Source organism: Loxodonta africana, chromosome 5 (assembly GCF_030014295.1).
Source record: "Loxodonta africana isolate mLoxAfr1 chromosome 5, mLoxAfr1.hap2, whole genome shotgun sequence".
In the NCBI taxonomy this organism is placed as follows: Eukaryota; Metazoa; Chordata; class Mammalia; order Proboscidea; family Elephantidae; genus Loxodonta; species Loxodonta africana.
In genome coordinates this window covers 70,359,201-70,431,289 of record NC_087346.1, presented here as the reverse complement: position 1 = coordinate 70,431,289, position 72,089 = coordinate 70,359,201, and the positions used below count along the sequence as shown (strand labels likewise).

General features: G+C 39.5%; 1 protein-coding gene across 3 annotated transcripts; it reads right to left on the bottom strand.

Annotated features, from left to right (window-relative positions):
• Positions 1-20,701: 20,701 nt before the first annotated feature.
• LOC100654141 (placenta-specific gene 8 protein-like) lies at positions 20,702-57,665 on the bottom strand. Of its 3 annotated transcripts, none has more exons than XM_064285647.1 (6): positions 57,533-57,665; positions 38,990-39,128; positions 37,598-37,722; positions 27,039-27,089; positions 24,736-24,850; positions 20,702-20,971 (listed from the first exon to the last, which is right to left on the bottom strand). In XM_064285647.1, the coding sequence occupies exons 2-5, from the start codon at positions 39,096-39,098 to the stop codon at positions 24,746-24,748; spliced, it is 390 nt and encodes a 129-aa protein (XP_064141717.1). In that variant the 5' UTR covers positions 39,099-39,128; positions 57,533-57,665; the 3' UTR covers positions 20,702-20,971; positions 24,736-24,745. The 3 variants fall into 3 exon arrangements, with proteins under 3 accessions (XP_064141717.1, XP_064141718.1, XP_003414245.2); XM_064285648.1 differs by lacking the exon at positions 57,533-57,665 and adding an exon at positions 41,664-41,775; XM_003414197.3 differs by lacking the exon at positions 27,039-27,089 and having other exon boundaries at positions 57,533-57,664.
• Between the last annotated feature and the right edge of the window lie 14,424 nt (positions 57,666-72,089).

The following is a 72,089-nucleotide window of genomic DNA, read 5'->3' as shown; positions in this document are numbered from 1 at the left end:
AAAAAAGCCTTTTAAAATATATGTTTTGCTGATTCGTTAAGGTTGAACTCATGACCAACAGCACCATAACTCATACCTGAGCAAAGCTTGTTTAACACACAATTTTCTCTGTAAAACACATCACAGCCTTCTTGTGCTTAGTAACGCTAGATAGCACTTTAGCATTACACTTCACAGATATTTAAAATGTCAAAATCACCAACAGAAGTTCCAAAAATGTGGCACTAAGTAGACTGAGAAAATGACACTTGTTTGTAGTATGAGAGTTGAAATAAGAAGGCAATGTGTTGCCTTGTTTGATCTCAGCTGGGAACATGTGTGTCAGATGACTAATTTTTGCAGCTCTGTTCATGCCCACAAGCGACCACGAAAGCATCATGAGTATTGATTTTGGGGTTAGAAATAAATTTTAACAAATAAGCATTCATTTGCAAATAGAGAAGTCATGAATAAAGAGGATCAACTGTGTATCATAGATGCTCAATAAACATTTGATGATAAAAGGATGACAGATGCAAGGTTCTTAATGTTAATTGTTATCAGTTAAATTGTGTCCCCAAAAATATGTGGTGAATCCCTGACCTTTGTACCTGTGGATGTAATCCTGTTTGGAAATTGGGCTTTTCTTTTGTTGTGTTAATGAGCTCATAACAGTGTAGGGAGGATCCTAAACCTAATCACTTCTGAGTTGTAAAAAGACCAGAATAGACACAAAGGCACACACAGGGAAAGACAGACACCGTGTGAGGATGGTCTAGAAGCCAAGAAACACCAAGAAACCAAGGAACGGGCTACAGGCAAGGAAGGAATAGACACAGGTGAGGCTGTGATTTGAACTTTTTCATCTCCTCAACTGTGAGCAAATAAGTTTCTGTTCTTAAAAGCCACCCATTTGAGGTATTTGTATTATGGCAGAACAAGGTAACTAAGATGTTAGTGAAGTTTATCTTCCTCTAATATAAGGAAAAAAATACTTGGTACTTGTCATCTTCTCCACATAAATCACTTTTCCACTGACTACATATTAATTGCTTAATAAAAAGCTACTATCATCCATAACTCATCTTTGACTAATCTAACTGAGTTTGGTCTTAGCTTTCCCTCCATTAATATATTGCTTCTTCACTGGTGGCATAGTGGTTAAGTGCTACAGCTGCTAACCAAAAGGTCGACAGTTCGAATCCACCAGACACTCCTTGGGAACTCTATGGGGCAGTTCTACTCTGTCCTATAGGATCGTTATGAGTTGGAATTGACTTGGTGGCAACAGGTTTGTTTTTTTTCTCTTCACTTGTGTTATTTCTTATATTGTTCAGTTTTATTGTAATTTGTGTTTGTTTTTATTTTTTTGTAATTAATACTTGATATATTATTTAATTTTTTGTATTTATCTTCCAAGCTATAAAGTCTTCAAAGGCCAAGGTCATTTTAAGATATTTTAGTATCATACACAGAACTTTGTATAGTGTCTTACAAAGCACAGGTGCTCAATTAATATTTAGGAATGGTTTTATATGGCAATATTAAATTACTATTTAAATTCCTGATTTAAAATTTAAAATTGTTACTATGAAAAAGTAAGTTCCTATTCTTAGATATTAGAATTTATACACTGGAGAAGGAACAAGGCAGCATCTAGCCCAACACTGCACTTTACTTTCTTCATTTATAAAGACAAGTGTTTGAGTAGGCATTTCTGTGTTCCCTGCAGGCAATATAATTTGGTTAGGATAAAACTTTTATCATTTTTTTTAGACTTTTTTTTGTGTTCCCACAACAGATTTGTTGATTTAAAGTTGTGCAACTATATGCTAAAACTTAGAGTTATCAGCTAATTTATATAAATGAGATGCTGTCATCTTTGAATACAATATTATTAATCTGTGGTGATGTAAAGGTCCCCAGGTGGTACAAAGAGTTTGCACTCAACTACTAATCTGTAGGTTGGTCTTTCAAACCCAAGCGGTGGTGCCACAGAAGAAAGGCCTGGCAGTCTGCTTCCATGAAGGTGACAGCCAAGGAAACCCTATGGAGCAGCTCTACTCTGTGACACACTGGGCCACCATGAGTCAGAATTGACTTGACTGCAAGGGGTTTATGGGAATGTAAGAATAAGAGGGTTTAGCCATAAGCCTTCATTTAGTAAATATGGAAAATAAGCTAATAATAATAAAAAAGAAATAATAAACCAGTGAATGTATTAACTTACCTGAAAGCACCCAGGGCAATAAAGTACATGTTTGGGTATAAATATATGGATAATGTTAATTTGAATGTGTGTGTGTTGGGAGAAAGAGAGAGAGAATGAGAAATTCCACATAAATGAATGTTCAGATAATTGAATATTATCCCTTTAAGGATCCCCAAATATAGCAATTTAAAAAATATTTTTTAAAAAGCTTTAAAAACATTTCCTTACTTTCCTAGAAGAGTTTTCCTTTCTTTCTGAGTTTGCTATCTTTTTTGTCAATATACTTGTTTCCTCAAAGTTAGTTTGAGTCACTGTGGTTTTGAGAAATTGTATAAATAAAGTTGTGAGAATTTTGAATGATTTGAGAATCAATAAGTGCTGGAGGATAGCTTGAGGGTGTGTCCTACAAAATACGAGCCATAAAATTGAATGAGTTTGGGCACTATTTGTATATTTCTATTTCTTGACTATGTTCCGGAGGGCTTTCTGCATAATTGTGATGTTATGAGCTTTGTAAAATGCATTTAAGTGATGCTTTAAAAAAAGTATTATGATTATGACAAACTGAAGGGATAAAGACTAGTATAACAAACACTCATGTAGCTGCCAGTTAACTTAAGAAATAAAATGTTACTGATACTGTTGAATATTTGAGTGCTCATGATGTGCCAATTACTGTTCTAGGCATTGTGTACACAGCAGTGAACAAAACAGATAAAAATTCCTGTCCCCATGGATTTACATCCTAGGAAGGAATTTGTCATTGTCTAGTAATAGCTGTTGTTCCTGTTTTAAGCATTCTCCCTTGGAAATTCTATGGGGCAGTTCTACTCTGTCCCATAGGGTCGCTATGAGTCGGAATCGACTTGATGGCACTGGGTTTTTTTTTTTCCTGTCTATTTCAGATGTTGATTTGAATCTCACGTGGGCATGGATATTAAGTGTCTTAGTTATCTAGTGCTGCTATAACAGAAATACCACAAGTGGATGGCTTTAACAAAGAGAAACTTATTTCTTCACAGCGAAGTAGGCTAAAAGTCCAAATTTAGGGTGTCAGCTCCAGGGGAAAGGCATTCTCTCTCTTTTGGCCTTCTCATCAATGTTCCCCCAGTCTAGGAGTTTCTTCACACAGGAACCCTGGGTCCAATGGGTGTGCTCGGCTCCTGGTGCTTCTTTCTTGGTGGTGTGAGGTCCTCCTGTCTCTCTGCTTAATTCTTTCTTTTATATCTCGAGACAAAATGCAATCTTGTAGATTGAGTCCTGCCTCACTAACACAACTGCTACCCATCCTCCTTCATTAACATCATAGAGGCAGGATTTAAAACATATAGGAAAATCACACAATACCTGGAATCATGGCCCAGCCAAATTGATACACACATTTTTGGGGGAACATAATTCAACCCATGACATTAGGTAAAATCGTTTCATTAGAACTGAATGCAAATAAAGAGTTAATGGGTTCTGAATGACAGCATGAAGAGTATTCCATCAGTGCATTTGGCTTGGTGGTATTTATTTTACATACACGCTCAATCTCTAATGTTTGGTTTCATTGTCTAGTCACCTTATCTTATTGCTGGTGACCCTAGATTCATTAGATCCACAAGAGGAAAAGTTTCTAGGTCACTAAAAATAATTTTCTTGTGTGTCTGCACATAAAAATGTCATGGCAGAGGCACCTGACCTCCTCTAACTTCAAGAGGGAGAGAGAGAATCACCATCAACATCAGCCCAAGGTGGATTCCTATGAGGCGGAGGTCAGACACACCTCCTCACTCTAACCTTTTTACCAATTCTGACACCAGCTGTCCCTCCCTAGGCACTCTCTACTTCTCAGCTGGGTTTGATAATTAATTGCAGTGGCCACACAGAACTCACAGACAATACTCATGATCATGGGGTTTATTAGGGAAGTTGTTGTTGTTAGGTGGAGTTGAGTTGCTTCCGACTCGTAGCAACTCTATGTACAACAGAAGGGGACACTGTCAGGTCCTGTGCCATCCTCACAATCGTTTTTATGCTTGAGCTCATTGTTGCAGCCACTGTGTCAATCCATCTAATTGAGGGTCTTTGTCTTTTTCGCTGAGTTTCTACTTTACCAAGCATGATGTCCTTCTTCAGGGTCTGGTGCCTCATGATAACATGTCCAAATTATATGCGATGGAGTCTCACCATCCTTGCTTCTAAGGAACATTCTTGCTGTACTTCGTCTGAGACAGATTTGTTCATCCTTCTGGCAGTCTATGGTATATTCAGTATTCTTTGTCAACACCGTAATTCAAAGGCATTAATTCTTCTTTGGTCTTTCTTATCATTGTCCTGTTTTCAAATGCATATAAGGAGGTTGAAAATACCACGGCTTGGGGACCGGTACACCTTAGTCCTTAGAGTGACATATTTTCTTTTTAACACTTTAAAGAGGCCTTTTGCAGCAGATTTACCCAATGCAATGCTTCGTTTATGTTCTTGACTATTGCTTCCATGAGTGTTGATTGAGGATAAAAGTAAAATGAAATCCTTGACAGCTTCAATCTTTTCTCTGTTTATCATGATCTTGCTTATTGGTCCAGTCGCGAGGATTTTTTTTTTCTTTATGTTGAGTTGCAATCCATACTGAAGCCTGTAGCCTTTGATCTTCATCAGCAACGTTTCAAGTCCTCTTTGCTTTCAGCAAGCAAGGTTGTGTCATCTGCCTGTCATAGGTTGTTTACAAGTCTTCCTCCAATCCTGATGCCCCAAACTTCTTAATACAGTGCAGCTGCTTGGATTATTTGCTCAGCATACAGTTTGAAAAAGTATGTTGAAAAGATATAACCCTGATGCACACCTTTTCTGACTTTAAACCAAGCAGTATCCCCTTGTTCTGTTTCAACGACTGCCTCTTGGTCTAAGTATAGGTTCCTCATGAGCACAGTTAAGAGTCCTGGAATTCCCATTCTTCACAATGTTATCTATAATTTGTTATGGTCCACGCAGTTGAATATCTTTGCATAGCCAGTAAAATACAGGTAAACATCTTTCTGGTGTTCTCTGCTTTCAGCCAGGATCCATCTGACATCAGCAATGATATCCCTGGTTCCACATCATCTTCTGAATCTGGCTTGAACTTCTGGCAATTCCCTGTTGATATACTGCTGCAATCGCTTTTGAATGATCTTCAGCAAAATTTTACTTACGTGTGGTATTAATGATATTCCTCAATAATTTCCGTATTCTGTTGGATCACCTTTCTTTGGAATGGGCACAAATATGGATCTCTTCCAGTTGGCCAGGCAGCTGTCTTCCATATTTCTTGGCAAAAATAAGCCAGCACCTGAAGCACTGCTTCTGTTTGTTAAAACATCTCAGTAGGAATTTTGTCAATTCCTGGAGCCTTGTTTTTCGCCAATGCCTTCAGTGCAGCTTGGATGTCTTCCTTTAATACTGTCGATTCTTGATCATACGCTACCTCCTGAAATGGTTGAACATAGATCAATTCTTTTTGGTACAGTGACTATGTGTATTCCTCCCATCTGCTTTTGATGCTTCCTGCATCATCCTGTGTGTATATATATATTTATTCTCAACATTGTCCCTTTTATTTTTGACTCATGAGAACCTCAAATAATGGTAAGGCATTTCTCGTTCTGATTTGTCAGGCCTCTGCTTGTGAGGTTTCGGTCTTGTGTTTCAGAACTACAAACAGCAGAGTCTTTTCTCCACCATATTAGTAGAAGCAGACGAAAAGAAGTCATTTGACAGCAGAGCTGTGAGGAAGATCCAATCACCTCTTCCACGAAGAGAGTGAGCTGACTCCATTGTTGTTCAATATTTTGCCTATAGACTCCTTCAATATTGCAAGTAACACCTTGAATTTTCCTTCAGTTCTTTCAGCTTGAGAAATGCCCATCGTGTTATTACCTTTTGGTTTTCTAACCCTAGGTCTTTGCAGATTTCATATAATACTTTCCTTTATCTTCTGGAGCCACCCTTTGAAATCTTCTGTTAGGCTCTTTTACTTCATCACTTCTTCCATTTGCTTTAGCTAATCCGTGTTCAAGAGCAAGTTTCAGAGTCTCTTCTGACGTCCATTTTGGTTTTTTCTGTCTCTTTAATGACCTCTTATTTTCTTCATGTATGATGTCCTTGATATCTTTCCACAACTTTTCTCTTCTTTGGTCATTAGTATTGAAGCCAGCAAATCTATTCTTGAGATGGTCTCTAAATTCAGGTGGGATATTCTCAAGGTTGTATTTTGGCTCTCATGGACTTGTTCTAATTTTTTTCAGATTCGACTTGAACTTGCATATGAGCAATTGATGGTCTGTTCCACAGTTGGCCCCGGCCTTGTTCTGATTGATGATATTGAGCTTTTCCATTGTCTCTTTCCACAGATGTGTTCAATTTGATTCCTGTATATTCCGTCTGGCGAGGTCCACATGTATAGTAGTCGTTTATGTTGGTGAACAAAGGTATTTGCAAAGAATAAGTTGTTGGCCTTGCAAAATTCTATCATGTTATCTCTGGTGTCACTTCTATCACCAAGACCGTATTTTCCAACTGCTGATCTTTCTTCTTTGTTTCCAACTTTTGTATTCCAATCACCAGTAATTATCAATGCATCTTGATTGCATGTTAGATAAATTTCAGACTACAGAAGTTGGTAAAAATCTTCAATTTGTTCACTTTTGCCTTAGCGGTTGGTGCGTAAATTTGAGTAATAGTTGTGTTAATTGGTCTTCCTTGTACCAAAAAAACCTGTTGCCCTCGAGTTGATTTTGACTCATAGTGACCTTATAGGACAGAGTAGAACTGCCCCAGGGAGACAGTTTCCAATGAGTGGCTGGTGGATTTGAACTGCCTACCTTTTGGTTAACAGCCAGACTCTTAACCACTGCACCACCATGGATATTATCCTATCACTGTCAGTGTTGTGCTTCAGAATAGATCCTGCAATGTTCTTTTTGACAATGAATGTGACACATTCCTCTTCAATTTGTCATTCCCAGCATAGTAGACCATATGATCGTCTGATTCCGAATGACCAGTACCAGTCCGTTTCAGCTCACTAATGCCTAGGATATCGATCTTTATGGATTCCATTTCATTTTTGACATCTTCCAATATCCTAGATTCGTACTTCATACACTCCATGTTCTGATTACTAATGGATATTTGCAGCTGTTCTTCTCATTTTGAGCAAATTAAGGTTCTGAAAGCTTGATTCCATCCACATCATTAAGGTTGACTCTACTTTGAGGAGGCAGCTCTTCCCCAGTCATATTTTGAGTGCCTTCCAACCTGAGAGGCTCATCTTCTGGCTCTACATCAGAAAATGTTCTGTTGCTATTTATAAGGTTTTCACTGGCCAATATTTTCAGAACTAGACTTCCAGGTCCTTCCTAGTCCGTCTTAGTCTAGGAGCTCTGCTGAAACCTGTCCACCACGAGTGACCCTGCTGGTGTTTGAAATATCAGTGGCATGGCCGTCGGCTGTCTGTCAGTTTGTTGTACTGTGGTGGCTTGAGTGTTGCTGTGATGCTGGAAGCTATGCCACTGGTATTTCAAATACCAGCTAGGTCACCCTTAGGAAAGTAACAGGCTATGATTCAAGATCAGGAAAGGCTCAGGATAGAGTTCTTTGGTTAGGCCAGCCTCTCTTTTGACCTGGGTGCCTTGGCCTACCCTCTGCCTTGCTTGGGCAAGTGTTACAAAGCTCTTTAGCTCTACCAGTAACTGCCCTGGGGCATCCCACTCCACTCAGAAGCCTCCTGCTGAAGGCACTCAGTTTTCAACCATGGGTCAGCACGCCAACCATAGCCACCTTTGTGTGTGGTCCGACAAGCCCACTGCTCACATGAGTCTCCTGATTCTGCTATTGCCATTTCTCTGCTGCTGCTCTCACAGTCTTGTGCTGTCTCTGGTGTTACAACTCTCTCTGTCTCCTGCATCTAGGATGTTCTCAGTACAGGGTCCACGTGTCCAACGGATGTACTCCACTCCTGGATCTTCTTTCTGGAAGTAGTGATGTCTTCCTTTTTCCACCTCTAGGATGGCTCATTTTAAGCCTAGCAGGATGGCAATACTGACCAAACCCTTCGTTAGAGTTTGTTTTGGATTGAATTGCATCCACCCAAATGTGTGTCAACTTGGCTAGGCCATGATTCCAAGTATTGTGTGATTGTCCACCATTTTGTAATCTGATGTGATTATCTTATGTCTTGTAAATCCTAACCTCTATGATGTTAATGATGCAGGATTAAAGGCAGTTATGTTAATGAGGCAGGACTCACTCTATTGGATTAGGTTGAGCCTTCAGTTAATCTCTTTTGAGATATAAAAGAGAGAACTGATCAGAGAGGGGAGGGACCTCCTATCACCAAGAATGAAGAGCTGGGTGCAGGGCACGTCATTTGGACCTGGGGCCTGAGCTGAGAAACTCCTAGACCCAGGGGAAGATAGATGACAAGGACCTTCTCCCAGAGCCAACAGAGAGAGAAAGCCTTACCCTGGAGCTACAGCCCTGAATTCAGACCTCTAGCCTCCTAGACTGTTTAGAGAATAAATTTCTGTTTGTTAAAGTCACCCGCTGTAGTATTTCTGTTATAGCAGTGCTAGAAAATCTAAGACAGAGTTCCATATACCTTATTTGTATGGTCCCACTTCTCCAAGTGTAACATGCACCTAATTTGCACTATTAGCAAGCTGTCCAATCCCCTTAGTGGGCCACAATTACCTTATTTGTATGTCATTGTTAGGTGCCATCGAGTCAGCTCCAACTCATATCAACCCTATGTACAACAGAAGGAAACACCGCCCGGCCCTGCGCCAATCTTACAGTCATTGTTATGCATAAGCCCATTGTTGCAGCCACAGTGTCAATCCATCTCATTGAGGGTCTTCCTCTTTTTCATTGACCCTTTACATTACCAAGCATAATGTCCATCTTGAGGGACTGATGCCTCCTGACATCCTTGTCTCACCATTCTTGCTTCTAAAAGCATTCTGGCTATACTTCTTCCAAGACAGATTTATTTATTCTTCTGGCAGTCTGTGGTATATTCTTCTCCAACACCATGATTCAAAGGCATCAATTCTTCTTCAGTCTTCCTTATTCATCATCCAGCTTTCACGTGCATAGGAGGCTATTGAAAACACCATGGCTTGGGACAGGCGCACCTTAGTCTGCAAGGTGACATTCTTGCTTTTCAACACTTTAAAGAGGTCTTTTGCAGAAGATTTGCCCAATGCAATGTGTCTTTTGATCTCTTGAGTGCTGCTTTCATGGGTGTTGATTGTGGATCCAAGTAAAATGAAATTCTTAACAACTTCAATCTTTTCTCCACTTATCACGATGTTGCTCATTGGTCCAGTTGTGAGGTTATTTGTTTTCTTTATGTTGAGGTGTAATCCATACTGAAGGCTGTGGTCTTTGATCTTCACCAGTAAGTGCATCAAGTCCTCTTCACTTTCAGCCAGAAGGTTGTGTCATCTGTATATCTCAGGTTGTTAATGAGTCTTCCTCTAATCTTGATGCCCTGTTCTTCATATGGTCCAGCTTCTTGGATTATTTGCTCGGCATACAGATTGAATAGGTATGATGAAAGGATACAACCCTGATGCACACCTTTCCTGACTTTAAACTACACAGTATCCCCATGTTCTGTTTGAACGATTGCCTCTTGGTCTGTGTACAGGTTCCTCAAAAACCATTCTTCACAATGTTATCCATGATTTGTTATGATCCACACAGCCAAATGCCATTGCACAGTCAATAAAACACAGGTAAACATCCTTCTGGTATTCTCTGCTTTCAACCAGGATCCACCTGACATCAGCAATGATATCCCTGGTTCCCTGTCCTCTTCTGAATCCAGCTTGATTTTCCTGTGTTATAATTCCTACCTCTATCCTTGGAAACTCTATGGGGCAGTTCTACTCTGTCCTAGAGGGTCGCTATGAGTCGGAATCAACTTGATGGCACTGGGTGGGTATGATGTTAATGAGGTAGGATTAGAGGCAGTTATGTTATTGAGGCAGAAGTCAATCTAGAAGATTAGATAGTATTTTGAGTCAATTTCTTTTGAGGTATGAAAGACAGGAGGGAGCAGAGAGACAAGGGGACCTCCTTCCACCAAGAAAGCAGAGCTGGGTGTGCAGTGTTTCATTTGGACCCGAGGTCCCTGTGCGGAGACATTCCTAGACCAAAGGAAGATTGATGACAGGGATCTTCCCCCAGAAGTGACACAGAAAGAACGCCTTCCCCTGGAGCTACCCCCTTGAATTCAGACCTCTAGCCTCCTAAACTGTGAGAGAATAAACTTCTGTTTGTTACAGCCATCCACTTGTGGTATTTCTGTTATAGCAGCACTAGATAACTAAGACAGGCTGTACTATAAAGAAAACCACAAACGAGAGCAGGGCCAAAGAGGCCAGAGTGAACAGAAATGAATAAACATAGACGAAAGTTAGCATGAGAAAATATAGTGGGCCTCTGAACATTATTTTTATTTGGTATTGTTTCAGATATTGTCAGGTCCAGGAAAAAGCCATTTAGCTATCTGGGGCAGAACAACTTGAAGCTTTGAAAGCCTTTGTGGAAGCAAGTAAATGGAATGGAAATTCCATGTTTGCTTTGTATTACTCAGCTAGGACTTTAATGCTTGCTCAAACCTATTTCTAATATCAAATTACCAATGTTAAATAAGCATTGGGATTTATTTATTTATTTTAGAGTAAAATAGGTTTTAAATTAGTTACATCTTAATTATTTTTTTTAGTGAGTTACCTTTAAAGTTACATTCCCACTTAAAGTTTCGTGTAATTATTGATACAGTAGCTGATTACAGGCAATATAACATAATGGTAAAGAGAATGGTGTGTCTGGATTTAAATCTTGGTATGCTATTTTATTAGCTGTGTGATCTAAGGGAAGTTATTTAACCTACCTGTGCCTTCTTTTCCTCATTTACAAAATGAGGATAATGGTCCATGTGCAGTAAGATTTTGGGGGATAAGATGAGTTAATTTTTATAATAAAGTGCTTAGAATAGTACCTGGCATATAATAAGTGCTATACAAGTGTTGGAAACCCTGGTGGCATAATGGTTAATTGCTACACCTGCTAACCAAAAGGTCGGCAGTTTGAATCTGCCAGGCACTCCTTGGAAACTCTATGGGGCAGTTCTACTCTGTCCTATAGGGTCGCTATGAGTCAGAATTGACTCGACGGCACTGGGTTTTGGTTATATTACCTGTTATTCATCTTACCGGAATCCCTGGTGACACAGTGGTTAAGTGCTACAGCTGCTAACCAAGAGGTCTGCAGTTTGAATCCACCTGGCACTCCTTGGAAACTCTATGGGTCAGTTCTACTCCGTCCTATAGGGTCGCTATGAGTTGGAATTGACTCAACGGCAGTGGGCTTAGGTTATTAATCTTAAGAAAATTCTTTTTTAATTGGGGGCTAGAAATTTCCAAAGGAGCTGTGGTAGCACAATGGTTAAGCACTTGGCTGCTGACCTCAAGATCAACAGTTTGAACCCACCAGCAGCTCCACAGGAAAAAAGACCTGGCTATCTGCTCCTGGTGGCATAGTGGTTAAGAGCTATGGCTGCTAACCAAAAGTTCAGCAGTTTGAATACACCAGGTGCTCCTTGGGAACTTTATGGGGCAGCTCTATTTTGTCTTATAGGGTCGCTATGAGTCAGAATTGACTTGATGGGAACGGATTTGGTTTTTGGTTTTATCTGCCCCTGTAAAGATTAAACCCACCAAAACCAGACCCATTGCCACCGAATCGGTTGCTGTTGAGTCGATTCTGATGCATAACGACCCTGTAGACAGAGTGGAACTGCCCAATATGGTTTCGAAGGAGCGGCTGGTGGATTTGAATTGCTGACCTTCTGGGAAATTTTATGGAGCAGTTCTACTCTGTCAATAGGGTGACTAAGAGTCAGAATCAACTTGAAGGCACTAAAGAACAACAGCAACAGAAATTCCCATTTTTCAAGACAGTCCCTCACCACCCAACTTCAAATGTATCTAGTTACATTGAAAATTACTTAATATTCAGGTTGGATTTTATACTGAGTTAACAATATTAATGACTTTTGTTGATGTTATGTAGTTTACAAAGTGTGTCACACCCATGAGGACTAAGGTGCTCCTGACCCAAGCCATGATATTTTCAGTTGCCTCCTACATATGCGAAAGCTGGACAATGAATAAGGAAGACGAAAGAAGAATTGATGCCTTTGAATTATGATGTTGGCAAAGAATATTTAATATATCATGGACTGCCAGAAGAACAAACAAGTCTGTCTTGGAAGAAATACAACCAGAGTGTTCCTTGGAAGTGAAGATGGCAAAACTTAGTCTCAAGTACTTTAAACATGTTATCGGGTGGACCAGCCCCTGGAGAAGGACATCATGCTTGATAAAGTACAGAGTCAGTGACAAAGAGGAAGACCCTCAATGAGACAGACTGACACAGTAGCTGCAACAATGGGCTCAAACATAGCAGAAGTTTTGAGGATGGCGCAGGACTGGGCAGTGTTTCCCTCTGTTGTGCATAGCATCGCTATGAGTTAGAACCAACTCAATGGCATGTAATAACAACCTAACATCCATTGCATGTGTTCTCTTTAAGACAGTCAGCTCGTGAAGTGCAGAAGCCAGACTAGAAACTAGGTTTCCTGTTTTACAGTCCTCATGGAATGTACTCCCCTAAGAAGTACTAGTTGGTATAGTAATTTCTTTAGAACAATTGTAAGTGCTTCATGACACTTGTAATGAAACTGTTTTCTCAAGCACATTCAGTATTATCCAATAATGAATTCCAATCAATATATTACCAACTAATTAGTTACAAGTACTATAAGTTACCGAAGAAGAATTGATGCCTTTGAATTGTGGTGTTGGCGAAGAATATTGAATATACCATGGACTGCCAAAAGAACGAACAAATCTGTCTTGGAGGAAGTACAGCCAGAATGCTCCTTAGAGGCAAGGATGGCGAGACTGCATCTTACATACTTTGGACATGTTGTCAGGAGGGATCAGTCCCTGGAGAAGGATATCATGCTTGGCAGAGCACAGGGTCAGCAGAAAAGAGGAAGACCCTCAATAAGGTGGATTGACACAGTGGCTGCAACAATGGGCTCAAGCATAACAACGATTGAGAGGATGGCTCAGAACTGGGCAGTGTTTTGTTCTGTTGTGCATAGGGTCGCTATGAGCCGGGACCGACTCGATGGCACCTAACAACAACAGCAACAGCACTATAAGTTGCTACAACACTTCAAAAAATCTGGGACTAGAATGTGGGAAGATCTGGTGATGCTTTCAGAAAAACTGTTAGCAACATTGTTTTGTAGTGGCAAAAGAATAATGCTTTTTGTAAACTTTTAACTTTATATAAACTTTGAATCCAATGAATTTCCAAGAAAAGCAGTTAGCTGCTGAAATCCTTAAATCAGCCAGATTGTTTTTGAATCATAATTTATTCTAACACTAAGTGCTGATTTAAGATTCAAGTAGTTTATCTAAGCAGTGACTCACAAACATGATATGTTTTTAAAATTGCAGTAATAACGATGATAATGACATTTGCTTAGTGGTCTGTGTCAGAAACTCTTCAAAGTGCTTTATCTGTATTATTGTATTTAAGTCTCACGACAGCCCTATGAGTTGGGTGATATCTACATTTTACAGATGAGGAAACTGAAACATAGAGAAGTTGTTTTTTGCTGAGGTCATATAATCAAAGGGCTGGAAGAGTGTGGCACTAGCGCTTGCATCTTTAATTGTTATACAATGATAACAATTATATACTATATTAAATTATATTATATACTATATTAAGTAATGTCATAAAATGAATATAAACATATATACATGTCATAAAATAATGTCAGTATATCTACTGCAGACTTGAGTTATTTGTTATTTTCATTGGGAAAGTGTAAGTGGCAGTAACTATCTCTACTTTTTTAATTTAAATTTTGTAAAAATTCATTTATTGTGTAGTTCTTTAACTCAGTTTTGGAGTAGTAGAGAATTAAGTATACAAATAAAAATACGATGTTTCTGTACCTTTATTCTAGAAAAATAAAGATGAGAAAGGAAGGGTATAAAATTCTCAACAGTTTTAAAAAAAGCTTTTTTATCAACCATTTCCAATTTTTGGAAAAGTTATGGTATTTTTCTGTTTTAGTGTAGTCATCATGTAATCAAATAATCCAGCCTGAGGAAGAATTGATTCTGTAATATGAAGTCACGGGCATGGACATCCTTGAATACTTTATTGAAACAAGGTTGCATTAATATAGTTTATTTTTAATATTAATTTTAGATAAAGATAGACCACTTAATGAAAATTTAAAAATTACTCATTTTTTGTCTTTTTTTTTTTTTGACCAAGTGGTAAATGAGATTGTCAGCCTCATAACCTCTCAACAGTTGCTGACTGACTTCTGCACACATCTCCCTAACCTGCCTGACAGCACAGCCAAAGAAATCTCTCATTTCACCTTGAAAAGGAACCAGCCTAATTTCATTTGAGGAGAAGGTAAAAAGAAGGAAACAGTCCCAGGGTAATAAAACTTAGACTGGTGGTACCTGAACTTGAGATAGTAGCAATTATTTTAGAGATGATATTAAATTATTAAAGGAAATAATCATTCAGTTTTATTTTGGACAAAATCATGTACCAAACGGCATTTTACAATGTAAAATAAGTATCAGCATGTTGCAACTCCAGATACAGTTGTTCATATATTGCAAAATGAACCAAATAGAACACTTGAGACATTTTGAAAAGTCAACAAAACTTTTTTTCAGATTGAAAACATAGGAAAGCCCCATTATTATGTATGAAATAATATAAAATCAAAATTTAATATTTAAAATAAGATATTGCCCCAATACACATTGAAACACCACACCTGTTGCTGTTGAGTTGATTCTGACTCATAGCGACCCTATAGGACAGAGTAGTACTGCCCCATAGGATTTCCAAGTAGTGGCTGGTGGAGTCCAACTGCAGCCAAGCTCTTAACCACTGTGTCATAATCCACATCACGCAGCTATTATTTCAGTTCACACTTTTGGTATTCTGTGAATGTAAAACTCATTAAAACTATTTGGATGGTCTGTAGGGTTGCTATGAGTCAGAATGAACTTGATGGCAACAGGTTTGTTTTTTTTTGGTTTAGATAAAATTTACTATTTAATTGCTAGGTTTATATGTTGACAGCATTATCACAATAATCAAAAACCAAACCTGTAGCCATGGAGTTGATAGTGACCCTATAGGACAGAGTAGAACTGCCGCATAGAATTTTCAAGGAGTGCCTGGGAGATTCGAACTGCTGACCTTTATGGTTAGCAGATGTAGCTCTTGACCACTACACCACAGGGTTTCCATTATCACAATAGTTACACTTATTTATTTTAATTAGTTACTAATGTCAGTTGAAATAACCAAACTGCATACTATTCCAGGAGCATTGGTGGCGCAGTGGTTAAGTGCTTGGCTGCTTTTAAATGTTGTTGGTTCCAACCCAGCCACTCCACAGGAGAAAGATGAGGTGGTCTGCTTCCATAAAAATTACAGCCTTGGGAACTCCATGGGGCAGTTCTATTCTGTCCTACAGGGTCACTATGAATTGGAATCAACTGGACGCAGTAAGTTTGTTTTTTATTTCAGGTTGCTTCAATAAGACAGTATCTTGCATTCATATATGAGAGAGAAGAAGATTGGAGAAATGCAGCTTAGTGTTGGTGGAAATTCCTTTGGAAACAGGACAAAAGTATAGTAAATTGTGGATATTGCATGGATAAATAGAATTCTTTTCCTATATTTTCTCTTACATTCGAGTGGGGGAAACCAGCTAATAAACAGTGCAATTAATAAATAAATAAAATTAGTAATATGTTGAAAGGCTATGACTGCTATGGAGAAAAGAAAAGTGAGCAATGCAGAAAAGTGAGAGGCAGTTTGTATCATTAAATGAGTGGCTGGGGTGGTCCTCATTGCTCCTTGTCACCTTCTCATAAACTTTAAGGAGATAAGGAAATAGCCATGCAACCATCTGAGGGAAGAGCATCAGAGGTAGAGGGGATGGCTAATGCAAAGGCCCTAAGATAGGCGCGTGCCTTATATGTTTGAAGAAGAGCAAGGAGGTCAGTGTGGGTGGAATGGAATGGGCAAAGGGAAGAGAGGTAGGGGATGTGATAGACGAGTAATGGGGACCAGGTCATATAGGTCTGTGTAAGTCATTGTAAGGGCTTTGACTTTTCTCTAAGTAAAATGAGGGAAAGCCATTGGAAAACTTTGAACAGAAGAATGACATGATCTGACTTATATTTTAAAGACCCACTCTGACTACTGGACTGAGAATAAACTTTAGGTAAGCAACAATAGAAGTAGGGACATTAGTTATTTATGCACTACTGCAGATGAAAGTGGTAACAGTGTATGCTTTGAGAAGTGTTGGATTCTGGATATGTTTTGAAGGTAGAGCTAAGGATTTCCTGATGATTGGATGTAGAAAGGGAAAAAAAGAGCTAGATCCTGGTTTTTGGCCGGTGCCACTGGAAAGACAGAGTTGCCACCTACTGAGTGGGGAAGAGCAGTTTTTTGGTGAAAGATTAAGAACTCAGTTTTGAACACATGATAACCAGTGGAGCTATCCAGTAGGGAGTTGAATATATTGGTCTGGAGTTGAGGAAAGAGGACTGGGCTGGAGATGTACATCTGGGAGTCTTTGACGTATAGATGGAATTTAAATCCATTAGATTGTATGAGATCACCAAGGAATGAATAGAGAGGACTGAGTACTGAGTCAACGCCAACTTTAAGAGGTCTTGAGGACCTAACAAGAGCCTAAGCATTGCTCATTGTGATAAGCAGAAAATCAGAAGAGTGCGGTGTCTTAGAAGCCAAATGAGAAAAGTGTATCAAGAAGAAGTGAGTGACCAATTATCATGTTCATAAATCAAGTAAGATGAGTGAGAGACAGTCATCAGAATTAGTAATGTGGAGGTTATTGTGACCTTGATGAAAGTCAAATGAAATGATGGGAGTGAAACCCTGGTTGGAATGGATAAGAGAAAATGGGAAGAGAAGAACTGGAGACAGTGAATATGATCAACTCTTTTGGGGAGTTTTCCCAAAAGGAGCAAACCAGTAGAATGGAAGATGACAGGCGAGGTTAGGGTAAGAGATCATTTTTTCTTCTGAGGCGAGGAGAAGATTCTTATAAGAGTGACATTTTTAGTAGACAAGAGGGGAAGAAACCTAGTGGAGGGATTCACTTTAAATAGGGTTATGGATAAGTTCACCTATGGAAGGTTTCCACAACTTTGGGACTACTGACATTTTAGACTGGATAGCTCTTTATTGTGGGGGCTGTGCTGTGCATTGTAGGATGTTTAGCAGCACCTCTGGCCTCTATCCACTAGATTCTAGTAGCACCCCTCTTCTCAGTTCTGACAATCAAAATCTCTGCTGTTGGTGTTAGGTGGTGTCGAGTTGGTTCAGACACAGAGCAACCTTGGGGATAACAGAACAAAACATCGCCTGGCCCTGCTCCACGTTCATAATCATTGCTGTTTGAGCCCATTGTCGCAGCCACTGTGTAAATCCATCTAGTTGAGGGTTTTCCGCTTTTTTGCTGACCCTCTCCTTTATCAAACATTATGTCCTTCTCTAGTGACTGGTCCCTCCTGATAACATGTCAAAAGTACATAAGATGAAGTCTTGCCATCCTCCCTTCTAAGGAGTATTCTGGCTGTGCTTCTTCCAAGAAAGATTTGTTTGTTCTTCTGGCAGTCCATGGTGTATATACAATATTCTTCACCAACACCATAGTTGAAGTTCATCAATTCTTCTTCTGTCTTCTTTTTCCCATGCATATGACGTGATTGAGAATACCATGGCTTGGGTCAAGCACACCTTAGTCCTCAAAGTGACATCCTTGCTCTTTAAAACTTTAAAGAAGTCTTTTGCAGCAGATTTGTCCAATGCAATACATCATTTGATATCTTGATTGCTGTTTCCATGAGCGTTGATTGTGGATCTAGGTAAAATGAAATCCTTGAAAACATCAATATTCTCTCCATTTATCATGATGTCAGAATAAGGTCAGGGGCCAACTGCAGAACACCATCAATTGCATGTATGCAAGTTCAAGTTGAAGCTAAAAAAAATTAGAACAAGTCTATGAGAGCTGAAATGTGACTTTGAGTATATTCCACCTGAATTTAGAGACTATCTGAAGAATAGGTTTGATGCATTGAACAATAACTACTAAAGATCAGATGAGTTACAGGATGACATAAAGGACATCATACATGAGGAAAGCAAAAAGTCATTAAAAAGTACAGGAAAGAAAAGACCAAAATGGGTATCTGAAGAGACTCTGAAACTTGCTCTTGAACATAGAGTAGCTAAAGCCAAAGGAAGAAATGATGAAGTAAAAGAGCTGAACAGAAGATTTCACAGGGCAGTTCAAGAAGACAAAGTAAAGTATTGTAATGAAATGTGCAAAGAACTGGAGTTAGAAAACAAAAAGGGAAAAACAAGCTAGTCATTTCTCAAGTTGAAAGGACTGAAGAAAAAATTCAAGCCTTGAGTTGCAATATTGAAGGATTCTATGCACAAAATTTTGAATGACGCAGGAAGCATCAAAAGAAGAGGGAAAGAATACACAGAGCCACTATACCAAAAAGAATTGATGTTCATCCACTTCAGGAGGTATCATATGCTAAGAACCCATGATACTGAAAGAAGAAGTCCAAGCTGCCCTGAAAGAATTGGTGAAAAACAAGGCTCCAGGAACTGGGGGAATAAAAATTTAGCAAAAGGATGCAAAGCTGAAGGCCCTCCCTTGTTTAAGCCAAGAAATTTGGAAGGTGAGGTACCTTCACAATTGACTTGAAGAGATCCATGTTTGTGCCCATTCCTAAGAAAGGTGATCCATCAGAATGTGGAAATTATCAAATAATATTAACATCACGTGCAACTAAAGTTTTGCTGAAGATAATTCTAAAACTGTTGCATCAATATATGAACAAGGAGCTGCCAGAAGTGCAAGCCAGATTCAGAAGAGGATATGGAATGAGAGATGTCATTACTAAAGTGAAATGAATCTTACTAAAAGCAGAAAATACCAGAAAGATATTTACCCATGTTTTATTGACTATGCAAAGGTATTTGTGTGAATAGTATCAAATTGTGAATAACATTGCAAAGAATAGGTATTCCAAACAATAAATGTGTTCATGTGGAGATTGTACATAGACCAAGAGGCAGGCATTAGAATAGAACAAGGGGATACTGCGTGGTTTAAAATCAGGAAAGGAGTGTGTCAGGATTGTGTTGTTTCATCGTACTTATTCAAGCTGTATGCTGAGCAAATAATCTGAGAAGCTGGATTACAAGAAGAACAAGGCATTAGAATTGGAGGAAGACTCATTAACAGCCTACAATATGCAGATGACACAACCTTGCTTGCTGAAAATGAAGAAGACTTGAAGCATTTACTGATGAAGATGAAAGACTACAGCCTTCACTATGGATTATAGCTCAACATGAAAAAAAAACAAACAGATATCCTTTTAACTGAACAAGGAACATCATAATAAACAGAGAAAAGATTGAAATTGTCATCAAGGCTTTCATTTTAGTTGGATCCACAATCAACTCCCATGGAAGCAGCAGTCAAGAATTCAAAAGACTCATTGCATTGGGCAAATCTGCTGCAAAAGATCTCTTTAAAGCGTTAAAAAGAAAAGATGTCACCTTGAGTACTGAGGTGCATCTGACTCAAACCATTGTGTTTTTATTGCCTCATAGGCATGCAAAAGCTGAACTGAGAAAAAATGAAGTTCTGTCCTTTCAAGCAACCCACTTTGTGGAATTTGGTTATGGCAACCCTAGGAAACTAGGACAACCTATAAGGTGGATTATTTGCCGTCAATAAACGAAATGGACTTGAAAGTGTAGGAGGACAACTAAGGGGAATTGGGGGAGAGTTTCATCAATGTAGAATGTTGCAGATCAGTCACATAGGATAAGAAATGTGGAAAAAAATGTGTTACATCATGCATTTATCCTTCGATATGTAACCCAAATTGAGCCAAATTGAATTTGATAATTGAATTTTTACTTGCTCTGATTCCTCATATTCAAGAGGAAAAGAAAATAACAACCCAACAAACTCTCAGTCTTGCAGTTTGGAAGCAGGGCATAGTGTGTCATTTGCATAAAGTCTTGTTTTCTCAGCATTAACAATAATTATAGACATGAGCAGGAGCAAATGTGTTGACTAAATGTCCCATAATTGTCCTGAAACAGTCACCTGTAGACTTTTTTTTCCTTAATGTTCTTAAATGAAAACAAGATAGTTGCTTAAGAACCAAGATCTCCAGCTGCAAAATCAAATTATGAGATTTTGAGACTGATCCTTGAAGTTAGTTAATGACACAAGGCCATTTAATAAGAGTAAAGAAGCACAAAGAATCTTGTTAAAAAATCTTTAATTTGGTTTATATTGCAAATGTAATCTTCAAAAGCTATAAGCCAGAAAATTTGATAGCATGAAAGTGAGGGAAAACTAAGGTGGACCATTTAGCACAAATAAGGGGCAGCATTCAAATAAGATAAGTAAAAAATGCGATTTTTTTCTTCCATTAGTTGTGATGAAACTCGTTCATCATATTTCAGTTGCAAAAGGCGGAGAAGTTGAAGAGGTGTCTGCTGATTTTAGTTGCTTCAGTAAGAGCTTTCTGCCTGTTAGGGATACACAAAACATAGGTATGAATTTTATCAACATACACTTTATATTTTATAAACTTAATTTTAGAATCATTTTAGAGTTACAGAACAGTTGCAAAGATAGCACAGAGTTCTCATATACCCTGCTCCCAGTCTCCCCTAATGTCTTACTATGGTAAGTTTGTCACACTAATGAACCAATGTTGATACATTATTACTAAGTAAAGTCCTTAGTTTACACAGATTTCTTTAGTTTTTACTGAATATTCTTTATCTGTTCCAGGATCCATCCAGGATATCATATTACATTTAGTTGTGTGTCTCCTAACATCCTAAGAAACTAGGACAATTTCTCAGACTTTCTTTGTTTTTGATGCGCTTGACAGTTTTGAGGAGTGCTGGTGAGGCAGTTTGTAGCGTGTACCTCACTTTGGGTTTGTCTGATATTTTTCTCATGGTTAGACTGGAATTAGTGAGGTTTTTGGAGGAAGACCACAAAGGTAAAGTGCCATTCTCATCACGTCTTATCAAGGTATATGCTAACAATGTGGGTTATCGTGGATGATGTCAGCTCTGATCACCTGGCTGAGGTAGGTGTATCAGGTTTCTCCATTGAAGTCATTCTTTTTTCTCCATTTCCCTGCCGTACTCTTTGGAAGGAAGTCACTGTGCACAGCGCACACTTAAGCAGTGAGGATCCATGTTCCTCCTCCTTGAGGGCCCAGTATGTCCATAAATTATTTGAAATTTTCCTGTGTGAGAGATGTGTCTATTCTCCGCATTCATTGATTTAATCATTTATTTATGCCAGTATGGACTCAAGACTATTTATTTCATGCTTTGGGTTACAATTCAATGCTGCTTTATTTTGTTGCTTTAATCCTAGTTTGGGTTACTGGGAGCTTTTTCAGATGGCTCCTGTGTCCCTTTGTATCAATGTATTTTTAACATAAATCATGTTGTTATTCTTTGTTCTTTGTCTCTTGCTTCTGCCATTCCAGATATTTATATATGTAAGGTTATATTGTCAGTAAATAATGCAAGAAAGGTGTGTGTCAGGGTTATATCCTTTCACCATATTTATTCAATCTATTTGCTGAACAAATAATCCAGGAAGCTGGACTATGTGAAGAAGAACGGGCACCAGGATTGGAAGAAGACTCATTAACAACCTGTGATATGCAGATGACACAGTCTTGCTTGCTGAAAGCAAAGAGGACTTGAAGCACTTACTGATGAAGATCAAAGACCACAGCCTTCAGTATGGATTACATAAAGAAAACAAAAATCCTCACAACTGGACCAATGAACAGCACCATGATAAACGGACAAAAGATTGAAGTTGTCAAGGATTTCATTTTATCTGGATTCACAGTCAACACCCATGAAAGAAGCAGGCAAATCTAAGGACACATTGCATTGGGCAAATCTGCTGCAAAAGATCTCTTCAGAGTGTTAAAAAAAAAAAAAAAAGATATCACTTTGAAGACTAAGGTGTGCCTGACTTAAGCCACTGTGTTTTCAATCACCTCATATGCATGCAAGAGCTGGACAATGAATAAGGAAGATTCGAGAAGAAATGCCACCTTTGAATTGTGGTGTTGGCAAAGAGTATTGAACATAGCATGGACTGCTAAAAGAACGAAGAAATCTGTATTGGGAGAAGTACAGTCAGAATGCTCCTTAGCAGCAAGGTTGGCAAGACTACGTACGTCTCACATACTTTGGACATGTTATCAGGAGGGATCAGTCCTTGAAGAAGGACATCATGCTTGGTAAAGGAGAGAATCAACGAAAAAGAGGAAGACCCACAATGAGATGGATAGACACATTGGCTGCAACAATGAGCTCAAGCATAACAAGGATTGCGAGGATGGTGCAGGACCGGGCAGTGTTTCCTTCTGTTGTACATAGGGTTACTGTGTTTCAGAACCAACTTGATGGCACCTAACAATCACTACAACAACAACAGTGTAGGACCCAAGTTGATTTGAGAAGTCAGGACATTTTACATCATATATGTTAACAGATTTAGTGAGATAATTTCCCTGAGGTTTAAAAAAAAAAAAAGATCAGATGGCAGGGCTCATGTAAGTGTAGGAAGATATTCTATGCATATTGCTTCATGTATTTATTTAAATAAGAATTCCTGTGGCAATCTAACTCCACATCTTTGCTTCTGGCCTCACCCTATGGAGTCTGTGCTATGTACCATTATTGGGTTAATTTTTCTGGGGTATAGCTCTATCCATGTTTCTCCCTTACTTACAGGCTTGGTCCTGCACCATCCTCACAATCCTTGTTATGCTTGAGCCCGTTGTTGCAGCCACTGTGTCAACCTGTCTTGCTGACAGTCTTCCTCTTTTTCACTGTCGCTCTACTTTACCAAGCATGATGTCCTTCTCCAGGGACTGATCCCTCCTGATAACATGTCCAAATCATGTGAGACATAGTCTCACCATTCTTGCTTCTAAGGAGCATTCTGCTACTACTTCTTCCAAGACAGATTTGTTCGTTCTTTTGGCAGTCCATGGTATATTCAATATTCTTTGCCAACCCCACAATTCAAAGATGGCAATTCTTCTTGGATCGTACTTATTCATCATCCAGCTTTCACATGCATATGAGGTGACTGAAAACACCATGGTCTTTGTAAGTAGTCTTTATTAAATCTTTGAATTATCATAATTTGAGTGTCACTTATTTTTCTGGGTATTTCCTGTTGGAGTCCTAATATGCACTTCTTCTTTAGGGTTGAAAATGACTTCTTTGAAGGAATTTTCACTTGTGCATTTCACAGGGTGCAATCTTTTCCTCCACTGAACATACCAGCATTGTGTCTAAACCCATTAGTCAAACTGTGCACTTTATTAGGGACTTGTCTAATTCCCTCTTTTTTGAGGTTAAAGACTTTAAGGGCAAGGAGACCAGTTACTTATTTCTGTTCCTCACAGCACAGCATTTTGTCTAATATTAGATATTTGGTACATTATTTGCTATATATATATATTTACATATCTTCTAAGAGTTATTGCTCTTAACCTATGCAAAGCCCTTACTCACTTGAGAAAGGGAGTGGGATATTGGAAAGAATGGAAAAAAATAATTTTTTCCTGCATACTTAAGATGTATTCTATAGAGAATTGCCTATAACCTGTCGATTTCCACTTCACTACACTCCCAATAGCTAATCGTGAGAATCTTGGAACAATTAGTTGAAAACGACTCGATTGAATTTCAGATTATGAAATTCTATATATATCCAAATATTCTAAATTCTATATCCAGCTCTTTGTAAGCTCACCTTCTCTAATAGGACTTTTCTATTTAACCTTATCTCACTTTGATAGATACTTTATGCAAACAATCAATCCAAATATTACATAATACATAATTTTCATTTGCTCTACTCTTTTATTATTTGCCAATCTTCTGTGTAAATTTGTCTCAAGAAGGGGCATGATTTCTACTTTTTTTTGTATCTTATCGTAGTATTTAGTATTTTACAAGTTGTAAGGGCTTCATCAATGGACCAACAGAATTCTGAGAAGTCTAGAAAATTTACTATTTCTTTATTTACTAAATATCATTTCAAAGTATAAAGCTGTCTTCTTCATGAGAAGAAATAAAAATTAATCTTTACATTAAGATAACATTTTGGGTGACTTAAGGAATTGTTATTACTGAATTGTTATCCAAAACAATGAATAATTTACCAAGCCCTTAACTATATTTCTAAAAATCCACAGATTCTGGGAGGAACGTTTGCATTGACTCACCATTAGCTGTTTAGAAAGTACGCGTGGCTATCCTTCTTCTGATGTCTCTCTTTATTTGGCAAAGAGAACACGGAAGACAGCAATTGGTCACCAAACAGTCATCACAGAGGGATCCCTATTTAAAGATATAAAAGAAATAGAACTGTTAAATTCATCTATTTTGAACTGAAGATTTGTGGATTTTCAAACCTCTTGAAGAGGAGCAGAAGGGGCTGATCCTTGGGATTCAGAGTTTGGTTGTTTACATTTGGGAAAATGCTAATTGATTTTTCCATATAACTATTGCTTTTTAAAAAATATTTTCCTATATAGTATGAAAAATATATATTCAAACAAACTCTCAGTCAAGCATAAGAGTAGAATAGTTTCAGGAACTAAAGTTTCAAAATTCTTTTCTCCCACATAGCCTCCCTGTGCTCCACCAAAATGAGGGAGTAAACCAAGAAACAGGATGATACGGGCTATAAGAAACAGGAATCTAACACAGAAGCGAGGCCAGTGAAATCCCCAGGATGATGGTGAAGGAAGATCCCAAGATGAGAAGTGGGTAGTTCAAAGGATAGCAGGCCAGGAGGGTCAGGGAGAGATTTCATCAAGAAGATGAAAGAGGTAGAATATTTGATGCAGTGAATGGGTTGGGAAGAGAGTTAGAAAACTGGCAAAGAATTTAGCATTGACTTACAAGTACAGTAAATGGAAAATTACTAATGAAAAAGCCAATAATTATTTATACCAGGAAAAGGAAAATTTAGCAAAACATTATGCTAAGTGAAATAAACCAGAATCAAAAAGACAAATACTGTATGATCCCAGGTATACGAAATATCTGGAATAGGCAAATGCATAGAGACAAAAGTTTATTAGTGGTTACTGGAGGCTAGATGGGTGGGGAATGGGAAATTCTTGCTGAAGGGGCAACAAGTTACTCTTTGGGATGACGGAAATCTTGGAAATGGATAGTCGTGATGGCTGTCCAACATGGTGAATGTAATTAGTGTCACTGAATTGTACCCTCAAAAATGGTTAAAATTGCAATTTTTTTGTTATATTTTTTACCAAAATAAAATAAAAAACAAGAAAGAACAAAGTCTAGTGGGAAAAGCAATCATAGTTTACTATATGACTCAACTTTGAAGAGCAAACATAGGTACCATAATGTAAACACTCAATATAGGTTTGACCAAAATTACATGTAACCATATTCGAATGAGAGGGGTGGGGAAGCATGCCTGTGTGTGTGGTGGGGGCAGGAGGATAGGGCAGGACTGTATTCTCATCTTCTCTAGTGGGAGGTCTATAGATAATGTCTCAAACTGAAAAGTCAGAAAGTTGCAATTACAAGGCTGTGATTTGGAGATATGGCAGGAGATACCCAAAGAATCAGCTCTGGGTAAGAGGGACTAGAGGAGAGAAGTTTGGTAACCACTGTTTCTCCTAACAAGCTGTGTAAAATAATAAAATTTAAGAAACTACTTGCTTCTAGAGCTTTGATTACAAACAAACAAAAAATACAACAGAAAGTATGTAGATGGACTTCCAATTTAATATGATGGCTTGACCCCATGTGTTTAGCTCCTGTCCTCCAATGAAATAACTAAAAGTATACACTATGACAAGAAGAAAAAAAAGTAAAGCTGCGCTAGAAAACAGTTAACGATACCATTTAGTGGGCCGGGCATTTTTAAGGAATTTTTTTGAAAAATGAAGCAGGCAGGATTATATAGATAAAGCAAAAACAGAGCCAAGTGACCTTAAACCTAACACTGTCGGGGGGAGGGAATGGAAAAACTGTGAGAACAAAATTTGGAGCTCAGAAAGGAGAAAGAGCAGGCTGAAAAATAGAAGACAGGGAGGTTAACTGAAGGACTGCCTGAGCATCTGGGCCAGCTGAGAGCTGTTGGTTGTAGCTTCTGCCCTAGGAGACAGCAGGCAAAGATAGAGTTCCTATTAAGAGGATCCCAACATGGCCTTTGTGGCCCCAGAAGAGAAGAGAAGTGAGATAGGTAGGGCAGTTCATTGCCTATGTCATAAGACTCCATAAGATTCAGCATAAATACATGGAGAGAAAAAGCAAAAACATATTAGCACATCAGAGAAGACTAAGTTACTCCCACACATGGGGTAGTTGAATTGTTTTATGTTTGGTATTCTCTGAGTGGTTGTTTTTTTTTTTTTTTTTTTGCTGAATAGATTTTTCCTGGTTCCTTTTGTTCCCTGTAAGCAGTTATAGATATTCCAGAAACTATTTTTATCCTGTAAGCGATTACCCTTAAAATTTTTTTTTTAAGAGATTAGAAAGGTACCTTTATTTCATTGTGCAAGGAAAGGAACAGTCGGTGCCGCTGCCTCCGAGACTGCTCATTGAGGGCAAGAGGAAAGGTTACTTTTATTGGGTTTACAAGCGGGAAGTTCATACAACTTACATCTGCAACAGTCTTAATCATACTACACAGGCACAATGGAGTTTACGTATAACTTCATGTATTGCATGTTCAGAAAATCGTGGTTAAACTCCACCCAGAGGTGGGGATGTTACTATGCATGAGGTACTTCATGAGCTGAAGGTTATCCAGAATGTTAATGTGGCACCTAAACCAGTTTCTGCCAATTTCCTCTAGTTGTGGGCAACAGTTGCAAAAAAGGGGAACCAGGATATTAATGTAAAGCTACGGAGCTTGTCAAGCAAGGGAACTAGGATGTTAACGTAAAACTCCTGGGCATGCCAAGCAAGCTGCTTGAGGCACTGGAACTTTCTGCAGCCTGGGGACCTCTGGCTTAGTATTCCTTACTTTTCATCATCCTACATAAAATAGGAGGGAATGATCATCAGAATTTATGAGGAAAATATGATCTGAGACTTTCATAAATCTCCAAAATTCCCTGGCTTTCTCTAATGCACATTTTCTGTAAAGAGGCAGGCATTTCCTAACATTTCCCTTAATTAATGAGCATTTTCAGCCTTGGTTAGAGCATTCCCTGAAATGGTTTCATGAGTCACATTTTTTTTTAAATTAATTTTTATTGTACTTTAAGTGAAAGTTTACAAATCAGGTCAGTCTCTTATACAAAAATTTACATACACCTTGCCATACATCCCTAATTGTTCTCCTTCCAATGAGACAGCACAGTTCTTCCCTCCACTCTCTCTCCTCGTGTCCATTCGGATAGCTTCTGGCCCTCTCTTCCCTCTCATCTCCCCTCCAGACAGGAGATGCCATCATGGTCTTATGTGTCTACTTGATCCAAGAAGTCTGTTCTTCACCGGTATCATTTTCCATCCCCTATTCCAGTCCAATCCCTGTCTGAAGAGTTAGCTTTGGGAATGGTTCCTGTCTTGGGCTAACAGAAGGTGTGGGGACCATGGGCTCCAGGGTCCCTCCAGTCCCAGTCTGACCATTAAGTCTGGTCTTTGTATGAGAATTTGGGGACTGCATCCCATTGCTCTCCTGCTCCCTCAGGGCTCTCTGTTGTGTTCCCTGTCAGGGCACTCATCGGTTGTGGCCGGGCACCATCTAGTTCTTCTCGTCTTAGGCTGATGTAGTCTCTGGTTTATGTGGTCTTTTCTGTCTCTTAATTATCTTGTGCTCATAATTATCTTGTGTCTTTGGTGTTCTTCATTCTTCCTTACTCTAGGTGAGTTGAGACCAACTGATGCTTCTTAGATGGTTGCTTGCTAGCGTTTAAGACCCCAGGCACCACTCTCCAAAGTGGGATGCAGAATGTTTTCTTAATAGATTTTATTATGCCAATCGACTTAGACATCCCCTGAAAAACCATGGTCCTCAAACCCCCACCTCTGCCACAGTAGCTTTTGAAGCGTTCAGTTTATTCAGGAAACTTCTTTGCTTTTGGTTTAGTCCATTTGTGTTGACCTCTCCTGTATTGTGTGTTGTCTTTCCCTTCACCTAAAATAGTTCTTATCTACTATCTAATTAGTGAATATCCCTCCTGTCGCTCCCTCCCTCCCCCCTCTCATAACCATCAAAGAATATTTTCTTCTGTTTAACTATATCTTGAGTTCTTATAATAGTGGTCTTATACCATATTTTTAGTGGGTTTATACCATATTTATCCATTTGCAATTGACTAATTTCACTCAGCATAATGTCTTCCAGATTTCTCCATGTTATGAAATGTTTCATGGATTCGACATTGTTCTTTATCGATGTGTAGTATTCCCTTGTGTGACTATAATACCATAGTTTATTTATCCATTCATCCATTGATGGGCAACTTGGTTGCTTCCAACTTTTTGCTGTCGTAAACGGTGCTGCGATGAACGTGTGTGTGCATATAGCTGTTCAGGTAAAGGCTCTTATCTCTCTAGGATATTTTCCAAGGAGCTGGATTGCTGGATCGTATGGTACTTCTATTTCTAGTTTTTTAAGGAAGCACCGAATTGATTTCCAAAGTGGTTGTACCATTTTACATTCCCACCAGCAGTGTGTACATGTTCCAGTCTCTCCACAACCTCTCCAACATTTATTATTTTGTGTTTTTTGGATGAATACCAGCCTTGTTGGAGTGAGATGGAATCTCATTATAGTTTTGATTTGCATTTCTCTAACGGCTAATGATCTTGAGCATTTCCTTATGTATCTTTTAGCAGCCTGAATGTCCTCTTTAGTGAAGTGCCGGTTCATATCCTTTGCCCATTTTTTAATTGGGTTATTTTTCTTTTTGTGGTTGAGTTTTAGCAGAATCATGCAAATTTTAGAGATCAGGTGCTGATTGGAAATGTCATAGCTAAAAACTTTTTCCCAGTCCGTAGGTAGTCTTTTTACTCTTTTGGTGAAGTCTTTGGATGAGCATAGGTGTTTGATATTTAGGAGCTCCCAGTTATTTGGTTTCTCTTCGGCATTTTTAGTAATGTTTTGTATTCTGTTTATGCCATGTATTAGGGCTCCTAACATTGTCTCTATTTTTTCTTTTGTGATCTTTATTGTTTTAGACTTTATGTTTAGGTCTTTGATTCATCTGGAGTCAGTTTTTGTGCATGGTGTGAGGTATGGGCCCTGTTTCATTTTTTTGCAGATGGATATCCAGTTATGCCAACACCATTTCTTAAAAAGGTTGTCTTTTGCCCACTTAACTGACTTTAGGCCTTCGTCAAATATCAGCTACTCGTATGTGGATAGATTTATGTCTGGATTCTCAGTTCTGTTCCATCGGGTCTATGTGTCTGTTGTTGTACCAGTACCAGGCTGTTTTGACTACTGTGGTGGTATAATAGGTTCTAAAATCAGGTAAAGTGAGGCCTCCCACTTTGTTCTTCTTTTTCAGCAATGCTTTACTTATTTGGGGCCTCTTTCCTTTCCATATGAAGTTGGTGATTTGTTTCTCCATCTCATTAAAGAATATCATTGGAATTTGGATTGGAATTGCATTGTATCTGTAGATGGCTTTTGGTAGAATAGACATTTTTACAACGTTAAGTCTTCCTATCCATGAGCAAGGTATGTTTTCCCACTTATGTGGGTCTCTTTTCATTTCTTTCAATAGTGGCTTGTAGTTTTCTTTGTATAGGTCTTTCACGTCTCTGGTAAGATTTATTCCTAAGTATTTTATCTTCTTGGGAGCTACTGTAAATGGTATTGATTTGGTGATTTCCTCTTTGATGTCCTTTTTGTTGGTGTAGAGGAATCCAACTGATTTTTGTATGTTTATCTTGTATCCTGATATTCTGCTGAACTCTTTGATTAGTTTCAGTAGTTTTTTTGAGGATTTTTTAGGGTTTTCTGTGTGTAAGATCATGTCATCTGTAAATAGAGATACTTTTACTTTTTCCTTACCAATCTGGATGCCCTTTATTTCTTTATCTAGCCTAACTGCTCTGGCTAGGACCTCCAGCACTATGTTGATATTGAATAAGAGTGGTGATAAGGGGCTTCTTTGTCTGGTTCCTGTTCTCAAGGGTAATGCTTTCAGAATCTCTCCATTTAGGATGATGTTGTCTGTTGGCTTTGTATAAATGCCCTTTATTATGTTGAGGAATTTTCCTTCTATTCCTATTTTGCTGAGAGTTTTTATCATGAATGGGTGTTAAACTTTGACAAATGCCTTTTCTGCATCAATTGATAAAATCATGTGGTTCTTGTCTTTTGTTTTATTTATGTGGTGGATTACATTAATTGTTTTTCTAATGTTGAGCCATCCATTTTTTTTTTTTTAATCCCTACATACCTAGTATAAATCCCACTTGGTCATGGTGAATTATTTTTTTGATATGTTGTTGAATTCTATTGGCTAGAATTTTGTTGAGGATTTTTGAATCTATGTTCATGAGGGATATAGGTCTGTAATTTTCTTTCTCTGTAGTGTCTGTCTTTAGCTGGTTTTGGTAACAGCGATATGCTGGTTTCCTAGAATGAGTTAGGCAGTATTCCATCCTTTTCTATGCTTTGAAATACCTTTAGTAGTAGTGGTGTTAACTCTTCTCTGAACGTTTGGTAGAGCTCTGCAGTGAAGGCATCAGGGCCAGGGCTTTTTTTTTGTTGGGAGTTTTTTTGATTACTTTTTCGATCTCTTTTGTTGTTATGAGTCTATTTAGTTGTTCTACTTCTTGTCTTAGTTTAGGTAGGTAGTGTGTTTCTAGGAATTCATCAATTTCTTCTAGCTTTTCAAATTTGTTACAGTACAACTTTTTGTAGTAATCTGATATGATTTTTTAAATTTCAATTGGGTCTGTTGTGATATCGCCCATCTCGTTTCTTCTTCAGGGTTTTTGTTTCCTTTCCTATTTTTCTTTAGTTGGACTGGCCAATGTATTATCAATTTTGTTAATTTTTTCAAAGAACCAGCTTTTGGTCTTGTTAACCCTTTCAATTCTTATTCTGTTTTCTAATTCATTTAATTCTGCTCTAATTTTTATTTGTTTTCTTCTATTGCCTGTGGGTGTCTTTTGTTGCTCTCTTTCTATTTGTTCAAGTTGTAGGGATAATTCTTTGATTTTGGCCCTTTCTTCTCTTTTTATGTGTGCATTTATTGATATAAATTGGCTTCTGAGCACCGCTTTTGCTGTGTCCCAAAGGTTCTGATAGGAAGTGTTTTCATTCTCATTGGATTCTATGACTATCTTTATTCCATCCTTAATGTCTTCTATAACCCAGTCTTTTTGAGCAGGGTATTGTTCAGTTTCCAAGCGTTTGATTTCTTTTCCCTGGTTTTTCTGTTATTGATTTCTACTTTTATGGCATTATGGTCAGAGAAGATGCTTTGTAATATTTCAATGTTTTGGGTTCTGCAAAGGCTTGGTTTAAGACCTAATTTGTGGTCTATTCTAGAGAATGTTCCACATGCACTAGAAAAGAAAGTATATTTTGCAGCTGTTGGGTGGAGTGTTCTGTATATGTCTATGAGGTCAAGTTGGTTGATTGTAGCATTTAGATCTTCCATGTCTTTATTGAGCTTCTTTCTGGATGTCCTGTCCTTCACTGAAAGTGGTGTGTTGAAGTCTCCCACTTTTATTGTGGAGCTGTCTGTCTCACTTTTCAATGCTATTAGAGTTTGTTTTATGTATCTTGCAGCCCTGTCATTGGGTGTATATATTTAATATGGTTATATGTTCCTGGTAAATTGTCCCTTTAATCATTTTATAGTGTCCTTCTTTATCCTTTGTGGTGGATTTAATGTTAAAGTCTACTTTGTCAGAAATTAATATTGCCACTCCTGCTCTTTTTTGATTGTTGTTTGCTTGATATGTTTTTTTCCATTCCTTGAGTTTTAGTTTGTTTGTTTCTCTAATTCTAAGGTGTGTCTCTTGTAGGCAGCATATAGCTGGATTATGTTTTTTTATCCAATCTGCAACTCTCTGTCACTTTATTGGTGCATTTAGTCCATTTATATTCAGGGTAAATATAGATAGGTATGAGTTTAGTGTTGTCATTTTGATGTCTTTTTTTGTGTGTTGCTGACAATTTTTCCACTTACTTTTTTTGTGCTGAGAAATTTTTCTTTGTAAATTGTTTTCCCCTTTTTCACTGTAGTTGAATTTATTTTTGCTGAGTCCTTATTTTTATCTTGGTTGTTATTTTGAAGTATGGGATTGTTAGTTCTCTTTTTGGTTACCTTAATATCTACCCCTAAAAAAAAAAAAAATATTTTAGTTTATTTTTTTAAAACCTAACTTGTATCTCCCTACATCGCCTTGATTTCTTCTCCATATGGAAGATCTATGCCTCCTGTATTTAGTCCCTCTTTATTGATTCTTTTCATCTCTTACATCATGACATCAGTGATTCCCTGTTTTGAGCTTTACTTATTTTTTTATTGATCTTCTTTTATTTGTGTGGTTTCCCTATTTGTGTTGATATCTGGATGTTCTGTTCTGTGTCCTTGTGTTATATTGATATGTGATATTGATTTTCTGATCAAAGAATTTCCTTTAGTAATTCTTGTAGCTTTTTTTTTTTTTTTTTGGTTTGGTTTTTGCAGATTCTCTAAGCTTGTGTTTATCTGTAAATGACTTAATTTCTCCTCCATATTTGAGAGAGAGTTTTGCTGGAAATGTGATTCTTGGCTGGCAATTTTTTTCCTTCAAGGCTCTATATACGTCATCCCATTGCCTCCTTGCCTGCATGGTTTTTGCCGAGTAATCTGAATTTATTCTTTTTGATTCTCCTTTGTAGGAGACTTTTTGTTTATCTCTTGCTGCTTTTAAAATTTTCTCTTTATCTTTGTTTTTGGCAAGTTAGATGATAATATGTCTTGGTGATTTTCTTTTGGGATCTGCCTTGTATGGTGTTTGATGAGCATCTTGGAAGATATCCTTTCACCTTTCATGATATCAGGGAAGTTTTCTGCCAACAGATCTTCAACAATTCTCTCTATTTTCTGTTATCTCTCCCTGTTCTGGAATTCCAATCACATGCAAGTCATTCTTCTTGATAGAGTCCCACATGATACTTAGGGTCTCTTCATTTTTAAAAAATTCTTTTAAAAGATTTTTCTTCAAATACATTGGTGCCAATAGCCTTATCCTCCATCTCCCGAATTCTGCATTCCAAATTCTCAATTCTGCTCCTTTGACTTCCTGTTGCGTTGTCTAGTTCTGTAATTTTATTGTTAATCTTTTGAATTTCTGAATGCTCTGTATGGATTTTTGCAGCTTATTAAATTTTTCATTATGTTCTTGAATAATCTCTATTTTCTTCAATTGCTTTATCTGTTTGTTCCTTGGCTTTTTCTGTACATTGCCTTATTTCATTTCTGATGTCATCCCTGATGTCTTGAAGCATTCTGTATATTAGTCTTTCATATTCTACATCTGACTATTCCAGAAATATTTCCTCATCTGGGAGAGATCTTGATTCTCTGTTTTGGGGTTTTCTTAAGCAATCACGGTCTGCTTCTTTATGTGATTTGATATCGACTGCTGTCTCCGAGCCATCTGTAAGTTATTGTAATTATTTTATGTTTGCTCACTGAGTCTTATCTTCTTGTTTTGTTTTGTTTCAATATACCCAGGTGGGCTACAAGAGTGCGCTAACTTGATTGTTGGAGGCTTTGAAGCACTTGTGTCCTGTTACCAGATGGTTAGAGCTGTTACCAGGTATATAAGCGTATGAGTCCATTCACTATTCTTGAGTAGAATCAGCTTAGGTGTCCTGATGGTTGGTCGCCTAGTATGTGGTGTAGCCTCTCACCTACTATCTTAGAGGAGTAGTGGAGGTGGTTGTATGCACTGGTTTCTGGTAGCGGCAGGGGGTCACACTCCGAGGAGGGCAGGGTGCTGACAGCCTTCCCCCAAGTGCCAGTGAGGAAGGAGCATCTCTGTTCTCTAGAGTGCTCTGGTGGGTGGGCTCTGCAGCTGTACCTTAGGTACCCAGTGCTTGTGCCTGTAAAGACTGGTAGGCACCACTATCCTCAGTTCCCTTTCGTGGGTGGCTAGGTGGTGTGGATGGAGCCTCGGCCCTCAGCTTTCTGCTGTGGGTAGGTGAGGACTCTGTTTAATTGGTAGAGCAGTATCAGACTTCCAAAACCTGCCTCTCCACTGCTCAGCTGAAACAATTACAGTCAGAACTCTAACAGAATTGCCCTTGTGTTATAATAGCCACCTGGTCCCAAGTAGGGGAGAAAGCCAAAGACTGTGCATCTCTCATGCCTGGCCTGGAGCTGCTTCTGTTCTGATCTTCCAGTTTAGGGAATTCAGGAAAGGATTTTCCCCCGATTGTTAATTGTTGCTTTTCCAGGCCAGGAGAATGGGTTAAAAAAAAGCAGTGCACTTCTATCTCTGGCCCAGGGAATTCAAATGTTAATGAAGCCGGCTGGGGCAGGGAGGGGAGGGATTAGGTAGATAGGAGAGAGTAAATGCAGGCAAAATAGACAAAATCACTTATCTTGTGTAGGAAGGGCTGTTTTATCTGAGATTCCAGAGGAGTGTGTAGCCTGTGTGCCCTGGCTGGGCCCCCACCGAGATTGCCCCCAGGGATTAGGGCTGCATCCCATGCATGCCTTATCTCAGGAAGCCAGCATCAGCCCCACCACACTGGCACCAAAGCACAGCACCAAGGGATCAGGGCTAGGGCATTGCATGGTGGGCTCCAGACCTAGTCACTGCTTCTGCACAATCTCTCACTCCCCTGTCACTCAGGTCAATTTCTTAGTTCTATGTTTGATGGTCAGGGTTTGTAGATTGTCATGTATGTAATTGATTCACTTGTTTTTTCGAGTCTTTGTTGCAAGAGGGTTTGGCGGAAGCTTCTGCCTAGTCAGCCATCTTGGTCCCGCCTTCCTTTAAATTTTTATTGGCTTTTTAAATTTATATTTATCTATCAATGTTAGACAAAGTAAGGTCTTTAGAATGCTTTTATTTCTTCCTCTGCCTTCCAATCTCCCAAATTTTCTTAAAACCAGCTGAAGTTTTATCTGCAGATTGATACTAGGTTTCAAACCCAAAAGGAGCATTTAAAATATTGATTATGTACTGAGGCTTTAAAAAACGTGATAACTTTCATTTTAAATAATAATATCATAATGTTCCCACAAATCACTGACAACCCTGTAAAACAACAAAAGAAATGTACAGATAATTTACATTAGCAACACAACAGGACAATGAGTTTTCAAAAAGTTGCTTGACATAACTAATAAAAATTAAAAAAAACAAAAACAATGAAATTGTTTCTTCTTCAATTGGCAAAATGATATTATCCAATATTGACACACTTATATATTGTTAATGGATTATAAGCTGATAACTTATTCTCTTCTTTTGAGGGCATTTTGGCAGTATCTATCAAAATTTCCAATTTGCATACCCTGTGATCTGTCAATCTAATATCTAGATAACTACTCTACAGAAATGCAATGCACATGTGTAATCACTAAGGTACAACTGTTTACACTGCAACTTTATTTAGCCTTTCAAAAAAGTAAAATTCTTAAGTAAATTATCCATATGATGAAATTATTCAGACATTAAAAAGAATCAGTATTACTGACATGAAAAGAGTCTACCATATATTAAGAGGAAAAAAAAAGTTACATTGTAGTATGACCTCATTTTTAGATAAAAACAAAAGAAATTCTTCAAACCCCAGACTTTATATACCTATATCTGTAGGAAGATCTACAGATAACCTATATTTTTGTGCCTATAGGCATAGGAAAAAAAGGAAATGATGCACACCAAATTATTAGTAGTGTTTATCATTGGGAAGTGGAATTAGATGTAGACAGGTTAGATTTTTCACTTTGTATACTTCTGTGTGAATACATCAATATTATGTGTACCAGTATTATTCTGTTGTAATTAAAACACAAATAAAGATTTTTAAATGAAAATAAGATAAATTCAGTTGAATAAAATATGTTGTACCTAAAAAATTCTGCATATACGTTTTTTCCTCTACTACATAATATAAAGCTTATGGTGTAATGGATGGTGTAAATACAGTAAGTTAGAGTGAAAACTGACTCTCTCTACTCCCACTGTATATCTTTGGGAAAAATATTCCACCTCTTAAAACCTTAATGTCTTTGTCTGTAAAATACGGTGAACATGAAACAGGCTGCACAGCCATATCTTAAACAGTACCTGAGCCAATTTTTTTTTCCTTCTTCTTTCTTCTTTCTCTCCTTTCCCTCCCCTAGCCCATCCCTGCCCCCAAGTAAGCCCCTGATGTTAGCTCCCCAAATGGTTAAGTGTTAACCAATGTTTCCTCTAAGACTGTGGAAAACAAGTGGTATTGATCTAATCCTGTCAAATAAGACAAAGGATGGCACCAGCTACCCCTTGAGCTGATGGGATAATGGCAGGACAAGATCAACATGTTTGAGATACGACCACCAAAATCAAACAGAACAAAGAAAGCGCACATTCCACAAGTCCCTAAAACTTATGGCCCCTTTTCCCTTAAAAACCTGAACCCATCGGTAGTCTGGTGAGACAGACGACTTTAGGAGGAGATCATTCCCCTCTGTCTCCATATACCAGTATATCTAATAAAACTCTTGCTCCCCACCTCACCCCTGTCTCAAGAATTGACTATTTGTGGCAGGCGGCTCTAACTCGCGAAATTGTGGTAACAAACATGCCCATTTTTTAAGGATGGTGTGAGGACTAAGAGAGGCAACATGAACTTCATGCAGGGCATGATAGGTTCTGAATACTTGTCTTCCATTGTATGACATACATTGTAAATATGAGAATTGCTTATATTCTAGGGTTTTCAACAGAAACCTAGAAGGACATAGTATAGCCAGAGGGTCTGTTGCTATAACAACTGAATAAAAGGTTGAACGTTCTAGGAAATACCAATCAAACTCAAATGAAGGACACTATCAAGTGACCTCCATATTTATAACAGCTATTTTGAATGTGGTTGCATATTTGAATGCTACAATGTTGGAAGTGACTCACAGGGATGCCATATCGAGTCCGGTAGAGGGTCCTCATTGCAACACTTGTTCCACACAGACAGCATTCATTCATGTCACCTGCAACTTGACATGCAAGGCACGTGAGGCAAAATGTGCCACAAAGACCTGGACACATGAAAAAAAAGGGTACAAGTTACTCCACTCTGCCTCCATCGCAGCTAAGAGTTAGTTTGCTTTATGAACGGCAATCCAAATCATCAGGTCTTTGACACATAACCTACTACCAAGTCCATCTTTCACTGTTTTCATTCAGCTTTGCATCAGCTTTCTCCTTCTCCCCACCAAATTGTTTTAGGAATGAATTAACCTTGGAAAGCATGTCATTCTTTTCATAGCACTGCCTTCATCCATCAATTAAATGATTTACTGAACCCTGACCATGTTCCAGACATTATCCTAGGTAATGAAAACACCCTTGCCTGAAAGCTAGTAGGAAGGGACAGGTAACATGAAAAGTTATCTAACAGACACCTGCCCAAGATGCCAAGCGGTCATGCACAGAATAGGGCCTCCAAGGCTCTGACTACGACCTGTTGCTTGAGCTGAAGATTGAAGGATGATTAGGCATTTTACAGGTGGACTAAAGGAAAAAGAGCCTCTGTGTGATAGATTGACAAGTTTGGGCAATGGCTAGTGTTCAGTAGGGCTGGAGCCCTTGGATGGGACAGAGGTGAAGCTTCTCTATCTTTTGGAAGAGTTTAAACTGTATCGGTGTCAATTCCTTGCTACATGTTTGGTAGAATTCCCCAGTGAAGCCACCTTGTCCAGGCACTTTTTTGTTGAGATGTTTTTGGTCGCTGATTTGGTCTCTTGTTATGATTCTGTCGAGATTTTCTATTTCCTCTTGAGTCACTTTGGGTAATGCCTTTAGAATTTTGTGTCCTCAGGTGTGTAAAAAAGCTCAAACATGTAAATTCAAATATTTTTTTCTCTAAGCTCATGCTGAAACCATGGAGGAAATTCTTCCCTGTGTACTTGGTGCAATGTAACTAAAAAGTAATGAGTTTAGTTTATGTGTAACAAGAACTGTCTTATTTAAAACATTAAAAAAAAATTAAATCAAAGTTCAAATGTCTATTAATTTAATTTAAGGCATATTTATAAACATATTTACAAGTCTTGTCTGTTAGAATCAATCAACTCTTTCACTATCATCTCAACTATATAACAGTTAATTTTGGAGTAAGACTGTTCTTTGAAGGATTGGCAAAAATTAAGTTAAAATCAGTACAGTACAGTAATAGCCTCATTTGTTAAAGATACCATTGCTAGTGCCTACTTTACTACACCATAAGGGGGGCATGGGGAAAGGACTTGGCCATTGTTATTTCCCTGAATGGCAGTTATGAGGGAACGTTTCCCATGCACTTACAGACTTCGCAGTCGGTGAAGCAATCACACAGGCCAGTGTGCCAGTTGGAGGTTTGGGCTGGAGGACCACACCCAGGCTGAGTCACAACGACCACTGATGGAGCTTGCATTTTTGATGCAGAGTCTTAAAAGACTATGGTCTGAAAAGGAAAAAAGTTTGTATAAGTAACTTTTAGGTTGCTCCTGAAAGTTTTTGACTAACGGTTTTTGGCTTGTTACTGGCCCTTAGTAGAGACTGAATGCTTAACTATGGGCCACGAAGTTACCATGCGGCCCAAGCTGCCCATCATGAACTTGGTGCTGTCTGGCCTACAGAGTCATAAAGTTGGACTTGCACAGCAGTACACCATCGTTAAATGGAAGTGGTATGTATGAGATTGGCCCAAGCAGAACCTGAAGGCACAAGTAAGTTGCATGAGGAAGTGGCCCAAATGCCCATGGTCTTCACTCCGGTCACATTACCTTCCATCTCCCAGTCTGCACCTATGGCCTCATGGGGAGTTCCTTACGATCAGTTGACTGAGGAAGTGAAAACTCGTGCCTGGTTTACAGATGGTTCTGTGTGCTATGCAGGCACCACTTGAAAGTAGATAGCGGCAGCACTGCAGTCCCTTTCTGGGACCTCCCTGAAGGACAGTGGTGAAGTGAAATCCTCCAAATGGGCAGAACTTCGAGCAGCGCAGCTGGTTGTTCACTTTGCTTGGAAGGAGAAATGGCCAGATGCACAATTGTATACTGATTCATGGGCTGTGGCCAATGGTTTGGCTAGATGGTCAGGGACTTGGAAGGAGCATGATTGGAAAATTGGAGACAAGGAAGTATGGGGGAAAGATATGTGGATGGACCTCTCTCACCAGGCCAAAGAAGTGAAGTTATTTGTGTCCCATGTGAATGCTTATCAAAGAGTGACCTCAGCAGAGGGAGATTTTAATAATCAAGTGTGTAGAATGATGCATTCTGTGGAAACCTGTCAGCCTCTTTCCTCAGCCACTCTTGTCATTGCTCAATGGGCTCATGAATAAAGTGGCCATGGTGGCAGTGATGGAGGTTATGCATGGGCCCAGCAACATGGACTTCCACGCACCAAGACTGACTTGGCTACAGCCACTGCTAAGTGTCCAATCTGCCAGCAGCAGAGACCAACACTGAGTCCCTAATACAGCACCATCCCCTAAAGTAATCAGCTAGCAACCTAGCAGCAAGTTGATTACATTGGACCACTTCTATCATGGAAAGGGTAGTGTTTTGTTCTTACTGGGGTAGACACTTGCTCTGGATATGGATTTGCCTTCTGTGCCCGCAATGCTTCTGCCAAAACTCCATTCGTGAACTGACAGAATGATTTTTCATCCACCATCGTGATATCCCACACAGCATAACCTTGGAGGAAGGGACTCACTTCACAGCAAATAAAGTGTGGCAATATGCCCATGCTCACGGAATTCACTGATCTTACCATGTCCCCCATCATCCTGAGGCAGCTGGTTTGATAGAATGATGGAATGGCCTTCTAAAGATACAATTACGGTGCCAGCTAGATGGCAATACCTTGCAGGGTTGGGGCAGTGTTCTCCAGGAGGCTGTATAAGCTCTAAACAAGCGTCCAATATATGGTGCTGCTTCTCCTATAGCCGAGATTCATGGTCCCAGGAATTAAGGGGTGAAAATGAGAGTGACACCACTCACTATTACCCCTAGTGACTCACTGCAAAAGTTTTGCATCCTGTCCCCACGGCCTTATGCTCTGTGGGCCTTGAGGTCTTAGCTCCAGAAGGAGAAATTCCCCCACCTGGAGACACATCACTAATTCCATTGAACTGGAAGCTACGAATGCCAGCTGGTCACTTTGGGATCATTATGCCTCTGAATCAACAGGCAAAAAGGAGTTCCTATATTGGTTGATGTGATTCATCCTGATTACCAAGAGGACACTGGATTGATATTAGATAATGGAGGTAAAGAAGGGTATGGATGGAATGCAGGAGATCCTTTAGGGTGTCTCTTCCTGGTACTATGTCCTCCGGTAAAAGTCAACGGACCACTACAGCAACACAATTTTGACATGATTACGAATGGCCCAGACCCTTGAGAAATGAGGGTTTGGTCACCGAATCAGGCAAAGAACCACAATCAGCTGAGGTGCTTTCTGAGGGCAAAGGGAATACAGAATGGGTAGTGAAAGAAGGTAGTTTTAAACACCAGTTATGACCATGAACTAGTTACAGAAACTAGAACTGTAATTGTTATGAGTATTTCTGTTTGTATGTGTACATCAAATATTTTTGTTTCCGTCCTTCAGAAAATATTCGGTTGTATGTGCATTAGGTGTTTCTTGTTAGGAGCAAGTGTGACTTTATAATAGTCCTTATTCAGAGATCGTGTATGGTTTAAGGAGATGTGTACAGGTGTCAAGTTGACAAGGGGTGTAATGTGATCATTAAGGTTGTGTGTCAACTTGGCTAGTCCGGGATTCTCAGTGGTTTGGCAGTTATAAAGTAGTTTGGCAGTCGTATGATGATGTGATCACTTTCATGATGAGATTTGATATAATGCGATCACCTCCATGATGGGATCTGGTGCGAGTAGCCAATCAGTTGATAGAGTGTTTCTTTGGGGCTGTGGCCTTCATCGAATATAAGTGGACTCTCTGTCAAGGCTCGTGGGCTTTTGCTTACTCTGTGTCCTGCAGCTGGCTCCTGTTCATCTGATCTCTGGTTCTTGGGACTTGAGTTAGCAGTTTATATGCCCTCTAGCGTGCTGATCCTGGGATTTGTCCATCTTTGCAGCCTGTGGGCAAGAGCCGTGCTGTCTGACCTCTCAATCTTGAGTTCGCCAGTCCCTATGGCTACACGAATTGGTAGAAGCCTCTATCTTGACCCACAGGATTGGGCCATTCCAGTCTCTACAGCCATGTGAGCCATTTTCTTAATATAAATCTCTCTCTATATATTTATACGCTTTACTGGTTTTGCTTCTCCAGAGAATCCAGCCTAAGACAGACAGATAGCCAATATTTACACAAGATCAAAAAACAAATTACCACTCTGTGATAGTGGTTGGAAGTAGGGAATTATAGAAAACTGGATTCCCTGTAATTGCACCAACACCTGGGTGGCAAAAATGATTAAATGCTTGACTACTAAGTGAAAGGTTGGCAGTTCAAACTCACCCAGAGAAGCCTCTGAAGATAGACCTGGATACCTGCCTCTGAGAGGTCACAGCCTTCAAAACCCTATGGAGCAATTCTAGCCTGCACATATGGGGTCACCATGAGTTGGAATAGACTAGGGAAACTAACAACAATGAGGATTTTGTGCACATTCACCCCGTTTCTCCTTGTTTATGCTCCCTTTTGTTTTGGACAAGTTTTTGTTCAGCGCTGTTCCCCAATCTCCCTGTGTCCATGCTGGTCCTTCACTTCAGATTTACTCAGTGCCTGTACCCCTTTGTCAGTACTGGCTTGACAGCCCCGGGCCACATGATAGGGAGAAATCCAGCAGTATGTTCCAGGGAAGTTTATTATGAAGTAAATTTTATTAGGTTAGTCCTAATTCATCTCCATCATGAGAGGCAGTGTGGGGTTATGGGACATAGATTAGATTTGGAGTGAGAAAAATCTATGCTCAAATTCTGGTTTCCTAAACCATGTGATCTTGGAATAGTCTCATAACAGCTAGTCATTTAAATTTCCATTTGCTAATCTAAAATGGAAATTGTTTCTGACCTACCCACTCACCCGCTCAATGAGAGGATTAAATGAGACAAAGCTTGTGAACAATAAAGAATCAAACAAATTATAAGAAAGGCTATAGTATACAAAAATACAGGAAGAAAATGTCTTTTGATATTTTTCATAAATATTTATTGACAATAACTCAGCTAACAGTCATTGAGGTTCTACCCTATGTCAGGCTTATACTAGACCCACATTGTCCACTTAATCTTCCTAACTACCCTGTACAGTAGGAATTATTATTTTTACTGAGTAGGTAAGGATGTGGAGGCTCAATCTGATGAAGAAAATGTTTGTAATGGATTATAACCCTTAGAATAAAATACCTATAACTTCCCATTAGCTAATGCTATCATGAAGTCATATATAAAATAACAATTCATGATTTCATACTCATATAAGCAAATGAATAAATGCAAAAATAGCAGAGGAGAGACAGTATTTAATTATGATAGTATTCCAATTAATGAATGTAGAAGGAATGATGAAAATAATAGGTCACCAATTGGCAAGAACACTTAATTGTGCTAATGGGGAACCTTTACATAGAACAAGAGACAGTTGTTTGGACAGAACAAGGGGATACTGATTGGTTTAAAGTCAGGAAAGGTGTTTGTCAGGGTTGTATTCTTTCACCACACATATTCAATCTGTATGCTGAGCAAATAATCCAAGAAGTTGGACTATATGAAGAAGAAGGGGGTATCAGGATTGGAGGAAGACTCATTAACAACCTGCATTATGCAGATGACACAACCTTGCTTGCTGAAAGTGAAGAGGACTTGAAGCACTTACTAATGAAGACCAAAGACCACAGCCTTCAGTATGGTTTGTACCTCAACATAAAGAAAACAAAAATCCTCACAACTGGACCAATGAGCAACATCATAATAAACAGAGAAAAGATTGAAGTTGTCAAAGATTTCATTTTACTTGGATCTACAATCAACAGCCATGGAAGCAGCAGTGAAGAAATCAAAAGATGCATTGCATTGGGTAAGTTTGCTGCAAAGAACCTCTTCAAAGTGTTGAAAAGCAAAGATGTCACCTTGGATACTGAGGTGCACCTTATGGTATTCTCAATCGCATCATTTGCATGGGAAAGCTAGGCAATGAATAAAGAAGACCACAGAAGAATTGACACCTTTGAATTTTGGTGTTGGCAAAGAATATTGAATATGCCATAGACTGCCAAAAGAAGGAACAAATCTGTCTTAGAAGAAGTACAACCAGAAGCCTCCTTAGAAGCAAGGTGAGACTGCATCTTACATGCTTTGGACATGTTGTCAGGAGGGATCAGTCCCTGGAGAAGGCCTTCATGCTTGGCAGAGTACAGGGTCAGTGGAAAAGAGGAAGACCCTCAAAAGGCTGGATTGACACAGTGGCTGCAACAACAAGCTCAAGCATAACAACGATTGTAAGGATGGCGAAGGACCGGGCAGTGTTTTGTTCTGTTGTGCATAGGGTTGCTATGAGTTGGAACCGACTCGACAGCACCTACCAACAACCACGACACTTGGCAAGCACGATAGTAATAGCTATTGTAATCAAGATTTTGGGTGGATGTCAAAATGAGTAGCCTTTGAAGGTACAGTAAGAAACAAGATATTTATGTGGCCTCAAACTGTCTTCCCACAAGGTACTTATCACAGAGAGGAAAATGACAATTTTACAGTGGAAAAACCTGGCAGAAACTATCTGAACCAACTGTTTAAAGGTAATATTACCAGTTGCATGACATGGTGAATGTAATTAATGTCACCGATTTGTACACAGAAAAGATGTACAAATTCACCCTCTATTGTGATCCCTGGCAGAGCGGTCAGTGGTGGTAGCCAGGCACCATCTAGTTTTTGTGTATGGTGTGATGCATGGGTCCTGTTCCATTTTTTTGCAGATGAACATCCAGTTTTGTCAGCAGCATTTGTTAATAAGATTGCATTGTCCCCATTTGATGGACTTTGGGCCCTTGTCGAGATCAGGTGACCACAGGTGGATGGATTTACATCTGGGTTCTCAATTCTGTTCCATTGGTCAGTGTATCTGTTGTACAGGTACCAGGCTGTTTTGACTACCGAGCTGTATAGTAGGCTCCGAGGTCAAGTAGTACAAATCCTCCTACTTTATTCTTCTTCTTCAATGCGCTTTACTTCCTTATTTGAGGTCTCTTCCCTTTCCATGGAAACCCTAGTGGCGTAGTGGTTAGGTGCTATGGCTGCTAACCAAGAGGTCGGCAGTTCAAATCCGCCAGGCGCTCCTTGGAAACTCTATTGGGCAGTTCTACTCTGTCCTATAGGGTTGCTATGAGTCGGAATTGACTTGACGGCAGTGGGTTTGGTTTGGCTTTTGGTTCCCTTTCCATAAAAAAGTTAATGATTAGTTTTGCCATCTCTTTAAAGAATGTTGTTTATATTTGCATCAGGATTGTATTGTGTTTGTAAATTGCTTTGGGTAGAATTGTCCTTTTCACAAGGTTGATTCTACCTATTGATGAGCATGGTATGTTTTTGCATTTATGTAGATCACTTTTGGTTTCTTACAGTAGTGTTTTGTAGTTTTCTTCATTTAGTTCTTTTACATCCCTGATTAGATTTATTCCTAAGTATTTTGTTTTTTAAGAGCTATTATAAATGGTAGTTTTTCTGATTTCCTTTTTGTCATTCTTTTTATTGGCGTATAGGAATCCAACTGATTTTTGTATGTTTCTCTTGTATCCTGCAACTCTGTGGAATATTTCTATTAGTTTCAGTAGTTTTCTTGCAGAGTTTTTTGGGTTTTCTATGTAGAATATCACATCATCCACAAGAAGGGACAGGTTTACTTTTTCCTTGCCAATTTGGATGCCTTTTATTTCTTTTTTATGCCTTATTGCTCTAGCTAGGACTTCCAGCATAATGTTAAATAGGAGCGGTGATAAAGGGCATCCTTGCCTTGTTCCTGTTCTCCAGGGAAATGTTTTCAGCCTCTCTCCATTATGAATGACATTGGCTGTTGGTTTTGTATAGATGCCTTTTATTATGTTGAGAAATTTCCCTTCTATATCTATTTTATTGAGAGTTTTTCTTAGGAAAGAGTGTTACCTTTTCTGAGTCGATTGAGATGATCATGTGATTCTTTTCTTTTATGGGCATGGTAGATTTCTTTGATTGACTGTCTAACGTTGAACCATCCTTGCATACCTAGTATGAAACCTACTTAGTTGCATTCTATTATTTTTTCGATATGATGCTGAATTCTATTGGCTAGAATTTTGTTGAGAATTTTTGCATCTATATTCTTGAGAGATACTGGCCTCTAATTTTCTTTTTTTCTGGTGTCTTTGCCTGGTATTGGTATCAGGGTTATGCTGGCTTCATAGAGTGAATTCAGAAGTATCCTTTCCTTTTCTATGTTCTGAAATAGTTTGAGTAGTACTGGTATAATCTCTTCTCTGAATGTTTGGTAGAATTCTCCAGTGAAGCCATCTGGGGCAGAGGTTTTTCTTTGGGGGAGGGGTTTATTACTTTTTCAATCTCTTCTCTTGTTATGGGTCTGTTCTTATTTTCAATATCACTTTGTGTTAGTTTGGTTAGGTGGTATGTTTCTAGAAATTAGTCCATTTCCTCTAGGTTTTTGAATTTGTCAGAGTATAGTTTTTCATAATATTCTGTTGTGATCCTTTTTATTTCAGTTGGGTCTGTTGTAATGTCCCCGGGTTTCATTTCTTATTTGGGCTATTTAGATCCTTTTTTGTTTTTCTTTTGTCGATTTGGCCAGTGCTTTGTCAATTTTGTTGATCCTTTATCATGTGCCTCAGTATTATCACACAGTGCAGGGAATAACTTCGCTTCTGTGTCATGGTTGTCAAAAATGCATACCTTAATCTCATCATGCGAAAGCATCAGACAAACATAAATTGAGGGATATTTTGCAAAATAACTGATCAATCCTCTTCAAAGGTGTCAAGATCATGAAAGACAAATAAAGACTGAAAAAAACCTTCCAGACTAGATGAGACTAAGAAGACAGGACAACCAAATACAACATGGGATCCTGAATTGGATCCTGGAACTCAAAAAAGGACTGTCAGTGCTCTCCAGCCTGAAATTGTCAAAGTCTCACATGTAGTTGAGGAAGTCAGGTTTATTAATCACTGTAGCAAGGGAAAGGACCCCTGGTGGTGCAGTGGTTAAGTGCCCTGCTGCTAACCATAGTTTGGCAGTTTGAACCCACCAGCCACTCCATGAAAAAAGATGTGGCATTTGCTTCCATAAAGATTACAGTCCAGAAAACCCCATGGGGCAGTTTTAATCTGTCTCATAGTGTTGCTGAGTCAGAATTGGTTTGGTAGCAAGGGAGAAAGAAGCATGCCATAAGGAAATGTGGGGTGTCTCAGGAAGAGGGTGTTAGAAAGGAATTATTAGAGAATTTAGGCTTTGGTTGGGTAATTTGGAGTAGGGTGCAAGGGAGTGGAGGTGCTGTCAGAAGGTAGGGACGATTCTATGATTGAGTATTGTACCAAATCTTTTCTACAGGGAGGGAAGATTCAGTAAGCTGTAACAGGTAAAGAAGCAGCACTCACTAACTTGAGCCAGGAAAAGGGGATATTTGGTATTTTGTGGCTTGGAGAATGCTTAAGGTTTATGTGTTTTCAGATATGATTATGGAGTCCTCTTGTTTTTTTTACGATTGATTATGGTCACAGACAAGCCTTGTATGATATTGGTACTCTGAAAAACTGTTTATGTGCAAGAGCAGAACACCAAAACTTGTGTTAGTACCATGGGTTCCTGATCATATGCTACCTCCTGAAATGGTTGACAGTAGACCAATTCTTTTTGGTATAATGGCTTGAGTATTCCTTTAGTCTTCTTTTGATGTTTCCTGTGTCATTTAAGATTTTCCTGTAGAATCCTTCAATATTGCAATTCGAGGCTTGATTTTTTTCTTCAGCTCTTTCAGTTTGAGAAATTCTGAGAGTGTTCTTCCCTTTTGGTTTTCTATCTCCAGCTCTTTGCACACATCAGTGTAATCCTTTGTCTTCTCTAGCTAGTCGCCCTTCGAAATCTTCTATTCAGTTCTTTTACTCAAACATTTTTTCCTTTTGCTTTAGCTACTCGACTTGCAAGAGCAAGTTTTAGAGTTTCTTCTGACATTCATTTGTTCTTTTCTTTCTTTCCAGTCTTTTTAATGACCTCTTGCTTTCTTCATGTGTGATGTCTCTGATGTCATTCCACAACTTGTCTGGTCTTCAGTCATTAGTGTTCAACGTGTCAAATTCGTTCCTGAGATGGTCTCTAAATGCAAGTGGGATATACTCAAGATCGTACTTTGGCTCTTATGGATTGTTCTAATTTTCTTCAGCTTCACCTTGAACTTGCATATAAGCAATTGATGGTCTGTTCTGCAGTCAGCCCCTGGACTTGTTCTGACTGATGATATTGAGCTTTTCCATCATCTGTTTCTACAGATGTAGTCGATTTGATTCCTGTGCATTCCATCTGGCGAGGTCCACGTATATAGTTGCAGTTAAGGTGGTGGAAAAAAGAATTTGTAATGAAGAAGTCATTGGTCTTGGAAGATTCTACTATGTGACCTCTGGCAACATTTCTATCGCCAAGGCCTTATTTCCCAACTTCTGACCCTTCTTCTTTGTTTCCAACTTTTGGATTCCAATCGCCAGTAATTATTAGTGCATCCTGATAGCATGTTTGATCCATTTCAGACTGCAAAAATTGGTAAAAATCTCCAATTCCTTCTTCTTTGGCCTTAGTGGTTGGTGCATAAATTTAAGTAATAGCCATATTAACTGGTCTTCCTTGTAGACTGAAGGAAGACGTCCAAGCTGCATTGAAGGAACTCGCCAAAAACAATGTTCTGGGAATTGATGGAGTATCAATTAAGATTTTTTGACAAATGGATGCAGTGCTGGAAGTGCTCACTCATCTGTGCCAAGAAATTTGGAAGACTGCTACCTGGCCAACTGACTGGAAGAGATCCATATTTATTCTTATTCCCAAGAAAGGTGATCCAACTGACAGTGAAAATTATCGAACAATATCATTAATATCACACACAAGTAGCATTTTCCTGAAGATCATTCATAAGAGGCTGCAGCAGTACGTTGACAAGTAACTGCCAGAAATTCAAGCCGAATTCAGAAGAGGATGCAGAACCAGTGATGTTATTGCTGATACCAGATAACGCCTGGCTGAAAGCAGAGAATACCAGAAAGATGTATGTCTGTGTTTTATTGACTGTGTGGATCATAACAAATTATGGATAACATTTCGAAGAATAGGAATTCCAGAACTCTTCATTGTGCTCATTAGGAATCTGTACATAGATCAAGTGGCAGTTGTTCAACAAGGGGACACTGCGTGGTTTAAAGTCAGGAAAGGTATGTGTCAGGGTTGTATCTTTTCACCACACCTGTTCGACCTGTATGCTGAGCAAATAATCTGAGAAGCTGGGCTCTGTGAAGAAGAACAGGGCATCCAATTGGAGGAAGATGCATTAACAACCTGCCTTATGCCGATGATACCATCTTGCTTGCTGAAAGTGAAGAGGACTTGAAGCCCTTAAGGATGAAAATCGAAGTCCACAGCCTTCAGTATGGATTACACCTCAACATAAAGAAAACAAAAATCCTCACAACTGGATCAATAAGCAACATCATGATAAACGGGAAAAAGTCTGAAGTTGTCAAGGATTTTATTTTAGTTGGATCCACAATCAACACCCATGAAAGCAGCAGTCAGGAAATCAAAAGATGCATTGCATTGGGCAAATCTGCTGCAAAGGTCCTCTTTAAAGTGTTGAAAAGCAAAGATGTCACCTTGAAGACTAAGGTAGGCCTGGTCCAAGCCATGGTGTTTTAAATCACCTTATATGCATGCAAGAACAGGACAATGAGTAAGGAGGCCGAAGAAGAATTGATGCCTTTGAATTGTGGTGCTGGCGAAGAATATTGAATATACCACGGACTGCCAAGAGAACGAACAAATCTGTCTTGGAAGAAGTACATTCGGAATGCTCCTTAGAAGCAAGGATAGCAAGACTACATCTCACATACTTTGGACATGTTATCAGGAGGGATCAGTCCATGGAGCAGGACGTCATGCTTGGTAAAGTAGAGGGTCAGTGAAAAAGAGGAAGACCCTCAATGAGTGGCTGCAACAATGGGCTCAAGCATAACAATGATTGTGAGGATGGCACAGGACCGGGCAGTGTTTCATTCTGTTGTACATAGGGTGGCTAGGAATTGGAATCAGCTAGACGGCCCCTAACAAGAACAACAACATGTTAGTGCCAGAGCAGTTTGCACCAAAGACTTGCTGGTAACACCAAGTCAGCTCCTGGATGGCGGGGTTGCTTTTCTCTTTCTCAGGACATTAGTGGGGCAATTGGTGAAATTCAAATATAATCTGTAGGGTAATTATTGAACCCACATTAGATGTATTAATGTATATATTGTTAATAGTATAGTACCAACAGTAATTTCCTGTTTTTGATATTTGCACTATTTGGTCATGTAAAGCGTTAAGATTCCTGAAAACTGGGTGAAGACTAAATGGGAACTCTGTGTGCTATTTTTTTTACAACTTTATTGAGGTATATTTTACATACCATAAAATTCACTTATTTAAAGTGTACTGTTCCATTGTTTTTAGTATATGCACAGAGATGAGCAACCATCACCGCAATCTAATTTTAGAATATTTTTAGCACTCCAAAAACCCCATGCCTATTAGAAAACTGTCATGGATTGAATTTTGTCCCCTGCCAAAATGTGTGTATCAACTTGGTTAGGCCATGATTCCCAGAATTGTGTGGTTGCCCTCCATTTTGTGATTGTAATTTTATGTTAAGAGTATTAGGGTGGGATTGTAACACCACCCTTACTCAGCTCTCCTCCCTGATCCAATGTAAAGGGAGTTTCCCTGGGGTGTGGTCTGCATCACCTTTGATCTCTCAAGAGGTAAAAGGAAAGGGAAGCAATCAGAGAGTTGGGGACCTTATACCACCATGAAAGCAGCACCAGGAGTAGAGCGCTTCCTTTGGACATGGGGTCCCAGTGCCTGCAAAATTCCGCGACCAGGGGAAGATTGAGGACAAGGACCTTCCTCTGGAGCTGACAGAGAGAGAAAGCCTTTCCCTGGAGCTGACGCCCTGAATTTCTCTTTGTGAAAGCCATCCACTTGTGGTATTTCTGTTATGACAACACTAGATGACCAAGACACAGACACTTTCCCTTTCCTCTGAACTCCCGCCCCAGCTCCTGGCATCCACTAATTTACTTTTTAACTCTATAGATTTGACTACTCTGGACATTCCATATAAATGGATCATATAAAATGTATTCTTTTGTGATTGGCTTTTTTTTACTCAGTTCCATGTTCTCAAGTTTCATCCCTGTGGTATCATGTATCAGTACTTCATTCTTTTTTTATTGATGAATAGTATTCCATTGTATGCATATACCACGTTTTGTTTGTCCATTCATCAATTGATGGACATTTAGATTGTTTCTTTCTTTCTTTTTTTTTTTTTTACTGTGCTAAATAAAATTTATTAAATTAGGTGAAATTTTACAGCTTGTTAATTTCTCTTTCAAAAAAGTTATACACATATTGTTTTGTGACATTAGTTGCAATCCCCACAATGTAACAGCACATTCCCCCTTTCAACTCCTGCGTCTTTTTTACTGATGAATAGTATTCCATTGTATGCATATACCATGTTTTGTTTGTCTACTCATAGCTGATGGACATTCAGATTGTGATTATTTTTTGACTATTAGGCACAATGTTCCTATTAACATTCTTGTACAGGTTTTTGTTTGGAAGCATGTTTTTCAATTCCTTTGGAGCAGAATTGCTGAGTCCTGATGGAGCTCTGGTGGTGCAGTGGTTAACAGCTCAGCTGCTAAACAAAAGATTGGCAGTTTGAATCCACCGGCTGCTCCTTGGAAACCCTATGGGGCAGTTCTACTCTGTCCTATAGGATTACCATGAGTAGGAATAGACTAGGTGGCAATTTTTTTTTAACGGTAATTTTATGTTTAGCATTTTGAGGAGCTGCCTCTTTTCTAAAGTGTCTGTTTGAGAATTTTGTTTTCTCCACATCCTGGCCAAGCTTGTGTTTGTCTGTCTCTCTGTGTACTATTTCTTTTCACAAATCTGAATTTTTTTCAAAATAAAAATAGCAAAACAAAACAAAAGAAACAAAACGAGAAAATATGGGAGAAGAGGAGCCCCATAAGATTTAATGATAATTTGTCACATCATAAAAATATATTCCCAAGTCCAAGATATATATAATGTAAATATAGCAATTATAAGACTTCTGTACTATGGGGCATTTCTCCTTATAATTTTTAAGAATCAGTCTAAACAATTTCTCTTTTTGTCTAAAATACAACGAACACATTTATAATTGTTGAAGCTTATTTAAATGGTCTTTAGTTTTGATTATTGCTTTTAAAAAAAGTACCACAGTGGCCTTTTACTATAATGGCCCTTCTGCAATAAAACAGAGTCTGACTATTTGTAGGCGCTCCTGGGTGTTGCAAACTGTTAACACAAGTGGCTGCTAACTGAAAGGTTGGAGATTTGGATCCAGCCAGAGGCCTGGCAATCTACTTCGGAAAAACCAGCCTTTGAAACCATATGAGGCGCAGTTCTATTCTGACACACGTGGGGTTGCCTTCAGTCAGAGTCTATTTGAAGGCAACTGATAGATTAACAGTTTGTGGATTCCACAGGAAAAAAAAATGCAAAGAAAAAGAAATTTTACTAAGTGAACAGAAAACCTGTGTGAACTAAGCTGAGGGTTATGAGTGTGCATCATCTGTGGGTGTAAATATGTGTAAGTTTTGGGGTGGGAGACTCTGTCTTGAAGGGTAGAGTCATCAGGTGATGCAAGGAAGTCAACATGCTTCTGGCTGGGCTCTGGCTCCTGGCCACCCTCCAAGGAGGAGGGTGAAGGTGGAGGAGCAGCACAGTATGTGTGGGGAGAGGCAGGTAAGCTTCAGGCTGAGCACTGCTGTCAAACTCTGCATGCTTTTCAACAACTTTTGTTTTTCTTTTCTAAGCCAGAGAGCTCCTCCGACCCCACCATTCCGTTTAACGTGGACTGGGGAAGCGTGGATTTCCCCAGAGACTTGGGTGGTCAGCTTCCAGAGGGCCGGAGTTCGGGTGGGGTGGGCTTCTTAGCTGCTCTGAACCGTCTGGACTCAGGACGGTGACTGCAAACCGCAGGTGGTGCGCAAGGTGTTTTTGACCAGGCACCCACATTCTGCTCCCCAGTAATGCTGGTCATTTACCCTTCTGTCTTTCCTGCGGGGACCAGCTCTTGTTCATCTCTGAATTCTCCAGGGCTGTCAGCCTAGAGTTCACTCAAAGAAGGCGGTCAATTAATGCTCTCACAGTCAGGGAACCGCCACCTCCAGACGGCTGCACCAGCTCCAGGTAGCTGCGGGGACCACACGGCAGGGCGGGCGGCGGGCAGGACGCGCCCCCGGAGGTTTGGCGGGAGCCCGCGAGGGCGGAGGGTGAGTCCCAGAGCCCAAGCACCTGCCCCAGGTGTGAGGGATCCTGGGGCCAGGGTCAGGGCCCTGCTGGCTCCCTAGGGCGCGCCTAGCTCCCCGGTATCCCGCCGCTTTCTTCCACCCGACCCCAACTGCCCAGCCCCACCAGGCTTCGTATTTGGCATGATATAAATTTAAAAACGTTTTCTTCGGATGTTGTGGGCTGAGGGGCGCTCTGATGCTAACTAACATCAGAGACAGACAGTTGTCTGGGCTGCGTTCCGTGATGGATTTCAAAAGCTTAGCACAGGGCCTGGCACACAGTGACTGCTCAGTAACCCCACTACCGCCTCGTTCTCTTCTCCCCATCTTGGTGAAGCAATGCCTGATGCCAGGGAGGGTGCATATCAAACGCTGGCTAGTGCGGAGCTCATAGAAACCGCTTAAGGAGCAAGGCTATTCTTCAGGTGACCCCTTTACCTCCCTGACATCCTAGGACCCAGTTCTCCCCCCGTCTTCCAAACTCCAGTGCTAAAGTGATAGAAACCATGTTTTTGGGTGATGGCTTCCCATATTTTGCCCGAAGAGGTAAGGCATTACAGGAAATCCTAAAAGCATATATACAAAATTTCTAGTAAACTTCTATTTTAAATTACAAATTGAAACAAATTAGGCAAATTTAAGATTCAAATACCAGGAAACAAAATGAAAGGATGTACAATAACATGTTGGGTGGTTGTCTCTGAATCGAATGGTTGTCACCTCTGGGTCTGAGTAATCTCTGACGGGTATTTCTTTACTTTTATCTTTATTATTTTCTGTATTGTCTGAAAAAATTTGTTTTTGCAATTATCATCTATTTCTTTATAATCAAAACAGGAAATTACTATTTTGGGAACAAAGAGCAAATCAGATAACGTAAATTTTAAGGGGGGACATGTTGATTATTCTACAACTGTTTTTTATTTTTTCTTTAGTCCCTAACCAATGACTGGCATACAGGTAGCATCATTCAGTAAATACCAGCTAAGTAAGAATCCTTTCCTCAATCTCTTTCAGAGGAAAACACGCTCTTTCACTTATTTTTCAAGAAGCATATACTGTGACTTTTAATATAATAACAACCGAATATTTCAGAATAAAAATGTACCTGTACTATAATCATCTAATTTTCTTTTCCTTAACCAGACTCTCCCTGCTCAGTGTACAGCACGTGTATTTGTGTGTTCACATGGACTACTTTTAGCCTTTGTAGCAACTTGAGACCTGAACATGCCTGAGTCCTGCTGAAACCCAATCAAAATAATTCACCTACTCTGTAGCCAGCAGCCTCATCCAAAATATCCCTGTGCTGGCAGTTAGTTCGCATGGAAGTTTCCCTCCTCAGTGTACTAGCATGAAGAGTCTTCAGTTCAACAGTAAAAACCTAAGTTTCTATTTCTTGTGTTGCTTTTTTACTTTTTCTTTTGATTACGGGATATTGTGGGGCCCCAGGTGCTTCTTTGTACTTTAGCACAGAGAACAGAAGCAGAGTGTGGGACCCCAGGAGGCAACTCATGCTATTAGAAGTGCCTCCCTAGTGAACGCCACCTAAAACAAAAATGAAACCCACTGCAACTGAGTCAGTTCCAACTTACAGTGACCCCGTAGGGTTTCTAAGGCTGTAAATCTGTATGAGGCTGTAAATCTCTATGGAAGCCAATTTCCACATCTTTCTCCCAAGGCCCACTGCTGGTTTTTAAAAAATAATTAATTAATTTATTTATTGTGCTTTAAGTGAAAGTTTATAAATCAAGTCAGCCGCTCATACAAAAAGTAATAGGCACCTTGCTATGTACTCCTAGCTGGTCTCCTCCTAATGAGACAGCACATCCCTCCTCTCCACCCTGTATTCCCCATGTCCATTCAACCAGCTCCTGTCCTCCTCTGCCTTCTCATCTCACTTCCAAACAGGAGTTGCCCACATAGTGTCACGTGTCTACTTGAGCCAAGATGCTCATTCCTCACCAGCATCCTCTAGTCTAGTCCAATTCTGTCTAGAATGTTGGCTTTGAGAATGGTTCCGATCTTGGGCTAACAAAGGGTCTGGGGACCATGACCTCCAGGGTCCCTCCAGTCTCAAAATTTGAGATCTGCATCCCACTGTTCTCCTGCTCCTTCAGGGATTCTCTTTTGTGTTCCCTGTCAGGGCAGTGATCAGTGATAGCAGGGCACCATCTAGTTCTTCTGGCTTCTGGTTGATGCAGTCTCTGGTTTATGGGGCCCTTTCTGTCTCTTGGGCTTATCTTTACCATATGTCTTTGGCGTTCTTCATTTTCCTTTGCTGTAAGTGGCTTGAGAGCCACTGGTGGTTTCGAACCACTGGCCTTTATGGTTAGCAGTCAATGGCTTTAACTTCTGTGCCACCAGGGCTCCTTAGTGAATGCTACATACAGCAGGGAAAAAGGCTGCTATGCCCAGCCCAGTCCAGCCAGGAGAACTACCCTGGAAGGAACTAATGTCCAGGACTTCCATTTGATGCCTTTAGCTTATTTTGAAGAGTCTTGTCACTTTAGGGAAAACCTCTTTTAGTTACAAAACTCAGAGGAGAGAGCAAACCCACTCTTATGCAACTCTGTGTTTTAAATGTTTCAAAATCCTAGGTGTCCTTTAACTAGTTGCCCTTGAATTGATTCCAACTCATGGTGACTCTGTGTGTTGCAGAGTAGAACTGCTTTTTAGAGTTTTCAGAATTGCAACAAAATAAAAAAACATGAACAAATGAAAATGTCCCAAACTCAATTATCTTAACTTTGGCCATTAAGTATCAACGGTCTTTAATCTTAGTCATTGAAGTTAAAAGGTCAACATTAGGTGGAAATGGGGATGGTGGGGGGGGGGAGGGGGAGAACTTCCCTGCAATCCCCTCAGTGCTGAGTGACATCTTTAACCTTATCTTCTGAGACCTTACCTGCAGGTCTGATCCTCAAGGTTTACTGTGCACAAAAACTGCCTGGAGAACTTGTTTATGATGTAGACTCCTGGGCACTAAGATTGTGATTTAGGTGGAATGGACTTGGGTCCAGGAATCTGAAATGAGCATTTGCAGAACTGCAGCACCTAAGCCATAGGGTGCTATTCCGTAAAGTAGGAAAATGCACCCTTCTGGGTAGACACAAATGGTGAGCATGTGAATGCTCTAGTGAGAATGAGAAAAACGGTGTCCCTTTCTCCAGGTGGGTACAGCCTGTGCTAGCACCTCTAGCTTGCCCAAGGATCACAGGCTTAACTATAGCCCTGCGTGCCCCTTGGCTGTGCACCTGTGCAGAAGTTTTGGCATCCCAGGAGAGTCCAGGGCTAGCTGACTCGCACAGCACGCTTTCATACCCAAGGGCCTGGGGTTTTTCATTTCTCATCTGTTGCTAGTAACTACAGATTCAGTTCAATTCAGCAACTGTTTATAGAGCACTCAGTGTGAGTAAAAGCCTTGTGCTAGATTTGGTAGACCCTAAGATGTCTCTTGTTCCCTCTCCATGGCCAGCTGCTCTGCCCATCACTCTGTGTGACCACAGGCTGTTTCGTTTAATACCATCTTGGATCTCAAAAGGAGCAGAACAGGTGATGGAAAAAGCCACTGCAGAAAAAGAAAAATGGAGACAGTGGGAACAGAAACAAGAATCTTTGTGGACAACTGTTAAAGAATGAGACAATGACCACCTCCTTTAGACGGTTCTTTCCATGGAATGTTCTTCATGTCAGAAAACCTTGCTGTATTCGGTTAACATTTTAAATGACTTAATTGCATCCGTTAGTCTTAGTTACAACCAAGTTTGTACCTGTCTCCCCGGCATGTGAACACCTTTACCTTGAGAAGCACAGCCCACCATCTTATTAATATTTTTACCCAGGTATTAAGTTGCAATAAATATAAAACAGAAAGAAATTAAACTAGCTCATTTAAAGATGCATATGGATAGAAATACTGAAGTTAATCTTAAAGTTAGTAGCTACAATCTATAGAATGTATTTCCTACTGAAAACACTATTTGATGAGGATTCAAGGCTGAGGTCACACATTGCTTTAAAAAGCATGGTGTCTGGCTGTCTTAGCATCCAGCACATTGTTGACACACTATAATTGTTGAATTTGTCTAAATTTACTAAATTTCCTTTATAACTAATTAGATAAGAAAATATTGGGAGTTTTAAAATATGACATGTTAGAAAAATACAAGGAAATTAATCAAATAATTTTAAAGAAAACCTTTTTTCTGTGCTAACATATAAGCTTTTAAAGAAGCACATAATTTCAAAGTACTTACAGCTCTGAGCAGGAAGTGTCTTGTGGCCTGGGAGAGAATCTCACCAAGAGAAAACTATGTGAAGTGGGAGAGCCACCAGTGTTCCTATTGTAGTATGTAGTACAAAGAATGTATTCAGAGATTCTTATTGGCCAACGTAATTCAGGAAGAAGTTGGTTTTAAGTTGTGTTTCTGTTATTTTTCAAAAGAGGAAATTCTTGCCAAACAGGAATTTAGAAGGTCACGTTTCCTAAGGCATGTAAGGCACACCCATATATCTTTTTTTTTTTTATTATTAACTTTTACTGAGCTTCAAGTGAACGTTTACAAATCAAGTCAGTCTGTCACATATAAGTTAATATACATCTTACTCCTTACTCCCACTTGCTCTCCCCCTAATGAGTCAGCCCTTCCAGTCTCACCTTTCATGAAAACTTTGCCAGCCTCCAACTCTCTCTATCCTCCCATCCCCCCTCCAGACAGGAGATGCCAACACAGTCTCAAGTGTCCACCTGATGTAATTAGCTCACTCTTCATCAGCATTCCTCTCCCACCCACCGTCCAGTCCCTTTCATGTCTGATGAATTGTCTTCGGGGATGGTTCCCGTCCTGGGCCAACAGAAGGTTTGGGGACCACGACCGCTGGGATTCCTCTAGTCACATCCAGACCATTAAGTATGGTCTTTTTATGAGAATTTGGGGTCTGCATCCCACTGATCTCCTGCTCCCTCAGGGGTTCTCTGTTGTGCTCCCTGTCAGGGCAGTCATCGATTGTGGCCGGGCACCAACTAGATCTTCTGGTCTCAGGTTAATGTAGGTCTCTTGTTCATGTGGCCCTTTCTGTCTCTTGGGCTCTTAGTTGTCGTGTGACCTTGGTGTTCTTCATTCTCCTTTGATGCAGGTGGGTTGAGACCAATTGATGCATCTTACATGGCCGCTTGTTAGCTTTTAAGACCCCAGACGCCACATTTCAAAGTGGGATGCAGAATGTTTTCAAAATAGAATTATTTTGCCAATTGACTTAGAAGTCCCCTTAAACCATGGTTCCCAAACCCCCGCCCTTGCTCTGCTGACCTTTGAAGTATTCAGTTTATCCCAGAAACTTCTTTGCTTTTGGTTCAGTCCAGTCCAGTTGAGCTGACCTTCCATGTATTGAGTGTTGTCCTTCCCTTCACCTAAAGTAGTTCTTTTCAGCTAATTAATTAGTAAAAAACCCTCTCCCTCCCTCCCTCCATCCCCTCCTCGTAACCACAAAAGTATGTGTTCTTCTCAGTTTATACTATTTCTCAAGATCTTATAATAGTGGTCTTATACAATATTTGTCCTTTTGCCTCTGACTAATTTCAGTCAGCATAATGCCTTCCAGGTTCCTTCATGTTATGAAATGTTTGGCAGATTCGTCACTGTTCTTTATCGATGCGTAGTATTCCATTGTGTGAATATACCACAATTTATTTACCCATTCATCCATAGATGGACACCTTGGTTGCTTCCAGCTTTTTGCTATTGTAAACAGAGCTGCAATAAACATGGGTGTGCATATATCTGTTTGTGTGAAGGCTCTTGTTTCTCTAGGGTATATTTCCAGGAGTGGGATTTCTGGGTTGTATGGTAGTTCTATTTCTAACTGTTTAAGATAGCACCAGATAGATTTCCAAAGTGGTTGTACCATTTTACATTCCCACCAGCAGTGTATAAGAGTTCCAATCTCTCTGCAGCCTCTCCAACATTTATTATTTTGTGTTTTTTGGATTAATGCCAGCCTTGTTGGAGTGAGATGGAATCTCATCGTAGTTTTAATCTGCATTTCTCTAATGGCTAATGATCGAGAGCATTTTCTCATGTATCTGTTAGCTGCCTGAATATCTTCTTTAGTGAAGTGTGTGTTCATATCCTTTGCCCACTTCTTGATTGGGTTGTTTGTCTTTTTGTGGTTGAGTTTTGACAGAATCATGTAGATTTTAGAGATCAGGCGCTGGTCGGAGATGTCATAGCTGAAAATTCTTTCCCAGTCTGTAGGTGGTCTTTTTACTCTTTTGGTGAAGTCTTTAGATGAGCATAGGTGTTTGATTTTTAGGAGCTCCCAGTTATCGGGTTTCTCTTCGTCATTTTTGGTAATGTTTTATATTCTGTTTATGCCTTGTATTAGGGCTCCTAGGGTTGTCCCTATTTTTTCTTCCATGATCTTTATCGTTTTAGTCTTTATGTTTAGGTCTTTGATCCACTTGGAGTTAGTTTTTGTGCATGGTGTGAGGTATGGGTCCTGTTTCATTTTTTTGCAAATGGATATCCAGTTATGCCAGCACCATTTGTTAAAAAGACTATCTTTTCCCCAATTAACTGACACTGGTCCTTTGTCAAATATCAGCTGCTCATATGTGGATAGATTTATATCTGGGTTCTCAATTCTGTTCCATTGGTCTATGTGTCTGTTGTACCAGTACCAGGCTGTTTTGACTACTGTGGCTGTATGATAGGTTCTGAAATCAGGTAGAGTGAGGGCTTCCACTTTCTTCTTCTTTTTCAGTAATGCTTTGCTTATCCGAGGCTTCTTTCCCTTCCATATGAAATTGGTGATTTGTTTCTCTATCTCCTTAAAAAATGACATTGGAATTTGGATCAGAAGTGCGTTATATGTATAGATGGCTTTTGGTAGAATAGACATTTTTCCTATGTTAAGTCTTCCTATCCATGAACAAGGTATGTTTTTCCACTTAAGTATGTCCTTTTGAATTTCTTGTAGTAGAGCTTTGTAGTTTTCTTTGTATAGGTCTTTTACATCCTTGGTAAGATTTATTCCTAAGTATTTTATCTTCTTGGGGGCTACTGTGAATGGTATTGATTTGGTTATTTCCTCTTCGGTGTTCTTTTTGTTGATGTAGAGGAATCCAAGTGATTTTTGTATGTTTATTTTATAACCTGAGACTCTGCCAAACTCTTCTATTAGTTTCAGTAGTTTTCTGGAGGATTCCTTAGGGTTTTCTGTGTATAAGATCATGTCATCTGCAAATAGAGATAATTTTACTTCCTCCTTGCCAATCCAGATGCCTTTTATTTCTTTGTCTAGCCTAATTGCCCTGGCTAGGACTTCTAGCACGATGTTGAATAAGAGCGGTGATAAAGGGCATCCTTGTCTGGTTCCCGTTCTCAAGGGAAATGCTTTCAGGTTCTCTCCATTTAGAGTGATGTTGGCTGTTGGCTTTGCATAGATGCCCTTTATTATGTTGAGGAATTTTCCTTCAATTCCTATTTTGGTGAGAGTTTTTTATCATAAATTGGTGTTGGACTTTGTCAAATGCCTTTTCTGCATCAATTGATAAGATCATGTGGTTTTTGTCTTTTGTTTTATTTATGTGGTGGATTACATTAATGGTTTTTCTGATATTAAACCAGCCTTGCATACCTGGTATAAATCCCACTTGATCATGGTGAATTATTTTTTTGATATGTTGTTGAATTCTATTGGCTAGAATTTTGTTGAGGATATTTGCATCTATGTTCATGAGGGATATAGGTGTGTAATTTTCTTTTTTTGTAATGTCCTTACCTGGTTTTGGTATCAGGGAGATGGTGGCTTCCTAGAATAAGTTGGGTAGTATTCCGTCATTTTCTATGCTTTGAAATACCTTTAGTGGTAGTGGTGTTAAATCTTCTCTAAAAGTTTGGTAGAACTCTGCAGTGAAGCCGTCCGGGTCGGGGCTTTTTTTGGAGGGGGGGAGTTTTTTGATTACTGTTTCAATCTCTTTTTTTGTTATGGGTCTATTTAGTTGTTCTACTTCTGAATGTGTTAGTTTAGGTAGGTAGTGTTTTTCCAGGAGTTCATCCATTTCTTCTAGGTTTGCAAATTTGTTAGAGTACAATTTTTCATAATAATCTGATATGATTCTTTTACTTTCAGTTGGTTCTGTTGTGATGTGGTCCTTCTCGTTTCTTATTCGGGTTATTTGTTTCCTTTCCTGTATTTCTTCAGTCAGTCTGGCCAATGGTTTATCAATTTTGTTAATTTTTTCAAAGAACCAGCTTTTGGCTTTGTTAATTCTTTCAATTGTTTTTCTGTTCTCTAATTCATTTAGTTCAGCTCTAATTTTTATTATTTGTTTTCTTCTGGTGCCTGATGGATTCTTTTGTTGCTCAGTTTCTATTTGTTCGAGTTGTAGGGACAGTTCTCTGCTTTTCGCTCTTTCTTCTTTTTGTATGTGTGCATTTATCGATATAAATTGGCCTCTGAGCACTGCTTTTGCTGTGTCCCAGAGGTTTTGATAGGAAGTATTTTCATTCTCGTTGCTTTCTATGAATTTCCTTATTCCCTCCTTGATGTCTTCTATAACCCAGTCTTTTTTCAGGAGGGTATTGTTCATTTTCCAAGTATTTGATTTCTCTTCCCTAGTTTTTCTGTTATTGATTTCTAGTTTTATTGCCTTGTGGTCTGAGAAGATGCTTTGTAATATTTCGATGTTTTGGATTCTGCAAAGGTTTGTTTTATGACCTAATATGTGGTCTATTCTAGAGAATGTTCCATGTGCGCTAGAAAGAAAAAGTATACTTTGCAGCAGTTGAGTGGAGAGTTCTGTATAAGTCAATGAGGTCAAGTTGGTTGATTGTTGTAATTAGGTCTTCCGTGTCTCTATTGAGCTTCTTACTGGATGTCCTGTCCTTCTCCGAAAGTGGTGTGTTGAAGTCTTCTGCTATAATTGTGGAGGTGTCTATCTCACTTTTCAGTTCTGTTAAAATTTGATTTATGTATCTTGCAGCCCTGTCATTGGGTGCGTAAATATTTAATATGGTTATGTCTTCCTGATCAATTGCCCCTTTTATCATTATGTAGTGTCCTTCTTTATCCTTTGTGGTGGATTTAAGTCTAAAGTCTATTTTGTCAGAAATTAATATTGCTACTCCTCTTCTTTTTTGCTTATTGTTTGCTTGATATATTTTTTCCATCCTTTGAGTTTTAGTTTGTCTGTGTCTCTAAGTCTAAGGTGTGTCTCTTGTAGGCAGCATATTGACGGATCGTGTTTCTTTATCCAGTCCGAGACTCTCTGTCTCTTTATTGGTGCATTTAGTCCATTTACATTCAGCGTAATTATAGATAAATAAGTGTTTAGTGTTGTCATTTTGATGCCTTTTTATGTGTGTTGTTGACCATTTCATTTTTCCACATACTTTTTTGTGCTGAGACGTTTTTCTTAGTAAATTGTGAGATCCTCATTTTCATAGTGTTTGACTTTATGTTTGTTGAGTCGTTACGTTTTTCTTGGCTTTTATCTTGAGTTATGGAGTTATTATACCTCTTTGTGGTTACCTTATTATTTACCCCTATTTTTCTAAGTAAAAACCTAACTTGTATTGTTCTATATCGCCTTGTATCACTCTCCGTATGGCAGTTCTATGCCTCCTGTATTTAGTCCCTCTTTTTGATTATTGTGATCTTTTACATATTGATTTCAATGATTCCCTGTTATGAGCATTTTTTTTTCTTTTAATTAATCTTAATTTGTTTTTGTGATTTCCCTGTTTGAGTTGATATCAGGATGTTCTGTTTTGTGACCTTGTGTTGTGCTGGTATCTGATATTATTGGTTTTCTGACCAAACAATATCCTTTAGTATTTCTTGTAGCTTTGGTTTGGTTTTTGCAAATTCTCTAAGCTCGTGTTTATCTGTAAATATCTTAATTTCGCCTTCATATTTCAGAGAGAGTTTTGCTGGATATATGATCCTTGGCTGGCAGTTTTTCTCCTTCAGTGCTCTGTATATGTCGTCCCATCACCTTCTTGCCTGCATGGTTTCTGCTGAGTAGTCTGAACTTATTCTTATTGATTCTCCCTTGAAGGAAACCTTTCTTTTCTCCCTAGCTGCTTTTAAAATTTTCTCTTTATCTTTGGTTTTGGCGAGTTTGATGATAATATGTCTTGGTGTTTTTCTTTTTGGATCAATCTTAAATGGGGTTTGATGAGCATCTTGGATAGATATTCTTTCGTCTTTCATCACTTCAGGGAAGTTTTCTGTCAGGAGATCTTCAACCATTTTCTCTGTGTTTTTTGTCCTCCCTCCCTGTTCTGGGACTCCAATCACACACAAGTTATCCTTCTTGATAGAGTCCCACATGATTCTTAGGGTTTCTTCATTTTTTTTTTAATTCTTTTATCTGATTTTTTTTCAGCTATGTTGGTGTTGATTCCCTGGTCCTCCAGATGTCCCATTCTGCATTCTAATTGCTGGAGTCTGCTCCTCTGACTTCCTATTGCGTTGTCTAATTCTGTAATTTTATTGTTAATCTTTTGGATTTCTACATGCTGTCTCTCTATGGATTCTTGCAACTTATTAATTTTTCCACTATGTTCTTGAATAATCTTTTTGAGTTCTTCAACTGTTTTATCAGTGTGTTCCTTGGCTTTTTCTGCAGTTTGCCTTATTTCGCTTCTGATGTCTTGAAAAAGAAAAAGCATTCTGTAAATTAGTTTTTTATATTCTGTATCTGATAATTCCAGGATTGTATCTTCATTTGGGAAAGATTTTGATTCTTTTGTTTGGGGGGTTGTAGAAGCTGTCATGGTCTGCTTCTTTATGTGGTTTGATATGGACTGCTTTCTCCGTGCCATCACTGGGAAACTAGTTTTTCCAGAAAATCCGCTAAAAAAAAAAATGCAGTCAGATCCCTATCAGAACTGCCTTTGTATTATAACCGCCACCTTGTTCCCTGTAAGGATGAAAGTCTGAGATTTGGATCATATATGCTTGGCTGTAGCTGGTTCTGTGTTTTTAGTCCAATTAGGGGCGGTTTTATGGTCCCTGGGGTTTTTTTTTTTTTTTTGGTTCCTTCTCTCAAGCTGGAAAAGTGGGTTAGGAAAAGACCAAAATAAAAAAAAAGGGGGGGGGGGGAAGCAAAGCCGCCGCGGAGCCGGAGCCGTTCTCCCTCTGGCTCAGGAAATTCCAATGTTAATGAAGCCGCCTGGGGAGGGTGGGGGAGGGATCAGAGAGATAGGAGAGTAGCACCTCAGAATATAGCCAGAGTTGCTTGTCTTGGTTGGACTGACTATTTTGTCTGGGATTCCCGAGGGGCGTGTCGCCTATGTGTGCTGGCTGTGTGGAGATTGCCCCCGGGGATCTGGCCCACTGAAGCTGCGGTCAGATCCTCCACTGCCAGTCCCACACCCAGGGTCAAGGTTCCCCTGCTGGGATGGTGCACTCCCGACTCCAAAATCAGTTGCTGCCTCCCGGGGATTTCTCGTCCCGCCAGCCGCATCGCCGCGCCACTCCCGCGAACCGGCTGGGCCCCATCCCGGGGTTAGTTCAGGGGAGTGGAGCAGCTCCCCATGCTTGCGCCATGACAGCGCCCAGTCAAATGCCCGGTGGCAAGATTCCCTGGCTGGGACGCTGCTCTCCCAGCTCCAAGACCAGTCACTGCCTCCCGGGGACTTCTCCCACCGGCTGCGTCACCACGCCGCCTGCGCAAACCGGCTGGGCCCCCTCCCAGTGTGAGTTCAGGGGGGTAGGGCTGCGCCCCTTGTTTGCGCCGTCAGCTCCCCTGGGCCCTGCCCTAAATCGGGCGCCAAGGATACCTGACTGGGACGCTGGTTCCAGGCTCTGAAAACAATCGCTGCTTCCCCGTATTTGTTCGTTTTCCGTCTCTAAATCTGTGTTTGTTGTTCAGGGTTCGTAGATTGTTATGTATGTGATTGATTCACTTGTTTTTCCGAGTCTTTGTTGCAAGAGGGATCGGAGGTAGCGTCTACCTAGTCCGCCATCTTGGCCCCGCCTCCCCCCGTATATCTTTTTAGGTGGAAAATATTTCATTCACTATGTAGTTTGATTGGTTTCATATGCCTGGCAGAGCTTACCATTTTTAAAATTTGCTTTCCCCCTTTAATATGATAAATAAACATTCTTTGGTGTATGCTTGTTGCCATTTTTTTTTATTGAGGAGCTTGTAGATAGTATGCAGGAGAAAGCAGGGTTATCTGGAATTCCATACCTGATGAGATATTTTTCTTTTTCCTTCCTTGGACTCCTTTGTGTTTGTTTTTCCGCAACGTGACTGAATACTTACTAAGTGTTAGACACAGTTTGAAATGCTTTGCATATAATTAGCTTATTGAATTCACCCTGCAATTCTGTGTGGTGTGTGCAGTTATTCCTCCCATTTGAGTGACAGGAAAACGGAAGCATAAAAATGGTAAGTTGGTAGTAGGTGGCAGCTAGAGCTTGGCTGAAACAGGATTAATCAATGAACTCCAGAGTCTATACTCTTAAACAGGCCATGTACTCCCGCATATTCTTACTGTACAATTTAAACAATTGAACACAACACCGTTGTTCAAGGGGGTAAAATACACCATCTAAACAACTTGAGAGCGAGTGATAAGAAAGCTGGCAGCTTTCATTTCTGAAAGGTTTAAATTATGAAATCAGAAATTCAAAGTCCATGAACAGATATTTTAAAAGGAAGAAATATAAATAATAAACACATGGTAAAAAGAAACTGCACACGATGTAGTAAAAAGAGCCACAGTTTGCAGCTGAGCTGACCTGAGCTCAAATGCTCATTGTGCCACTTTTTAGCTATGTAGCCTGTGAAAATCAACTCAAGAAAGGTTGTTTTCCCCTCCCCTAGAATGGAAACTGTAAACCCTACCTTGAAGGTCATTAGTAATGCTTGGCTGATTTTAAAGCACATTATATGTAGGCTTATTATCATTAAAGGAAGCTTGAGATACCAATTAAAACCCAAAACAATAATGATTTTTTTTCATAAAAATGACATCCAGTCTTGACAAAGTTTTGCAAACCTGATAGATTTGTTGATTGTTGGGTGCATTACACATCGGTACTATCTTTTTAGAAGGCATTATTGGCTATAGAGCACATAACCTGTTGCTGTCGAGTTGACTCTGACTCATAGTGACCCCATCTCACTGTACCTAGGAGAGTGAAAAAATACACATATCCTTTGGTGCAACAATTTTAACGTCTCTCTTAAATTTTGCCTCCATAAACACTTCCTTTGCCTTACCCTAACACCAGCCCTGAATGAATAGAGGATTGAGGTTAAATCTTGTGAAGTCTGTGTTTAGCATTATTCCACCAACAGTGGTGAGGTCCTTGGGTGGTACAAACAGTTTGTGCTTGAAAACTAACCTAAAGGTTGGCAGTTCTAACTCACCCAGTGGTGCAGCAGAAGAAATCTACTTCTGTAAAGATTGCAGGTAAGAAAAGGATATGGAGCAGTTCTACTCTGTAACATATGAAATCACTATGAGTTGGAATCAACTTGATGGCAAAGATTTTGGGTTTAATTTTGGTGCCTCATTCAGGAAAGGAAAGAACTTGACTACACCGTCTATCTCTTCAAGTTATGCTAAGAGCATTTGGACAACAACACAAGAAGAAAGATTGTAGATGGTTGATAAAGGTGGACAGAATGAAATATCATAGGAATTAACTATGACAAAGGTCACTGGGGTTTAGGAAAGTAAATGAATTCTTTTTATATAAAGGAAATGTCAAAGAATAGGATTTGAATTGGTGATAATGCAGAGAAGGAATAGAAAGAGCCAAGATCAGCAGGAACGTCAGGTGACTTTTAGCTGACCCAAAGCCTTGATTTATGGGATGTTATAGATTGAATTGTGTCTCCCAGAAATTATGTGTGTCAACTTGGCTAGACCATGATTCCCAGTGTTGTGTGATTGTCCACCATTTTGCCATCTGAAGGGATTTTCCTTTGTGTTGTAGGTCTTACCTCTCTGATGTTAATGAGGTGGGACTGGAGGCAGTTATGTTAATGAGGCAGGACTCAATCTACAAGATTAGGTTGTGTTAAATAAATCTCTTTTGAGATATAAAAGAGAGAAGCAAGCAGATAGGGACCTCATACCACCATGAAACAAGAGCCAGAAGAAGAGTGCACCCTTTGGACCCTGGGTTCCTGAGCTGAGAAGTTCCTTGACTGGGGAAGATTGATGGCAAGGACCTTCCTCCAGAGCCAACAAAGACCAAAAGCCTTCCCCTGGAGCTGGCATCCAGAATTCAGACTTCTGGCCTCCTAGACTGTGAGACAATAAATTTCTCTTTGTTAAAGCCATCCACTTGTGGTATTTCTGTTATAGCAGCACTAGATAACTAAGAAATGGGAATAAAGGGACAAATTTGAAGTAGGGACCATACCACTGCTCCCTTACCTATCCTTTGAATGTCTAATACTCATCTCAAGTTTACCATATCCCTGTTGAAACCTTCGATTCCCACCTGCTGTCGCACGTACCTTTTAAGCTTGTCCATTTCAGTAATTGACACCATTACCCATTTCTTGTTTGAGCCAGGAGCCTAGGGGTCGTCCTATACCACCCATCCATTCCTGCAGCGTCAGCCTTTGGCTTTACCTCGGAGTATAGCCTTAATCCATATACTTTTCCCATCTCCACTGTCACAGTTTACAGCTGTCACCTGGAATCCTGCAAAAACTTCTCCATTTGTCTCCCTGCTTTCACTCTTGCCCTCTTATAATGTATTCTCCACACAGCAGTCACAGTGATTGTTTAAAAATGAAATTGTGTCATTTTTTTGACAAAAATACTCCTATCAATTTCCATTGCATTTGGAATAAAATCTGCCATGGCCATTCTCCATTCTCTCTGGTCTTCCTTCTGTTCCTGAAACTAAGCTCATTTCTTCTCAGGCATTTGTGCTTCCTGTTTCCTCTGCCTTGTCTCCTATTCAGGTCTTAGTTCTAAAATGACCTCCTCAAAGAGACCTTTCCTACTTGAAGTACCTCCCATTACCCTTTATTACATAATTCATTTTTTTTTTTTTTGTATTACCACAATCTCAAATTATTTTATTTTCTTATTTTATTTCTTTTCCACTTAGGAGGCAGTTTTATGTATTTTTTTGGATAACTTAACACATATTGCTAAGATTCACTCCTATTTTGCATGTAGCTGTAGAGCCTTCATTTTGTGCATATGCTTCAGGCAGGAGGGCCTCTTTAGAGCTGGGTCCTCTAGCTGGGAAGGAGGTTGACGCTGGACCTGACTTTATCTGTGGTTAATAGACATTGATGGAGAGAAAATTCCATACAGCTCTGCTTGGTTTTCAGATATTATTAAAGTCATTGTATTTAAGCCTACAATTAAATTGAGAAAATTGTATAGTGGATACCAGTGAATCCATGATCCAGCTTCAGCAATGATCAGCTCATGGCTGATACAGTTTTATCAACATTCACTCTCAATTACAACTTCTCCCTCCCCTAGATTATTTTGAAGTAAATTCCAGACATCATATAATTTGAGCAGTAAATGTTTTAGCATGTATGTCTAAGAGATAAGGACTCTCAAAAAATAACAATACCATGTTAAACCTACCCCTCACAGTTTCTTAAAGTCATTAAATATACAGTGTTCAAATTTTTCCTATTGTCTTATAAATCTGATTTTTTTTTTTTAACAGTTTGTTTGAGTCAAGATTCAAATAAGGTCTATACATTGCCATTGGTTGATACCTCTCTTAAGTTCTTTAAAATCTTTAGATGCTTCCTCCCTGGTACTGATGAAAATCAAACCCAGGGTCTTATCGTAAGAGCGGCTGAAGTATAATGCCAATGGAATTCCCAACCTCAAATGGTGTCTGAAGTTAAAATGAGGGCATCGATTGGGATGAAATGGCATTCCAAAACTTGCGATGGGGACGTATGGGCAGATAATCAGGAAGCTGGGGACACTGAGCTCCTAAATTCCATCCAATCAGTCCTGCCAACAGAACCAGTTGTCTTACTCCCATCTGAAGAGATTACTCCATCTTTGTCTGCTAAGCCACCCTCCCCAGTAAAACCATTATCCCTTCCACCCCATCTGATGATATTAACCGAGTTGTTCCTGAAGACCCTTTGTCTGAGATATCACCTGGGGCAGTACCTGGGGTTTTGCCTGGGGCATCGCCTGAGGCATATGCCTTACAAGACATTGTTGAATGTCCCCATGACCCACCCCCACCACCCATTTTTGCTTCCAGACCCATAACTACACTTAAGTCCCAGTGAGTCCCAAGAGGTGAAGTACAAAATGTGACCCAGGAGGGATTATACTACACTCCAGAAGAACTGCTTGTTTTTTCTAATATATACAAACAGAAACCTGGGCAATACCTGTGGGAATGGCTATTAATGGTATGGGATAATGGTGCAAGGAACATAAAGTTGGGTAGTCTGAGTTTCTTGATACGGGCTCACTAAGCACAGATTCTTCATTCAGTGTTTCAGCTCAAGAATTTAGAAAAGGATTTAATAGATTATTTTATTGGTTTACTGAAGCATGGATTACCCAGTGGCCTACACTAAATCAAGTTGAAATGCCAGTCCTGCCTTGTAGGTATCCAAAGGCTTAGGGAAATTGGATGTTAGAGTGGATTTACCAGGTTGGATCTACAGATCCACTCATGGAATGCTCAGAGGACACATCTTTTACCACAACCTTTAGGACAAATTTGTGAAGGGAGCCCTGTATCCTTGAAGACTGCTGTGATTACTATTTTATGTAAATCATATTTGACCTTGGGAACTGCCCTAACTACCCTTACTACAATGGGGCTGATTGGACTCCATAATAATAGAGGCCAAGTGTTGACACTTAATTGACACAGACAAAGTAGGTGTGGTTATGTTAATGGACAGCAGAGTCAAAGCACTAATAAGAATATTTTGACTCATATGGACTTATGACATTGGCTACTTAGTTATGATGTCCTTAGGAGTGAAATAGTTGAGAAATCTACTAAATATTTACTTGATCTGTACAAGCAGAAGATTTCTACATCAAGTGAACAACAACCTAACTCAAGTCACCAGAATAGTCACTGCCCCTCAGTCAAATTTCAAACAAGATAGTTTACAAACCCACTACCCTTTGAATGAAGGGGAAATGGCATCCCCTTGAGGGAGGACTATACTACACTGCAAGAAATTTATACTGTTAATCTTTCTCACAGTCTTCCCCGAAGCAATCCATGACTTTTTATGAGAGTGATTGCTCATTGTCGAAAAGGTAATAATCAGACTTTTTGGGAATTACTGGATACTGGCTCTGAATTAACACTAATTCCAGGAGACCCAAAATGTCACAGTGGCCCACCAGTCAGAGTAAGGACACATGGAAGTCAGGTTATTAATGGCGTCTTACAGTAGGTCCAGTGGGTCCTTGAACCCATCCTGTAGTGATTTCCCCAGTTCCAGAATGCATAATTGGAATAGATGTACTCAGCAAGTAAGAGAACTCCCACACTGGATTCTTGGCAGATGGAGTAAGGGTTATTATGGTAGGAAAAGCTAAGTGGAAGCCATTAGAAGTGCCCCTACTTAGGAAAATAGTGACCAAAAGCAACACCACGTTCCTGGAGGTATTGCAGAGATTACTGCCACCACAAAGGACTGGAAGGATGCAGGAGTGGTGATTCCCACTACATCCCCATTCAACTCACCTATTTAGCCTGTGCAAAAATTAGATGGATCTTACAGAATGACAGTGGATTATTGAAAACTTAATCCAGTGGTGGCTCCAGTTGCAGCTGCTGATTCAGATATAGTTTCATTGCTTGAGCAAATTAATACATCTCCTGGTACCTGATGTGCAGCTATTCATCTGGTTAATGTCTTTTTCTCCATACCTGTTTCAAAGGACCATCAGAAGCAGTTTGCCTTCAGCTGATAAGTCCAGCAATATATCTTCAGTGTTCTACCTCAGTAATGTATCAACTCTTCAGCCCAATGTCATAACTTATTCCACAGGGAACTTGATTGACTTTCTCTTCCACAAGACACCACACTGGTCCATTTCATTGATGACATTATGCTTATTGGACCTATTAAGTAAGAAGTTTCAAAGACCTAGACTTATTGGTAATATATTTCTGTGTAGAGGGTGGGAAATTAACCTGACAAAAGTTCAGGCACCTTCCAGGTGTTCAGTGGTTGGGGGGCATGTCAAGATATTCCTTCTAAAGTGAAGGATAAGTTGTTGCATCTGGCCCCTCCTACAACTAAAAAGGAGGCACAACCTGGTGGGCTTCTTTGGGTTTTCAGGGCAACATATCCTACGTTTGGGTATGCTACTCTGGCCTATTTATCAATTGATTTGAAATGTTGCTAGTTTTGAGTGGGGCCCAGACCAAGAGAAGGCTCTGCAACAGGTTCAGATTGATATGCAAGCTGCTCTTTCACATGGGCCATATGATCTGACTGATCCAGTGGTGCTTGAAATGTCAGTGGCAGATAGAGATGCTGTTTGGAGTCCTTGGCCAGTCCCTACTGGTGAATCACAGAGCAGGCGCTTAGGATTTTGGAGCAAAGCCCTACCATCCTCTGCAGATAACTACTCTTCTTTTCAGAAGCTGCTTTTGGCTTGTTACTGGGCCTTTGTAGAAACTGAATGCTTAACCATGGGTCAGCAAGTCACTGTGTGGCCTGAGCTGCTCGTCATGAACTGGATGTTGTCGACGGACCCACAGAGTCATACTATCAGACCTGCACAGCAGCACTCCATCATTAAATGGAAGTGTTGTATATGAGATTGGGTTGGAGCAGGACCTGAA

Bases quoted from the DNA above. Each gene is read 5' to 3' on its own strand.
- LOC100654141 (XM_064285647.1), bottom strand. From the start codon at position 39,098: ATGCAAGCTCCATCAGTGGTCGTTGTGACTCAGCCTGGGTGTGGTCCT. The intron at 27,090-37,597 runs GTGAGTCACTTC...CTCAATGAGCAG, and splicing joins GGACTCGATATGGCATCCCT to TCTCGGAGGCAGCGGCACCG. The intron at 24,851-27,038 runs GTACCTTTCTAA...ATCTTTAAATAG, and splicing joins CCTTGCACAATGAAATAAAG to GGATCCCTCTGTGATGACTG.